Source organism: Carettochelys insculpta, chromosome 16 (genome assembly GCF_033958435.1).
Source record: "Carettochelys insculpta isolate YL-2023 chromosome 16, ASM3395843v1, whole genome shotgun sequence".
In the NCBI taxonomy this organism is placed as follows: Eukaryota; Metazoa; Chordata; order Testudines; family Carettochelyidae; genus Carettochelys; species Carettochelys insculpta.
In genome coordinates this window covers 15,161,556-15,233,236 of record NC_134152.1, presented here as the reverse complement: position 1 = coordinate 15,233,236, position 71,681 = coordinate 15,161,556, and the positions used below count along the sequence as shown (strand labels likewise).

Sequence of the window (71,681 nt, the reverse complement as noted above, 5' to 3'; positions counted from 1 at the left end):
TTCAATTTGGCCATTAGCATGGCCAATTCGAAGTTCTTGTAAGTGTAGATGTACCCTGTATCTTCTTTCCTGGTGAATAATATGAAATCTTTCACTAGTTGCATAGGCCACTAGACAACTAGAAACCAACACCCTCTGTCTTTCACTGCAGGAAGAGCATTCTGAAAAATGGCCATTTCACTTCTCTGTGGTGATGGCTCACACATTTCTCTCTCTATTTCAAACCCAGCTCCTTCAGCCCCCTCCCACCTTTCTTCACTTGTATTGAATGTTAATTTAAAGTCTTTTGTAGAAACTCCTTTGTAAAAGCTGCCTCTTTCCATAAAGTGGACAATTCAAACAACTTTTCATCAGGGATAGAGGATTCTGAAAAATGTTTGTTTTCAATAGCAGGGGGGAATAAGGACAATGCATTCTGGGAAGATGACATCACACCCCCACAACCACTTGCAGGGCATTTTTTCCCATAATGCACCAGCAAAAAACCGAACATGCAATGGGGCTGAAGTGTATGAATATAGGTTTTCTAGCTATGGTTCTGTGCTTCAGAACAACGTGTTAATTTTTCTTAGGATGGAGCGCTTCTCCTTTTTGGAGATCTCCTCAAAGGCCTCATCCAGGCACTCTTGTAATTTTTTCATGGGTTCTTGGGCAGGCCTGACTTGTTGAGGCTTCCACGATAGCACACCTTACCACACCAGTCAACCAGATAATGATTTGGTCTCGTGGTGCCACACAGCATTTTAGCAAATTTTCTACGCTTTTGGTCACACAGCACAAGTAGGTGTTTTTCCATATCTGTTAGTTTTAGGAGGGTGATGTCTTCTTTGGCAACTTGCAGAAGCACGGAAATTTGCATCTGTTTTTTTATTTTTACATTCTTCTTGTCCCTCTACATTTGCCTGCAGCAGCTGGTGGGTTCTCTGTTCCCCACCTCACAACACGGTTTACAGGCTCAGAGGGACTTCTCCCCGCCAATGTCCCTTTCCAACCAGCATTTCTTTTCATTTTTCATGACTCCCTGGCACCACACAACTGCCGGGCTCTGCTGGGCATTTCCCCTCCCCTCCCCTGTCCCTTTCCGCCAGATGTCTTTCGATTTTTCAGGCCTACCTGGTGACATGCAGCTGCCATACCCTGCTGGGCATCTCCTCTCCCATCTCCCTTTACACACAGCCTTTCTTTGGATTATTTTTTTTCCTTTACATTGTACCTTAATTTTGACTTTCATTTTCCATAGCCAATGCCCAGCATAGCAGAGAGGACCAGAAGAAGAAATAAGTGCAAGCAGGATGTTATCCTGCAGCACATGGAGAGGAATGAAGCTGAGCATACCAAGCTGACAAAAGACACTGCTCGGGGCATCAGAGTCAAGCTGTGTTGCAGCAGAGAATGCTTGAATTGCAGCAACAGCACACGGCAAAGCAGACTGAGGCCACAGCACAGCTTGTAATGGCAGTGACTGAGCAAACAGAGGTCCTGCACTCCCTGCTGCAGCTGCAGAGGGACTCCCAACACAGCACTGCAGGAGCTGAAACCTGCTGCCTGGAGTCCCCAGTGAGAGGTCGCCCACCCCCAATCATATTGTGGTCCCTGCAAGTGAGGAGGGCGGGCAAGGACAGCCGGCTGCTCCAGCCCCAAGGGCCACTGCAAAAGGCTATTCAAGCACCCTCAAGAAGGCTTGTTTTCCCGGGCACTTAAACCTCTCCTCCCCCGAAAATGAAATCATTCCTTTGAGCTCAGTGTGATTGCATGGCATACAGCAGTGTGTCTGTGGGGGAGGGAACACAAATCATAGTGGGGGTTGTGGGAGGGCTGAAGGCACAGCTTCCCACTGATACTCCCTGGGGTCCACAGCAGATGCACAGCTGAGGGAACTGGGTGGTTGGGAGAGGGCTGAAGGTTCATCTGTTGCCCCACCACAGTTAGGAAACCCCTGGGCAGCAAAGCCATTCACTATGGCCTGTACATCTCCCAGGGGTCACAATCTTCCTGAAGAGATGCCGACAGATTACATAGGCCACCTGCATCACCTCGGACCCACTGTAGATCTGCCCACCCTGAACTGATTTGCCACTGACTGGCAAGCGTTGGGTGTTGCAAACATCCACGTTGTGATTGCCACTTGTTTGTGAACTGTTAAAGCCGGCTTCATTCTTGCGTTGCTGCGCCTCAGGGAGGGGGCCGGCACATCACACAGTTCCGTAAAAGTGGACTGGTGCATGCAAAAGTTCTGCAGCCACTGCTGGTCATCCCAGGACTCCAAAATGATGTGGTCCCACCAGTGTGTGCTGGTCTCACGAGTCCAGAACTGCTGCTCCGCTGTCACCAGTGCGTCCAGGGCAGCCAGTAGTTCCAAGTTCTTGCATCACAGTTAGGAGATTTACTCTTCCAAGCCGCCATCGTCATCATCATCATCAGCAGCACCATTATGATACTGAACTGTCACTGAGCTTTGTAACTGAAAGAAAAATTTCATGACAGCCAGTGTGGTTGCCAAAACTGTGGGTGCTATGAGTTGAAGCATCTGGGGATCCATGCTTGCACTGGAATGCCACAGCAGGAAACGGCACGATCTCCAGTTTGTTTTCACACGGCTACTGGTGCTCTGAATTGTGGGGCAGTGCTTGGAATTCTGGGATTCAAACATGAAATGCTCACAACCAAACGGGGCTAAGGCACTGTGGGATAGTTACCCACAACGCACTGCTTATGTTGTCAAACTTGCATATGAAAATGGGGACATGGAAACTCGACACGGAGAAAAGGTGGGTTGAATTTCAAGAAGCTTTGTGGACACAATTTGAATTCATAATACTGAGGTTAAATCAAATTCACTAATAATCAAATTTATCTCGTACTGTAGTCACAGGTAGTGCTTGCATCATGTTATGTCAGCTGCTCTGCCTGGAACATTGTCCAAACTAGAGCTCCCATTTTATGTAATGGAGTAAAATTTAACTTCTCTCTTGTCAGCTTAGAACCATAGCCATCTGGCACAGCACCAGAATTACATGAAAAGATCAGTCCTGCTGCGTATGGATCAATTAACTACAATGCTTATTCCCTGAATAATGCTGAAAAGATGCTGCAAGAGGCTATGATGTGCATTTTAACACACACACACTCACACTTTTTCAAGGGGAGGACTTGACTTACAAGTCCGCCCAAAAACAGAGTCATATTGGACCTCTAGCACAGTGAAGGGTTGCTTAAATATAAGAGAATTAGTGGAAGGATATAGAAACTACAGGTGTATGATTATATTGTCTTGAATTATAAGAAGCATTGTGACCATGTAGCTAAAGACTACCATAATACCGATAGACAGGAAAGTACAGGTTGAATCTCTCATCTGGCAACATCTGTAATCTGGTATGATTTGTTTACCCAGATGATCATTTATCATGGATGTGACCAAGTTTCCACAGTCCCATAAAGTTTGTTTACAGCCACCAGTCCTGGCTTTCAGTGTTCTGTGCTATTATTTAGCTGTAATTTACCCCTAAATATCTTCTAAGAGCCCAGTCAGCAGTGGACGTGCTGGTGATGCTGCTAGACAATATTGACCTCCCGTGGCCTGGCAAATTCTCTAGTTCGGTACTGGTCAAGTCCTGAGGATGCCAGACTAGAGAGGTTCAACGTGTAGCAGATGATACCTAAAGGCTGGTATTTCTCAGCTTTTCAGTGTCTAACTGTGTGAGCTTCTGGTTTTCTTCATATAGTTTTGTGATGGATTATTCTACTCCAGCTGAAAAGCAGTTACTAATGGTGTCAGCTGGTTACCATCAATTTGATTCCATAATAAGATATTGATTTTTTTCATGAGCAATACACAATTTTGATGGTGAGTGAAGCTTGTAAGGAATGTGTGTGGTAGTCATTTTTCAACAAAGCCTGTTTTGTTAGCAGAAAATCTGACCTTTTAGACAGCTTGTCATCACTATGAGAACATCTCTACACTTAATGTGGTATGCTACAATTTTAAAGAAGAGGATTTGAATGGAACTCAAGTATGTTTGAATAAAGCTGTCCATGCAGAGTGCAGCTCCTGGAACTGCCAGCCACCCACTGCAGACCAAAGGGCAAAAGTGAGGGAGGATTTTGAAAAACTGATGATTTTTAAAAACTTGTCTCAAACCATCCTCTTTATGTTTCATTTTTGAGAACCACAAACCACTGAAATAGACTATGACAAACTTGCTTTCTCTATAAAAATATGAAGTAATGGATGATGTGTCAGAAGTCAGAAATGAACAATTTTAAGCGTTGTAGTACTGTTCTGACAATGTAGTAATGTCCTTACATAATCACTTTCCAGTGATTTGTTCAGACTAATTAGCTTAATCCAAATCCAAATCCAAACAGTCCTAAGATTTGAAAAAAATCAGATCTAGACCTACAAGTTGTGTTTTAGGCCTAAATCTGCTTCAATTTTTGAACATGGATGTGCATCTTAATAAGTGGAAATGTCTGCATGCAGACCTTACACTGAATTAACTGAAAGAGCAGAAGGAGAAAAGGTGACGCAGAAACTGATTAAATCCCACAGTCAAAAATAAGCTTGAACTGACTAATGGCTTTGAAGCTGTAATTGAAATGAAATGAGATTTAGCTTTTGACATATTCTGTCTAAAACATGTATTTAGTAATGTCAGGTTGAGCATGGCACCGTTTGTGACCACAGGTACATCAACTACATTAGTATGAGTCTCAGGAATAGGAGCACAATAGTCAGCTTAACTTCATGTAAGCTTTTGCTGCACCATTTGTGCTACTCATCCTTTCCCAAGCATTAATCAAGGACACCTGGAATGCTCTAGTGGATTTAATACATAATTCCCAGAATAAATCCACAAGCACTTCCACATTCTGCTTCTTTTTCCTTAGTCAGAGACACAGAGCAGAGAAACTTGTTAGGATTCAGACAGTGTTTCTAAAGAGACTTGTTTCCTTATTTACACAAACAACTTTGAAAAGAAATTGAACACAATATATCAAGCCAAAGGATTTTAATACTATAATGATTTAACGTGGTTCCACGGAGAAATTAGTTTTTCTTTTACATGCTGCTGATTGCATCAGAATAATTACTATGAATATCATTACACTCAAACATGGCCTGAATCAGTGATTGCCTGGAGTCAGTTATGAAGAAATTGCCTAGAGAAATCAGAAGACTTGTTTTTCTGAAAACGAGATTCCTTACAAAGCATTTGAGTACCCAGATAAAGCAGTGATTATCAAACTATAAATACCTGTGATTAATGTTAGGCATTCTATTCAACTATGGAAGAGGTTTACCTTTGTGGAATTTGTTATAGTTCTAAATGTAAATGACATGAGACATTATTTGGTTCTTGTCATTGCTAGAACATCTAAGTGTAGAGCAGTGGTTTTCAACAGGTGTGCCACGAGAACTGTCTAAGTGTGGCACAGAAATGTCATCCATTTCCCCTCCCCTCAGCTCTTTGCAGAGCCAGAGGAGCGGGAAGGTGGGATTGATAGAATTTCACGGCACACTTAGATAACTCTGCACCAGCTGGGGGCTCAAGCAGCAAGGCTGCCTGAGTCCCAGCTAGTGCGCGGTCATCAGTTTCCCTCCCACACATGCTTTGCAAAGCCTCCGAGAGGGAAAACTGGACAACTGTGCACTAGCTGGGACTCAGGCAGCCTTGCTGCTTGAGCCCTCATTGTCTTTTTCCACGGTTATTTGCTGATAAAACAAATTCAGAAATATTCATGTCATTAGCAATAGCAACATTTTTATCTTTACTCAGAACAATGAGCATATTGACAGTAATAATGGCTATGGAAGAACATATCGCAAGTGCAAGGTCATTCTTTTTCCTTTTCAGACTGAAGAATGCATGATTCCAAGCAGAACGATTTCACCTCTTCTATGGTAGGATTTACCATCAACACTGTCTTTGGTTCATGGGGGAGTGGGTGGCTGCATGGTGGCTTTCTTAAAGCATGCCATCTCAGGAGGCAATAGTGGTTGTGTTGAGCATCTGCTGCTTAAAGCAGCACCTGGATTTTAAATTTCAAAGCGGCTTCTTCATGAGTTCAAAAATCATTAAAAGTCACTGGAGGCATGCATATGAACCACAGGGGTGGGGGGCGGGGGAGACTGCCATGTGTGCAATCACACACACACCCTGGATTTTTAAAGTGGCTGCACCAACAGATGCATTAGTTTTGCTCTGCACTGGGTAAGTGCCAGGCAAAAAATCATTAGTGACTCATGTAACTTCCCATGCATTCTTGATTGCCAAACAAGCCATCAGCCTGATTACATTAACAAAAAGGGAAGAGGAAAGATCACTCGTTCTATCCCACTACCATGTTGGAAAACTTGCAAGATTGCTCTGTGGGGCCATGATTCCAGATCACTTAGTGGTGGCTTGTCAGAATAAGGTGTCTTATCGTGGAAGCAGGAATAAGTTAGGTCTCCCCAGAAATCTCATGAGGAGAATCCACAAGTGCCTGTCTAAGACCTTCAGTTTTTTGTCCAAGCAGGATCTACGCTCCATCACCAGGCAAGTTAACAAGCTGTTCTAAGTGAAAGATGCAGGGACCTTCTACCACCCGATTGCAACATACTGTTATAAGTAGAAAAAAAGCCCACTTACCAGAAGTGCCCTCTCCAGGATCAGGGCTGGCCTCTAAAGCCACCTCCTGAGGTAAGGGGATGGGATCCACTGGGTCAAGCTTAATAAACAGCGCCTGGCTTTCAGAGTCTAATTCTAGGCTAGAATGGACCCCACTGTTATCCACACCTTCCTCATCAGGACACACCTCAGCATTCTTCCCACGACCACATGTGTCAATGAGACTTTTGGGGGAAGAGGTTGTGTTTGTCAGAGTAAGGTGTCTTATCGTGGAAGCAGGGATAAGTTAGGTCTCCCCAGAAATCTCATGAGGAGAATCCACAAGTGCCTGTCTAAGACCTTCAGTTTTTTGTCCAAGCAGCATCTGCGCACCATCCCCAGGCAAGTTAACAAGCTGTTCTAAGTGAAAGATGCAGGGACCCTCCACCACCCGATTGCAACATACTGTTATCAGTAGAAAAAAAGCCCACTGTGTTTGTCCCCAGAGTTGTGTGAAGCCCATTGTAGTATTGGCATTTCTGGGGAGATTCCCTGGACCGACTGTTCTGTCTTGCATTCCTGGTAGTTCTGGTCAACTCCTTGATCTCCACGTGGCACTGCTGAGTGACCCTGTTATACCTTTCTCCACCATGCCTGGTGAAATTTTGGCATAAATATCCACATTCATTTTGCTGCCTTTGAGCTGTAGGAAGATAGCTTTTCACCCCTCACTGAAATGATATCCAAGGCTTCATGCTGGGGGCCTTTTGAAATCTTGGGAACTCATGGCTACTAGGTGTGCTGCAGAGGTATGATCCACACATCTGGTCACCAAGGTGACAAAAGATGAAAGAAAATCTAATCAAAATTCCCAGGCTGATGACTATCGCTTCCTGTCACTTACTTCCAGCTCACCTGGTGGAGCAGAGGTGGAGTGATGACCGGAAAGGACACCTTAGCTGTGTCTACACGTGCACGCTACTTCGAAGTAGCGGCACTAACTTCGAAATAGCGCCCGTCACGGCTACACGCGCCGGGCGCTATTTCGAAGTTAACTTTGACGTTAGGCGGCGAGACGTCGAAGTCGCTAACCCCATGAGGGGATAGGAATAGCGCCCTACTTCGACATTCAACATCGAAGTAGGGACCGTGTAGTCGTTGCGCGTCCCGCAACTTCGAAATAGTGGGGTCCGCCATGGCGGCCATCAGCTGAGGGGTTGAGAGATGCTCTCTCTCCAGCCCCTGCGGGGCTCTATGGTCACCGTGGGCAGCAGCCCTTAGCCCAGGGCTTCTGGCTGCTGCTGCGGCAGCTGGGGATCCATGCTGCAGGCACAGGGTCTGCAACCAGTTGTCAGCTCTGTGTATCTTGTGTTGTTTAGTGCAAGTGTGTCTGGGAGGGGCCCTTGAAGGGAGCGGCTTGCTGTTGAGTTCGCCCTGTGACCCTGTCTGCAGCTGTGCCTGGCACCCTTATTTCGATGTGTGCTACTTTGGCGTGTAGACGTTCCCTCGCAGCGCCTATTTCGATGTGGTGCCGCGCAACGTCGAAGTTGAACATCGACGTTGCCAGCCCTGGAGGACGTGTAGACGTTACTCATCGAAATAGACTATTTCGATGTTGGCTTCACGTGTAGACGTAGCCCTTGAGGGGCATTGTGGGATAGTTTAACAGCTAATACAATCAATCTTAATAACACTGCCATCTCCATCTGTGTAGCTTGACTTTGCAAGTTCAACATCTTGAGTTACTGTGAGGGGAATGCAGCAGTACAAAAGCTGATGTTAGAGCCCCTTAAAATCGACCTCTTGAGTGCTGGGGTGTAGATGCATAGCTTATAAAATTGAACTTAGACCCTTAAATTTGACGTAGTCTCCTAGACTACATCGATACTACAGAGATCTTTCGAAAGATGCTGTTCTGGAAGATCTCTTCAAAGTACTTCTTTTGAAGGTGCATCCACACACAAAAAAAGTGGATCACACGAGTGATCTGCTCTTTCGAAAGAGAGCATCCACACAGCCCCCACTCTTTCAAAAGAATGGGCCAGGGATCGAAAAATCAGACCCCATGAGGACTGCTCTTTTGCAAGAAGGGCCCTGAGGAGCATCTACATATTTTCTTTCAAAAAAAGCTTTTGAAAGAATACGCTCTTCCTGAAACAGGAAAGGAAGAGCGATTTTGAAAGAAGCGTCACATTCTTTTGATTTACTTTCAAAAGAACTCTTTTTGTGTGTATATGCTCCTTGGGCTCTTTCTAAAGAGCTCCTTTCTTTCGAAAAATCTTTCAAAAGAACTTGCTAGTGTAGATGCAGTTCTAGTGTAGACCAAGCCTTAGTGTGGAAAGAGAGTTGGCATCTTCTGGGATAAAAGGAAATAACTAACTATAATTGTAAAATGTGTTGATATTTAGTTGTCTTTAATTTTCATGGTGTGGAAGAAGAGGATATCATCTGCACTCCAGAAATATATGTTGCAATAAATAAATATTAGATCTGAAGTCTCCTGAGAAGCATCAATAGGCTACTGGTAAATTTGCCTCAGTATTTTTGGAAATTGCATTATTAGTATGTAAAATTTGCAGGATTCCTTGTACAGGTTCTCTATATTACCATGATACCTCCATTTTTGTTTGGATTTGGAAATTCATTAAACCTCTTTGCAGCGTTCAAAGTGACCTGTTCAGTCTGTAGATGTGGAGAAGGTGAGCCTAACACATTTACTTTACTGCAATAGTGTTGCAGAACAAATAATTGTTTTCAAGTTTTACATTGATGGAAATTTTCTAATGGAAGCAGGGGCCTGTTTTGTTTTTTGCTTCTTTATAATTGAACTTATTTTGAAGAGTTGCATCTCCCATTATCATTTAATATGCACAACAATATAAATAACATCCTGGAATTAACTGAATTTTTCAATTCATAGTTACCTTGCGTTCAAGCTCCAATCAGGAAGGCAACTCTGTTGTGCTAGGTTCTGGACAGACAAATAGACTCCAGGGTTTTTAAAGTACTATCTGAGTTTAAAGATAGAGGGCCAAATTCAGATCTTGCATTGGCAGCTCACAGAATGACATCTGCACACACTAGGACTGTGTTTGGCCCTAAATGTGCCCTCCCATGCAAGGTCTCATTTGTGGTAGACTTGATAAGTTAACACTTGCAGCTCAAAATATCCTTTGTGACTAGGCAAGTTCAACTGACTCTCCTGTTATGAATTGAATTGCAGTGTTTAAATTTCTGCATTTCCTTTATTTTCGGCATATGTGAGGAAAAGTGATAAGGTTAATTTAATGCTGTCTGACAGGAAACTTTACAGTATTCCTGTGAGTGCCTTGAATCAGCTGTAATGTACTCTTCAAGGAGCACAAGCAGTCAATAGTTCTCATTGAAGTGTTCTCACACTCTTTCAAAAGAGAGATGAATCCCAAAGAAGCCAGGACAAGGAGTGATAGAAAGGGGAGTCAGTTGTGACCTACACACTAAATTCTTAGTGTGTTCAAAGTAGTAAATGTTTCCAGCAGTTCCTGTTAAGAAGTAGAGTCCCCAGGAGACATTACCAAACAAAAGGATAAGACGGCACGAAACAGGTTATGCTACTCCCTGTGCTCGAACTACAGTACAATTAAATCCATCAGAGCAACTAAGCAAATATACAGACAACTCTTAGAGGACGTCTGGCGCTACAGGTTCTATTACTCAGTACAGGGTACATATTTGACAATATAGTACAAATGTATTTTATGTGATTTTTTTTTTAAATTCAAGTTATTGGGGTTCTCTGGGGCAGAAAAAGAATGTGTAACAAATAACAGCACATCTCTGCTTTTCTTCTTTTTAATGTTATGGGAACTAAATAAGGGGAAGCGTTCACTTCCTTTATTGTGTAAACTGCACTCATGCATGGTGAGTTGCTGGCAGGGCAGAAATAAAAAGGACGTAGGCCCTACCCTCAAGATAGAGACAAAACATGATGGCTGTGTCTACACTAGCACCCCCCTCTTAGAAAGGGGGATGCTAATGAGACACTTCAGGATACGCTAATGAGACACTGCGATGAATATGCAGCGCCTCATTCGCATAATGGTGGCCACAGCACTTCGAAAGTGCTGCTTTCGATGGTGCGTGGCTCATCCTATTTGGTTATAGTCTGAGGGGATTTCTGAAGTGTGCAGGGGCCTTTCAAAAAGGACCCCGTGTAAATGAGCCATATGAGATCAAAAGCAGCACTTTCGAAGTGCTGCGGCTGCCATTATGCTAATGAGGCACTGCATAGTTATTGCAGCACTTCATTAGCATATCCCAAAGTGTCTCATTAGCATTTCCCTTTCAAAAGGTGGGTGCTAGTGTAGACATAGCCGAAGAGTGACAAAAAAAGAGACAAAAGGTATGAAGAGGGAAGGCAAGTACGAGAGGACCAAAGCTGGTCTTGCTGAATCTCTTAACAGGCTTACATCGTGGCCAGCCATCCTTATTTTGAAGTGCAGTTTACATTCCTGATTGTGTTGCCAGCACTGAGCAGGGGCAGTAGGTTTGTAGAAATTTTGATGGTGCTCAAAAAGGGTCTAAGTCTCCCCTCCGCACACATCTGCCTCAGGCTATGGGATGGAGTTTGGGTGGGGGATGGGGATCTTGGGCTCAGGATCTGGAACTAGGTTTGAGTGCTTGGTGTAGACTCTGGGCTGGAGCAAGGGGTTGGGTGTGGGAACAGATTTGGGGTGCAGATGCTGGGAGGGAGTTTGAGGACAGCAGAAGGTAAAGGGTGAGGCACTTACTTGGGCACACCCCTTTGGCAGTGGTGCCTGGGGGAGGTTTCCTCATGCTGCAGCCCACAGGCACTGCCCCCACAGCTCCTATTGGCCGCAAGGGTGCTCTGGGCATAGGCAGCGCATGGAGACACACTTTGACACTACACCCCTACATTTTTACAGAAATGTGGTTTTGAATTTGAATATGCATAACTTGCCACCTCTTGAATAAAGCACAGTCAACTAATATATCATTTAAGAGCCTTTAACTCCCTGAGTGTATATATTCTACTTGTGTGTGTCTATCATTCTTGTATGTGAAGTTAGAAATATTAAGTGCAAACCAGTTTATTAATCTTCATCTTCTAGTGAAAACCATTAGTACTATTTAAGGAATTTAATGGCCTAGTGTTCCAAACAATGATCTGTGAATAATTTTGCTTTTTCTGTAGTGATCTATGGTTGTCCAACAAAGACATGTTACCATGCCACCTTGTGCTGAAATCCATCTTGAATTTGGTATTTTTCTGGGAAAAGGGGAGGAGAAATGGAACAAAGAGTTCCCACCTTGGAGAAATTCTACTTAAGTGGTGGCTAGCATACTATGGCTACGTCTACACGTGCACGCTACATCGAAATAGCTTATTTCGATGTTGCAGGACACGGATCGTCTACACGTGCCCTACTTCGACGTTCAACTTCGAAGTAGGGCGCTATTCCCATCCCCTCATGGGGTTAGCGACTTCGACATCTCGCCACCTAACATTGATTTCAACTTCGAAATAGCGCCCAACATGTGTAGCCGTGATGGGCGCTATTTCGAAGTTGGCGCCGCTACTTCGAAGTAGCGTGCACGTGTAGACATGGCCTATGAGTGTCTTCAGCTAGCATTTGAAGGTACTTCCCTCCCCCGCCTCCCCAAGATGATGCACATGAAGAGACCTGAAACCAAAGAACACTAACAAAGGTGGAAGCTATTAGATCTAGGCCAGAGAAAAGATCAGATTTGATTTGAAGGATTTTACCTCAAATAAAATCTAGGGTGAGAACTAGAACATAAGAACAGCCATACTGGTTCAGACCAAAGGTCCATCTAACCCAGTATCCTATCTTCTAACAGTGACCAATGCCAGATGCCCCAGAGGACGTGTACAGAACAGATAATCATCAATCGATCCTTCTCTTGTCACCCATTTCCAGCCTCTGACAAAGAGAGGCCAGGGCCACCTTTCCTATCCATCCCAGTGAATAGCTATTGCTGGACCTAACCTCCATGAAGTTATCTAGTTCTTTTTTGAATCTTGTTGAAGTCCAGGTCTTTGCAAAATCCTCTTGCAAGGAGTTCTACAGGCTTTCCATGCACTGCCTAAAGAAGAACTTCCTTTTGTTTGTTTTAAACCTGTTACACATAAATTATCTGTCTTATTCTCTATTGCTTTTTAAATAATTCCTAACATTGTTTGCTTTTTTGACTGTTGCACATTGAGTGGCTGTTTTAAGAGAACTATCCACAATGACTCCAAGATCTCTCTCAAGTAGTTATAGCGAAGTTAGCCTACAGCCATACTTAAGTGGTTTTGTTTCGCACATGCATGAAGCTGCTTCGACCCCGGAACTCCTCATGAGTGGCGAGGATTAAGGAAGGTCAAAAGAAGAAGGTTGACAGGTCTGTTTCTCCACTGTCAATAGCCATAGCAGTCAACAGCTAGTAAGTTGATTTCAGCTATACAATCGGCATAGCTAAAATTGTGTATCAGCAATAAACTGCTGTGTCTAGTATAGATATACCCTAAGTCCCCACCATTTGTATGTACAGTTGGGACCATTACTTTACATTTATCAACATTACATTTCATTGCCATTTTGTTACCCAATCACTTAGTTTTGTGAGAACTTTTCGAAACTTTTCACAGTCTGCCTTGTTCTTAACTGCCCTGAGCAATGTAGTATTATCTGCAAATGTTGCCACCACACTGTTTATCCCTTTCTCCAGATTATTTATCAGTAGGTTGAATAGGAATGGTCCCAGTATGGACCCTCTTTCAGAACTCTTAGGTGAATGCCATCTGGTCCTGGTGACTAGTTACTGTTAAGTTTATCAATTTGTTCCAAAACCTCCTGTCATGAATGAATGCAGGGAAAGGGTTAACTCTGCAGGGGGTGGTCAAGTAAGCCAAATGGGAGGAAGATAAATTCTTTTAAGCTAAGAACAATTGGGCTACGTTCACATTAGCATTCCTCTTTCAAAAGTGGAATGCAAGTGTAGACACAGCCTTGTAGTCTGAGAGGGTCTGTGACTGGGAACAGGCAGAGACCAAAAATGCTTGGATGAATCCAGTAAATCTCCTGGCCATCTCAAAATGAGCGAAATATGTAAGTAGAAAGGAAATGTTTAATTAGATGCAGTCAGGTTATGGTTATTTTGAAAATTATGTGGACTTTTTCAGATTCTCCGCTTAATGAGCTGATTCTTTCCTCTATACTCTGTAACTTCTAAGCTGAATCCTAGGGAAGTAATTCTCTGTGCTGCAACCAAAATGTGTGAAGTGTTTTCTCTCATTTTGTGAATAAATTACCTTTTTTTAAGGCAATGAGTTGATCCCTGGCTGTGTCTACACTTGCATTCCTCTTTCAAAAGAGGCATGCAAATGAGGGAAATTGAAAATACAAATGAGATGCAGATTTACATATCTGGTGCCTCATTTGCATGTTCTTCTTTCCAAAGAAAAGCAGTGTAGACAGGGCTCTTTCAAACTCTGTCAAACCCCATTTTTGAAAGAACTCTTCTTCCTTTTTTTTTTTAAGGAATAAGGGTTCTTTTGAAAACAGGGCTTACTTTCAAAAGAGCTGCATCTGCACTACTTTTCTTCTTTTGAAAGAAACTCTTTCTAAAAAAGAATATGAAAATGATGCACCAGGTAAGTAAATCTGCACCTCATTTGCATTTTCAATTCCCCTCAGTTGCATGCCTCTTTCAAAAGAGGAATGCTAGTGTAGACGTAGCCCAAGTGTCCTAGAGAAGGGTCTGTGTATGTTCATCCTTAGACTGAAAGGTCAGCTATCAGATTACAGTTCTTCATTTCCAAGATCTAAGGCATGGTTCAGACCTTGGGGTTTATGCCACAGGGAGACATCCCAGTTGTGTCTTCAGGGGCTAAAGGGGCCAGAGGCAGCCTCCCCTGTGCTGCAGGCTCCATCCTACCCCCAATGCCTCAGGCAACGGAGCCTGAGGATTACTTGGGGCTGAGGGCATGGCATGGTGGAGACAGCAGAGGTACCTTCTGAGCAGCAGGTAGGGCAGCCTGCTATGCCCTGCTGCTCTGAGCTGCCCTTCTAGATCAGTGTGCCTTGTTTGTTCACAGGTGGTGGAAACCAGAGGGCTGCTCTCCTTTCTGGTGCTGCAGAGAAGCAAGGCGCAGCAGGTTGGAAGGACGATGTGACGTGGTGGAGTAGGCTACTCCTTCCACAGCTCATGAGGTGTCTGTGAGGGGAGACAACCCCCGATGTCTTCGCTGCTCAACCCTTGGCCCCAGGTAATCCCCATCCCTCCCATCCACAAGATGGTTGGATGGCTGCCTCAGGGTCCCAAAAAGCATGGGGCTTGGCATAGCCACCCCAGTTCATCCTATGGATGAGACAGCTCTGCCCCTCCCTTTTAGAAGAACACGTGTGAAGACCTTGTAGGCCTCTTCAGTTATGATTGATACAAACATGGGAACCCTTTGCTCTCTTCCTTGCATTCCTGATGGGTGAAATGCACCCCTTGCTGAGAGCCTAGACAAATGGTAAATGCAACACAACCAGTATTTTGTGTGGGGCATAGGAAGTGTATGATCTCTGCCTAGGTGTGAATGACAGATTGTTTTCTATACCTTTTAACATGGTATATGAGTAATCTCCAAAAGGGAGGAAGAGTCTGGCCTCTCAAACTAGCTGTGAGAGTGGTTCAGGGTGAACACAGGAGTTTAAAACAAGAGGCTGGAGGTTAGATTGTGTTTTCTTGAGGCAAGCCTGGAGTGGGAGCTGCACCACTCAAGGGAGAGCTTGCACTGCATCATCCTACTAGGATCAGAGCAGGGTTGGAAATGTTATTCCCATCCTGGGGAAGTTTGCCTGTCCCAAACTCAGGTAATATTGAAATGGTGGTTTGTGTTAGGGATGATCAGGATGAGTTCAAAGAGATCTGAAACATACAAGTACCTGATAATAAAGTACCTGTTTAAAAACATGCAAACAAAACAAAAGAAAACACAGGGTAAGCGAAATGTGAAGCTACTGCTCCCTGCACAACCAGTATAGGTGGAGCAGGATAACTGGGATAATGGCATTAGCATTGCTATGGTTTGAGAAGGCATGCTGCAATCTTGAGGATAGAGGACTTCAAGTTCCTAAGTACAGACCTTGTCACAATGAATATGCTGTTTATATTATGAAATGTTGGGTTGTCAGTTGCCCAAGGATACAGCCTTGAGACTGGGAGCTTGAACTTTACACAGCATTATACATTGCATAGCCACCAGAAAAAAAAAAACAGCCTTATTTGGAGTATTTGTTGCCAGCCACCTAGAGGAGAGAACAGATTCATCATTTCCATGTTGCAGCTGTAGAACAGAATGCCGTCTACTTTGATATACAGCATTAACAGTATTTTTGTAAGATCCAGGCCAACTTTGAAGAGGCATAGCTTGGCTGAAGTCAATGGCATTTAAAAAGACCAAGGCTGCTTTATTTGCCCACCATTTTAGAATTTTTAAGGCAAAAGGGACTATTAGATAAGCTAGTCTGATAGCCTTTATAACACAGGCCAGTTAGTTTCACCCAGTCACAACAGTACTGAGTACAATAACTGCTTTTTGAGCAGAGCACTTCAAAAAGACATCCAGTCTTGATAGGAAGACAAAAAGAGATGATAGTTTGTTTCAATGGCTTATTGTCACTGTTAATGTGTATCTTATTTAAATTTGTTTGTCTAACTTCCAGCAGTTGATTTTTGTTATGATTCTTCTTTAGAATAAAAAGAGCCATAATACCTGCTATTTTCTTCCCATAATCAAGTTAATGTCTCAAGGCAATAGTTCTCTTCTAAAACTAAGTCTTCTGTCATTAAATAATTGGAGAGCAAAAATTAGTGAGTTTTCAAAAGATTTTAAGTCAGTATCTGGCAACTGAGAGGAAAAGAGTGAGGATGTCTAGGGAGGGATATAAACGTATAGCTTGAGAATGTAGGGCAGTTTTCAGGAAGGCGAAAGGTCAACTGGAATTGCGACTTGCAAGGAATGTGAAGGATAACAAGAAAAGTTTCTACAGACATGTTAGCAAGAAGAAGGTGATCAGAGAGGGTGTGGTGCCCCCACTGGATGAGGGAGGTAACCCAGTGACAGATGATGTAGGGAAAGCTGAAGTACTTAATGCTTTCTCTGCCTCTGTCTTCACGGACAAGGACAGCTCCCAGACTAATGCAATAAGTGATGCATTGTGGGATGAAGGTAGACAGCCTTTGGTGGGGAAAGAACAGGTTAGGAGCTATCTAAAAAAACTAAACGTACATAAATCCATGGGCCCGGACCTAGTTCATCCAAGGGTTCTGAGGGAGTTGGTGTATGTCGTTGATGAGCCCTTGGCCATTATCTTTGAAAAGTCATGGAGATCAGGAGAGATCCCGGATGATTGGAAAAAGGCAAATGTAGTGCCCATCTTCAAAAAAGGGAAGAAGGATGATCCAGGGAACTATAGGCCGGTCAGTCTCACATCAGTCCCTGGAAAAATTATGGAGGGGCTCCTCAAGGAAGTTATTTTGAGGCACTTGGAGGAGGGGAAAGTGATCAGGAATAGTCAGCATGGATTCATGAAGGGCAAGTCATGCCTGACCAATCTGATTAGTTTCTACGATGAGATAACTGGCTCTGTGGATAGGGGAAAATCAGTGGATGTGATTTATCTTGACTTTAGCAAAGCTTTTGATACGATCTCCCACAATATACTTGTCAGCAAGTTTAAGGAATGTGGATTGGATAAATGGACAGTAAGATGGATAGAAAGCTGGCTAGAAGGTTGGGCCCAGCGGGTTGTGATCAATGGCTCGATGTCGGGATGGCGGGTGGTTTCTAGTGGAGAGCCCCAAGGTTCGTTCTGGGTCCTGTTCTGTTCAACATATTTATCAATGATCTGGATGAGGGGTTGGATTGCACCCTCAGCAAGTTTGCGGATGACACTACACTAGGGGGAGAGGTAGATACACTGGAGGGCAAGGATAGGGTCCAGTGTGACTTAGACAAATTGAAAGACTGGGCTGCAAGAAATCTGATGAGGTTCAATAAGGACAAGTGCAGAGTCCTGCACTTGGGCTGGAAGAATCCCAAGCATTGTTACAGGCTGGGGCCAGACTGGCTCGGTAGTAGTTCTGCAGAAAAGGATCTGGGAGTTGTAGTGGACAAGAAGCTGGACATGAGTCAAGAGTGTGCCATTGTAGCCAAGAAGGCTAAGGGCATAGTAGGTTGCATCAAGAGGAGTGTTGCCAGTAGATCCAGAGATGTGATTATTCCTCTTTATTCAGCTTTGGTGAGGCCGCATCTGGAGTACTGTGTCCACTTCTGGGCCCCCAATTATAGGAAGGATGTGGATACACTGAAGAGGATCCAGCGGAGGGTGACCAAAATAATTAGGGGGCTGGAGCATATGACTTATGAAGAAAGGTTGAGGGAATTGGGACTGTTCAGTCTGCAGAAGAGAAGACTGAGGGGGGACTTGATAACAGCCTTCAACTTACTGAAGGGAGGTTGCGAAGAGGCTGTTCACAGTGGTCACGGATGGTAGAACACGGAACAATGGTCTCAAGTTGCGGTTGGGAAGGTCCAGGTTGAACATTAGGAAAAACGTTTTCACTAGGAGGGTGGTGAAACACTGGAATGGTCTGCCCAGGGAAGTAGTGGAGTCTCCATCTCCAGAGGTGTTTAAGTCTTGCCTCAACAAAGCCCTGGCTGGGCTGATCTGATGGGTTGGTCCTGCTTAGGGCAGGGGACTGGACTTGATGGCTATTTTAGGTCTCTTCCAGCTCTATGATTCTATGAAATTCTTAGAAGATTTACATAACTTGACTAATAATCAGCCAAAGGCAAATTTGGAGGGTTTTTTTTTTCTATTCATACTGGCCGTTACTACACAGGGAAGATCTTCTGGAAGAATGGTGCCTTCTTCCAGAAGAACTGCGGAGCTTCTACACGTGTAAGATGCTCTTTTGGATTTCTTCCAGAAGAAGGTGCCCCCTCTTCCGGATTCTGTATTCCATTCCAGAATCAGGAAGAGGACCTTCTTCTGGAAGATTCTTCTGGAAGAAGGCATGTGTAGATGTTCCTGGACTGCTCCTTCTGGAAGAAGCAGTCCTCCATGGTGGCAGCCTGCTGGAGAGCAGGGCTGCTCTAGACACCCCCAGTGAGCCTTTATGGTCCCCAGGTCCTTGCAGCCTTTAAAGCTGCAAGGACCCGTAGACCCCGTGGCAGGAAGCTGAGAGTGTGAGACAGGCAGCACGTGCAGAGCTGCCTGCCACACTCCCCCGAGGTCCCGCAGTGCCCAGCGAGGTCCTGACCTGCAGGGATCTCTGTGATCCAGGGCCCTGATGGGGATATGCATCCTGTCGATCTCCCCAAAGCACTGGGGGAACCCAAGTGTGGCGAAGCCCTCAACGACTGCATCCAGGTCCCCGATGCTCACCAGCCGCCGCACCAGCACATGGTTGATGGAGGGGAATGGGTGCACTCGTGGGCATATGCAGAGGGCTCCCTGCCCACCTCCCCTTCCACCCCCTCCCTCCCTACTGGCCCCCCCCTTCTGAGGGACCCCTCTGGCAGCGGCCATGTGGTATCCCTTCTGGGCTAGGCCTGCCCACCCCCCTGAGCCCTGCTCCCTCCCAGTTGGCACCTGGGGTCCCCTGAGTGTGCTGGCCCCCTCCCTCCCTCCCTTCCTCCTGCCGGTGGGGCAGGGTCTGGGGCAGGGCTTACCTGGAGGACGACGGCCCCCACAGTGGATGTGTCCACCCCAAACTGCTGCCCGATGGATTGGTAGCTGTCCGGGGTGGCCAATTTCCAGATGGCCATGGCCATGCACTTCTCTGGGGAGAGGGCCAGCCTCATCCAGGTATCCTGGTGTTGTAGCATGGGGGTGAGCCAGCTGCAGATCTCGAGGAAGGTCTCTTTCTTCATCCACAGGTTCTGCAGCCAGCGGTCATTGTCCCACTCCCCCATGACGACCCTGTCCCACTCGTCCATGCTGGTGGCATGGGTCCAGACGCGCTGGACCAGTCGGAGGGGGCCCAGCAGGGTGGTGGGGGCGCAGGACCCACGGGCCTGGGACTCTGCCTCCACAGGAGGCTGAGGAGGGTGGCCAAGAGGATGGCTAGCATGCAGATGAAGGCAAGCCTGCTGTCCTGTGGCTGCTGGGGGTCCATGCCTGCTGGTCTGCGGGCACTGGACAAGGACCTGGGTTTGGCTGGCTGGGCACAGAGTTGGCTGGCCTCAGCAGCGTTTGCAGGAAGGGGCTGTTTGGATAGGGCCCTTTAAGGGGCCGTGTGGCTGGCAGCCCCAGAAGAACTCCCTGGCTGTGCGACCCCATCCGTGCTGTTTCCTGCCCTGTTCTTCCAGAAAAGTGCCATTGCATGTGTAGATGCACTCTTCCGGAAGAAGGGATGGCTCTTCTGAGGTCCTATTTGATGTGTAGAAGCACTGTTCCGGAAGAAGATCTTCTTCCAGAAAAAGTGCCATGTGTTGAAACGGCCACTGAGTTTTCAGAGATACAAGCAGTATGTATATAGGCAATACATTAATTCTTAAACAGACAAACTGATAAAAATCTGAAGGGATTTTATATCAAAATCTGTTGTTGAAAAAGATGGGTAGTCTATAAATTTTTGTTTATTGGAGAGAAGGGGCTGGATGGAGGGGATTATAGTGCCATGTTAAATAATTATATAGAACATCAGCAAAATCAGAAGAATTTATTATCCACAAAACTATATTTTCATTGTGAGCTTGTTGAAAAGACAGTATCAGAGAGGTAGCTGTGTTAGTCTGTATCTTTGAGAACAACAAGAAGAACCGTGGCTCCTTATAGACTGACATATATTTGCATCTGATGAAGCGGGTCTTTGTCCATGAAAGCTTATGCTCCAAAATATCTGTTAGTCTATAAGGTGCCACAGGACTTCTTGTTGTTTTTGAAAAGACACGATTATGCCAACTAGCAGAGACCTGACTATACTACAGTGATGGAGCTCTTAACCATTAAGGGAGATTTTTGAGGAGCCAAATCTCAGAGTTCTACATAGCCCCAACTCCCATTGACATAAATGAGTGTATTTCACTTATCAATTCCCTACCATTCCTGGGGCCTCAGACACTGGCATATCTCCGTTCCACCTATTCTCTGCTTAGTGCACACAAGAGCTGAATCTTGTCTGGGTTGAAATACTTGGCCTGTTTTTGACTGTTAGGTTTGGTAGGTGGGTGCTGGGTGTGTTGATGCCCTGTGGTATTCAGGTTAGATTAGATGTTCTCAACCAAGTGTGCTTCAAACCTTCTAGGAAGGGACAGCGAGTCATCGACTGTTTCCGTAACTATAGTAAAAGAGGAGCTGGGCAAGCATGAGGTTGCAACACCTTCCACAGACTGACATTAGCAGCAGCATCTTCATTGTACTACTTGACTTGCATTTTGAATAATTTGCCTCTTATCTCCTGAACTAATACACTAGCGATGCTAGATAGCAGTATCCTTCTTACTAGTGTGAGGGTAGGGTTCCAATTAACCAAAACAAAAATGTTGGGGGGGTTGTGATTCCAAAGACTGAGAAACCCAGGACGAGACTATCTGATGATCCCTTTGTGAAGGCTTGGGTCACAGAGATCCTCTTGACACTGTCCCTGATCATACTACTGAGCCCACCAATTTGCCCTCTGAAGTTCCTTCTGCCCTCCGTCCTATTGCGTCAGAAGCTCTGGTCTTTCCCAGCAAATGAATGAATTTGGGATAACAGCAGAATAACACAGACATGGATAATAGCTCAGCTCTGGCAGGGCTCAGTTTCAGGCACTTGATAGCACCCAGATCACAGCCCTGGATAGGACCAAACCCCCAGATAAATCCATCTTACTCTATATAAATGTTTTACACAGGGAAAGCTCATAAGGTTGAGATATGCACAGCTGTTGTCCTCCCACCCCCAGGTAACAATTATTTACACAGGGTTTGATAATAAAAGTGATGTTATTAGGTATAAAAATTGGTATTTAGGTGGTTGCAAGCAGATCAAAGTCAGTTACTAAGTTAAAATGAACAAAACAGGCCAGCTAAGCCTGATACACAAAAGGATACAAATCCTAATTTCTCACCCTTGTCCTAATTTCAAGTAAAGTTCTTCAGGTCAGAGCTGATCTTTCCTCTGGCCTGGGGCTAACAGGTTCTCTCCTTGTTTGAGTTCTTTTCTTTTCAGGTCCTTTCATGTGTCCTCCTGAGGTGGTGAGCAGCCTGTGAAGACAGGAGAAGGCAATCATTGTTTGCTTCCCATCTCTTAAAAAGAATTTTCCCAGATGGGAACTTTTTGTTCAATTCTTCCTCCTCCCTGCTCTGTGGAAGAATATGAAATTCAAGATGGAGTCCAGCACCAGGAGGCCAACCACAATTCAGACTTACTGAAAAAAAACCCAAGACCATTCACAGATCATTGCCTTGAGCAGTGGGCCATTAAGTTCCTTAAGGGTTACAAATAGTTTTCACTAGAAGACCTAGTTTAATAAACAGGTTTACACTTCATATTTCTGCCTTTACGAAGAAGAAAATGTATGCAAATAGAACATTAACATTCATTGGATCACGAGCTTTTGAATAATAGGTTACTTGCCATGTTTTGCATAAAGCATATTTGAATTATTCAAAAACTTATTTGCATAAAATATGGGACTCTATGAATTTTGAATGTCATGAAAACAGAATCACCTTCAACCCTAATAATTGGCCCTTCCTCAACATGGATCCTATCTGAAAATTCTAGCCTTTAGCAATTTTTAAATAGGTTTCCTCCACTGAACTAATCTTTTAAGGAGTGAGAATTTTTCTGCCTGCTGTAGTAAGGGTCACTTGATTTGCAAAACATAAATCAAAGAAAGGACCCACTTCTGTGCTTTCAGTGACACCACTATAACAGTGATTAGTTTTTTAAAAGTCTAGCCATGTTTGCAGATTTTTCAAAAAATATTGGTTATAAGAACTAAGCCAAAATTTTTGGCTTCAGTTTTTGCTTTTGGAGTTACTGAATGACAATTAAATAACTGGAATGATCTGCTATCCTTTTTCCTGAAATAATTACTTTCTAGTCGGCATGTTTTGTTTCCACTGTGTTTGTTTTGTACACTTACTTTGCAATGTGAAAAAGATAATATAGCTGCAAAGAAAAAAAATTGCTTGATTACATTTTGCGTCTCTTAATTTTATACCTGCTTTCTTACCTTAAAGTTTGAATCTAGGCACTTGGATTGTGCCAGAATAGTTATTTCATTAGATCAGAACTGTACTTTGCCCTCAAATGTTTAGTGTTTGCTGAGCATGGGGGAAGTAATAGAAATCTTTCTGTAACCTCAACGATTTGACTAGGAAAAAATATTGATTCTAAAGGAAAGAAGATTTTGAGAAGATCAAGCCAATCCAAATAGGGGCTTGCCTAGTTGAACATGAAATTGATGTATCCAGAAATTATGTAATGCAACATGTCAAACTCATATACTCTCTGCGCTGCCCTGAGTATTCTAGTGCCCTTGGCCATGGCTACAATAACAGCCCCCCTTTCGAAAGGGGGATGCTAATGAGCCACTTTGGCAGATGCTAATGAGGCACTGCCATGCATATGCAGTGCCTCATTAGCATAATGGCAGCTGCGCGTGTTTCCAAACTGCCACTTTCGAAACGCATGCTACTGGTGTAGACAAGGTCCTTTTGAAAGGACCCGTCTACACTGGCAGCGTGTGTTTCAAAAGCAGCAGTTTGGAAACACGCGCAGCCTCCATTATGCTAATGAGGTACTGCATATGGATGGCAGTGCCTCATTAGCATCTGCCAAAGTGGCTCATTAGCAGTCCCCTTTCAGAAGGTGGGTGTTAGTGTAGCCACGGTCCTTGTGTTTAAAAAAAATGGCAACCTGGAATTTGGTATCGGTGCATTGGTGTGGCTGTCTAAAATATTGTGCACATATAGAATAGAAAATGTTTAAATATATAAACGAAAATTGTATCTTTGCATGCAGTGGTTTTTGTATGTGTGAATACCTATTTATATTTTCAGATAAAATCTTAAAAGTTAAAATTGAGAGTACATATCAACAAATTAAGAGTAAAAAATCCTGTTTTATATGTAACAGAGAGAAAGCCGTGCTAGGCTATATACTATCAAGACAAAAAAGAAGTCCAGTAGCACTTTAAAGACTAACAAAATAATGTATTAGGTAATGAGCTTTCATGGGACAGACCCACTTCTTCAGATCATAGCCATACCAGAACAGACTCAATATTTAAGGCATAGAAAACCAAAATATAGTAACCTTGTCAACCTTGATTACTATTTTTGGTTCTCTGTGCCTTAAATATTGAGTCTGTTCTGGTATGGGTATGCTCTGAACAAGTGGGTCTGTCCCACGAAAGCTCATCACCTAATAAATTATTTTGTTAGTCTTTAAAGTGCTACTGGACTGCTTTTTGGTGTTGTTTTATATGTGTTTTATATGTTTTATATGTGTGTATGTTTGTGTGTATGTGAATTAACGAGCCAAAGACTGAGATGTGCATCCTCAGTATAACAACCTTCCCTATTCCTTTCAACATTTGTACAGATGATGGGAGTATACCCTGCTGCATGATCTGGGCTATCATATTTTAAGGTTGTCATGATGTGAAGCTTAAGCAAGCAGTTAAGACATTATGAAATTCCTTCACAGAGGGGCTATTCCATAACTCAGCAAGAAGTCCCGTGGCACCGAATAGACCCATGAAGCGGGTCTTTGCTCCCGGGAGCTTATGAACCAAAATATCTGTTAGTCTGTAAGGTGCCACAGGACTTTGTTGTTTTTGAAGATACAGACTAACTCGGCTACCTCTCTGCTACTATTCCATAACTGTCCACAAGGTGGTTTCGTGCACTCATCTTTTCTGAAGAATCTCGGACTGATCATTAAAACAGTTAAATTAGATGGGTCTTCTGGTTAAGGCACCAACACTCTTATGGAAAATGTGTGTCAGAGGTCATTCATTTATAGCTAGTTGCAGATGCAGGGATCTTTTGTAAAAAGCATGCTCTCTTCTCACAACATAAACTTTGTTGATTTAGTAACAGAGAGTAAGCCGTGCTAGTCTATACACTATCAAAACAAAAAGCAGTCAAGTAGCACTTTAAAGACTAGCAAAATAGTTTATTAGGTGAGCTTTCGTGGGACAGACCCACTTCTTCAGACCATAGCCAGACCAGAACAGACTCAATATCTAAGACACAGAGAACCTTACTGTTTTTGGTTCTCTGTGTCTTAAATATTGAATCTGTTGTGGTCTGGCTATGGTCTGAAGAAGTGGGTCTGTCCCACGAAAGCTCACCTAATAAACTATTTTGCTAGTCGTTAAAGTGCTACTGGACTGCTTTTTGTTTTGTTGATTTAGTAACAGAGAGAAAGCTGTGCTAGTCTATATACTATCAAAACAAAAAAGCAGTCCAGTAGCACTTTAAAGACTAACAAAATAATTTATTAGGTGATGAGCTTTTGTGGGAAAGACCCACTTCTTCAGATCATAGCCATACCAGAACAGACTCCAGGCTCAGTCTGTTCTGGTATGGCTATGATCTGAAGAAGTGGGTCTGTCCCACAAAAACTCATCATCTAATAAATTATTTTGTTGATTTAATGTAAGGGTTTTAATTTCATGATCTGGCTCTAAGAAATTTCTACAAGAGAAGAAACATACTGTGTTTAGTGATACTGAACTGGAAACTGGTTGGTACTTGGGGCTAGGAGCCCAGAGAGACCAGTCTCAGGATGTCACAGGGGTAGGCCCTTTAGTGATTGCTTTTCAGTGTGTTATGGGGTTAATCAGGAATTTCCCAACTGGGATTTTCACTGGACAGTTTATGACTGTGAAGCAGGATGGGGGCAGCCATATGTCACTTGTGCTAATAGCACAACATTCTAGTTCTTGTAACTGCCAATAAGATGAAGTTGCTATGGACAGATACAGCCGTTGGAGTTTGTTTGACTGAGGAGAGAGCTAGAGGAGGACTAGAACTAATGGTGGCATTAGGAACAAAGGGGGTGGGGGACATAATCTATTCCTGTTTCTAGGCCTGCTGTAAGAGATCCAAGGAACATGTCCACTTGTGTAGGTCTATAGACAATATTGATCCACAGGACACAATTACCACATTAGGCCTTGCTTGTCATTGTTTGATTTATGAGAACAGCCTTCTCCTAATACTTGATTACTGGAACAGAATACCCAGATACAAAAAATGTTGCATTTTCCTTAATGTAATTAATTTTAGACAAAGAGGGTCTAAAAAAGAGGGTGCCCCCAGCTGTGTTTCTCCCTCTTAGGGAACACATGCAAGCAATGCTGCTGGAGATATCTGTGACAGACAACAGAGTTTATTAACGGAGGCATATCCATAAACAATACTACCAAATTTGTGCATCATCCTGAGAAGGTGTCCGAAGCGCAAGTGCGTGCCTAACGTACCACTGTTCTTTATGAATGTGCCAATATAGCATTTGCTGTATTTTAAAAATCCTACATTTTATAGCTGATAAAATTGTCTCAACTGAGCCTAGTTTGTAAGGGTATGTCTGCATAGCAGCGCTATTTTGAAATAACCTGTTCCAGAATTGCTTCTTTTGAAATAGCACATCCACACACACAAAATATATATTGAAATACCACTCAGCTATTTTGAAATAGAGTGCCCACACTGGTCAGATGCCAAATCACATTTAAGAGCACCCAGAACCAGTTCAAGCAGGGCACCAGATCAGAAGGTGCCACATGTGGGTGCTGCTTGAGGCCATCTGAAGCTCGTGCTTAAAGGGATGCCCACCCCGGACAATTGTTTCTCTGATTTCCCTGCTCGCTTGCCTCCCCCTCTGAGGGGCAGTAAAGCATATCTCCTGTGTGCTCTGGTTGCCCTGATCCAGGACACACAACACCCTCCGCTATGGAGCCAGAGCTGTCCTGGGCAGTTGCCAGCTTTTGTGGCTGTCACTGCAACTCATACAGCATCATCTGCAGGCTGGCCCCCCGGCTCAGCAGGAACCCAAACCCCAGTCCGCCTGGCAGGCCCTCCTCGGGTATGTGGGGGAATGTCTTCAGCAGCTGGAGGCTTTCCATTGTAGTCTGGAGATCATGCCCTGCTGCATTGGGCATCTGGACACCAGTACACATGGGTTGGACCTCATCATCCTGGAGTGCTGGGGGGACCAACAATGGCTCCAGAATGGCAGAATGGAGAAGGACACTGTCTTCATCTGGCAGGCCCATCAAGGGGATGTGCATGTCTGGGAGGCCCTGAGGAAGAGCTCCTCTCCAGGGGAGTGGTAACACTGTCTCCATGGCTGCCCCACTGGGGTTGTCAGCTTCACCTGTCCATGCTGTCCCTGCCACCAGATCCCCTACCCCGCTCCCAATGACTGAATAAAGACACTTCTTTATGAGAAACTAAACAGTCTTTATTTAGCAGAATGGGGGGAGGGGCGTCAAAGAAACTGGGGAGGTTGTGGGAAAAGAACCTAGGCAAAGGACAAGAGAGGGTGGAAGAAGGGGGGCGGTGAGGACCATGGAGGAGGGATCTGGAAGACGGAGGATGGGGGTGGCGAGGCTCATGGACCAAGCTAGGAGTGGTGCTGGTCTCCACAAATCCCACCACCATGAGTGCGGGAGCTCTGGTATCTGTGGGGGCTGGGGAGGGTGTTGAGGGAGAGATGGGAGGGGCAGAGGGAGGAGGAAGAGGCAGCATGGTCTACTCCAGGGTGACCACAGTGTTGCACAGGGAAGGGCCCTGTGCCAGCAGCTCCCACCAGTTCTCCTGCTGCAGCCACAGGTTGTCCTGCACCCAGTCCTGGATGAAGCAGTGAATGGCTCAGAATCCCACCAGGTGCTGCCTCTCAGAGCTGCCCATGGGATGGCTCTGCCTGCAGGAGCCCCAGGTCCATGAGGCTGTCCCAGGTGGTGTGGACCACCCTCCATATGCAGCTGGTATGGCTGTGGGGAATAAAGACAGACGGTCAGTCACCCCTGGGGACACAGCCCCCATCTACAAGCCAAGGGTGACGGTTCTCAGCTCTGTTGCAGCCTAAGTGCTTGGAGCCAGGCCAGATACTCTCTGGCCAGTGGTCCCTGATGTCCCCAGGAGTGGGAGCTGATACGGGATTGCTGGCATGCCCCTGTGCTGTGCGCGGGGCCACTGAGTGGCCCCTTTCTCCTACCTGAAGTGGCTTGTCTTGGGAGGGTGTCCCATCCCAGGATCAGGAGCATGGCAGGCCTCTCTGGACAGACACGCTGTGCCTGATGTAATTCTTGTCCTGTGCACTGATTTGCTAGGCTTGCACTACAAACACTGATGAGGAATGAATTCCAAACTCTGAAAGTCCTCTTGCTAGTTTGATGGTGATTTTTAAGTGGTTTGGTTTTAACCAGAGCCTGGAATGTGATGGACTTTGTAGATAGTCGGTAACACACTTACACTCCATCTAGAAGTGAACAGGAGGCTTGTACAAATTTGAACGTGTGTTTTGCACTGAAAAATTCTTGTCTGACTTGTGAAATAGATGGATATGATCATCCATGTTAGCTGCAAGTCCGTGTGGGTTTAAAGCAAAGCCCTAAACAAACTGTTACAGTACTGTAGTCTAGGGAAAATGTGATTAAAGAATAGACAATGATTCTTCAAGGCTGCAATTAACACTGTTGTCCTTGTCCTCTGCTCCTATTGTTTGTTCTACTCAGTTGTCGCATGTTATCTTTAAGTAGCTTATAAACACTGAGGTAGAAATCATGCCTGTCTCAGTGTCTGAACAGCCTAATGCACTAGGCCCCGATTAGATCCTTGGCATTACCATAACATAATTATTAATGGTAATATGGTCTTCAGAGCTGTGTCTACACGTGCACGCTACTTCGAAGTAGCGGCACTAACTTCGAAATAGCGCCCGTCACGGCTACATGCGCCAGGCGCTATTTTGAAGTTAACTTCGACGTTAGGCGGCGAGACGTCGAAGTCGCTAACCCCATGAGGGGATAGGAATAGCGCCCTACTTCGACATTCAACGTCGAAGTAGGGACCGTGTAGTCGTTGCGCGTCCCGCAACTTCGAAATAGCAGGGTCCGCCATGGCGGCCATCAGCTGAGGGGTTGAGAGACGCTCTCTCTCCAGCCCCTGCGGGGCTCTATGGTCACCGTGGGCAGCAGCCCTTAGCCCAGGGCTTCTGGCTGCTGCTGCGGCAGCTGGGGATCCATGCTGCAGGCACAGGGTCTGCAACCAGTTGTCGGCTCTGTGTATCTTGTGTTGTTTAGTGCAACTGTGTCTGGGAGGGGCCCTTTAAGGGAGCGGCTTGCTGTTGAGTTCGCCCTGTGACCCTGTCTGCAGCTGTGCCTGGCACCCTTATTTCGATGTGTGCTACTTTGGTGTGTAGATGTTCCCTCGCAGCGCCTATTTCGATGTGGTACCGCACAACGTCGAAGTTGAACATCGACGTTGCCAGCCCTGGAGGACGTGTAGACGTTACTCTTCGATGTTGCTACATCGAAATAAGCTATTTCGATGTAGGCTTCACGTGTAGACGTAGCCTAGGTGAGCAGTACGGGCCACCACAACTTGCTGAGAATCCAGAGCAGCAGTAATATTTAAGCATAAAGTTGCCTCGGTAAAAAGAGATTATATCTCCGCTATAGGTAGGGATGATGCCTTTTCCTCCAAATGCTTTCCCAGTACCATTCAGCATCTCTCCCATTTTAGCTGTGTTAAGCTGTAGCTAGTTCACTTTCACCCAGATCCCCATCTCAGCACCTGGCTATCAAGGATACTGTGTAGTTGATTGATCAGCACGAGGAGAATGAGAAAGTAAAAATGAGTTTTGAAACAAGGATATCCTTGGCACGTTGAAACTACAGCCAAAAAATTCTCAGTCTCTTCCAGCAGCTTTACATGGGCAGAACTGGAAGGGGTGAGAAATATTGAATCCTGTTCAGGAATAGCCTGATCAGATTTTTTTTGGCTTTTTTTTTTTTAAATTCCAACCTACAGTAGCTGACCAAACCAAACCAAACCATAACAGAGCAGCAGAGCACTCCCTGAATGACTGCTCTGCTTTTCTGCATCTAGAATTAGTTCTTGATCCTATGACCTTGAATATCAGACACCTTGGGTGAAGCAGTCCAGTACCAATAGTATTTCAGGAGATGCATGGGGAAGTATGCTCACTGATGTCAATGGAAGCCTTGGGTCTACAATAACCAGTCTGTACACAGACTAGGGTAATGTTCATCTGGGGCCTCATACACAAAGAGCTGCAACCTTGGCCTGCTTACAGGTGGGGAGAAAATTGGACAATAGCCCAAAGTATACATTGCATGGAAACAAGTAAGAGATAGAACCAGCCCGATGCAATCTTCACAGGCTTTGTCAAGTGTCCCTTTTCATTAACAACATTAAAATACATCTGAAAGCACTTGCTACCTACATGCAGAGTGGCAAACAATTAAAATTACAATAACGTGTCCACAGGACTTTTAGGGTATGTCTGTAATTAAAAACCTGGGGCTGCCATGTGGCAGCTGTTCTGGGACGAGGGGCTGTTTAATTGCAGTGTAGATGTTTGGGCTCAGGCTGCAGCCCAAGTTCTGGGAACCTCCCAATTTACAGAGACCAAGAGCCTAGGCTCCAGCTGGAGCCCAAATGTCTGCACTGCAATTAAACAGCCCCTTATCCTGAGTGCTGTGGGCCCAAATCTGTTGGCATGGGCCACTGGTGGGTATCTAACTGCAGTGTAGACATAACCTTAATTACTCCTTAGTGGCTTTTGAATGGACCAAGATGCAAAGATGTAGTCTTCAAATTAAGAAAGTGACTCATTTTACTTTTGAGTATGTGGCCTGTGTTTTTCTCTTGGCAGTCATTTATTTAACAGTACAGAATCTGAAGCAAACAATGGATAAGGATGTGGCATTTTTATCCATTTTTGGTATTGTGCAAGGAAGGCGTCACGTGCTTTCCAAAATGATGTCTCAAATTCTTACCTGGTAGAACACTGTTGACTTGGAACTACACCAGAGATGAATTTGTTCCATTAAAATGATGTACTATAGATGCAGTGGGGATTTTATTATATTTATGTATTGATTGTTATTTACTGCTCATCTCTATAGCAGCTGAATGTCACTTATATGAGGCAGTCTCCTCTGCCAGTTAGTTCCTCTGTGCTTTAAAGAGGTGCATATGTCAATGTCATACATCTGGTCTGCTATCAAAACAAAAAAGCAGCCAAGTAGCACTTTAAAGACTAACAAAATAATTTATTAGGTGAGCTTTCGTGGGACAGACCCACTTCTTCAGACCATAGCCAGACCAGAACAGACTCAATATTTAAGGCATAGAGAACCAAAAACAGTAATCAAGGTTGACAAATCAGAAAAAAATTATCAAGGTGAGCAAATCAGAGAGCGGAGGGGAAGGGCTTGATAATTTTTTTCTGATTTGTCAACCTTGATTACTGTTTTTGGTTCTCTATGCCTTAAATATTGAGTCTGTTCTGGTCTGGCTATGCTCTGAAGAAGTGGGTCTGTCCCACGAAAGCTCACCTAATAAATTATTTTGTTAATTTTTAAAGTGCTACTTTACTGCTTTTCTGTTTTGATATTATGTAGACTAGCACGGCTTTCTCTCTGTTACTAATCTAGTCTGCTGTATCACTTTTGTTCTTCCTTACTCTTTTAGCTTAAGATCTAAGGGACTAGCAATTTTGGGTGTGTCCATTTCTTTGGCTGCCCAATTTGATACTGGAAAACCAAGCTCCTTGAATAGGGTGGTACCTCTGAAAAACAGACCTCCCTAAGTGGCCACAAATTTGACACCGTCAAAATAGAGGCACCAAAAAAATCTCTGCTCACCTTGGAAATCTTGGCCATAACCTCTAGGCTGACACAGTTCTATAACTGAAATTTAGTGGAACTACAAAGTCTATATTTCACAGAGTTAAGGAATCTCTGCTTCTAATTCAGCTCATGTGATACTACTTTAGAAGGGAAAGGGGCAACTGTATGTTATATATCTGTATCCCCTCCTGATGTATGTGTACAGCTACCTGTTCTTCTCTCAAAGCATGAAGATTGCTAAAGCAACATTTTAAATGGTTCTAAAAGTTTGATGTTCCCAAATACCACATTCAATTATAGCCTCATTAGCTCTTCCTCTGAGCTTGTTAACCCAGGAGAAGCTTAGCAGAAGACAAATTCCTTTGGGCTTTGTATTTTAGCAATTAGGCTTCATTCCTATACCACAGCAAGATGCCCATTCAAATGCTCATACACACATATGGCCCATTTCTCCACTCTAATCATTTCCATTCACTCTTTCCTTATTTTGTGCCTTCAGGGCATATTTTACATTTTTGCAGCTTTTAAAACTGTTCTAATGAAAATAATTTCTTCACTAAGTTTAACTGATAGGAAACTCCCCCCCCCCCAGCAATAATAAATTTAGTGTATATGCAATGGTTTTTCCCATTCCTGGGGTTAAACTGACATCTGCTGGCACCCTCTTATTCTGTATATCATGGTAATTGTTTGAATTTTATTGCATTATACTGTGTGTCTCTTGCAAATAATATAATAGGTCTGGTTTGATTGCAGTACAGGTAATACGGTCTTTTACAAGATTCCCCACTGGAGAAAAAATAAATTAGAATCTTGGGGTGCCTTTACACTTGCATTCCTCTTTCAAAAGAGGTATGCAAATGAGGTAAATTGAAAATGCAAATGATGTATACATTTGCATATTTGGACCCTCTTTTGCATATTCTAATTTCAAAAGAGCTTCTTTCGAAAGAAGAAAGCCAGTGTAGATGCTGCTCTTTCAAAAGTAAACCCATCTTTGAAAGAATCCTTCTTCCCCAGCAAGTGTAGACGCACCCTTGGTAACCCACCACATCCACACCACTCCCACACGATGCCAATTTACTAGAATGCTGTTTTAACTGAGAAAAAAATTTAAGGATTCAAAGTGAGGAAAGTTAGGGATGTGAATTATTTGAACTCTGTAGATGGAAGAATAGGGTGATCTTATCTCCTTGTCACAAACACAGGACAGGGAAACATGGGGTGGGCAGGGCTCTTCCTGGCTCCATCAAGCCCTGGGGAGCCGGGAAGGTGGTGGCAGCTGCCTTCCCTCCCCAGGAGCCCCGGGGAAGCAGCAGGGACACAGCAGCTGCCAGTGCTCCCCACACTTACCCCAGGCTCAGGGAAGTGACCTACATGCTCTCCAGCCAGCAGCAGGAGGAGGGCCCAAATAAGGGACAATTAGTCTCTTTTACAAATTAAGTAGGGATGCCTTTTTGTCATCCCCAATATGGGACCGTCCCACCAAATATGGGACGGATGGTGACCGCGGGCGAGAACCACTTTAGCCATTGCTAAAATGCAGCCACCACAGCAGTTTAGAGAAGGACGGAAACACAGGAACATGCATTTCTGATGTAGTCAGACTGGTTTGTAAGCTCTATGACCATTAAAGTGCAGCTCGTGGAGCCCCCATGACCTACTCATTCTCCCAATGTGGGAGCTCCACCAAGCTGCCTGCTGCACAAATGAACTGGCTCAAGCTGCTCACCAGGTTCCTGTCCCTTTCATGGGGCTGGCCCCTGCCCTTTGTGGAGATGGTCTCAGCCACTCGCCTGACGCTACTCCCACATGCAGGCCTGGCCCATGCAGCCTGGCATCACTGTGCCTGAGCCTTATTATGCAGGCCTGGCAGTGCCACTTGCTCCCCTCCAATGTTTTTTCTGCACCCCACTAGGAGGCAAACCCCATTTTTTAACAAAACTGGGCCTTTGTCCCATTTGCTCTTGACAGCTGATCAAATGGAACAAAAACTCAGTCTGGAAAAAAAAATCAAACAAACAAACAAGCAATAAAAAAAGCAAAAGCCCAGGATACTAGGCCCATGTAAAAAGGGGACTGTTCTGGCCAAAATGTAATGTATGATCACCCTATCCAAAAGACACTGCATCTTTCAATTCCTATTACTTCAACGGGAGCTGAAGGTCTTAGCACCTTTCTGTACCTGGTGATCATAGAGGAATAAAATATCCAATACTCTGCAGCCAGTGAAAAACAGAAAAGCTTCACTAAGGCTACGTCTACACGTGCACGCTACATCGAAATAGCTAATTTCGATGTAGCGACATTGAAATAGTCTATTTCGATGAATAACGTTTACATGTCCTCCAGGGCTGGCAACATCGACGTTCAACTTCGACGTTGGGCAGCACCACATCGAAATAGGCGCTGCGAGGGAACGTCTACACGCCGAAGTAGCACACATCGAAATAAGGGTGCCAGGAACAGCTGCAGACAGGGTCACAGGGTGGACTCAACAGTAAGCCGCTCTCTTAAAGGGCCCCTCCCAGACACAGTTGCACTAAACAACACAAGATCCACAGAGCCCACAACTGGTTGCAGACCCTGTGCCTGCAGCATGGATCCCCAGCTGCAGCAGCAGCAGCCAGAAGCCCTGGGCTAAGGGCTGCTGCACACAATGACCATAGAGCCCCGCAGGGGCTGGAGAGAGAGAGTCTCTCAACCCCTCAGCTGATGGCTGCCATGGCGGACCCCGCTATTGCGATGGTGCGGGACGCAGATCGTCTACACATGCCCTACTTCGACGTTCAACTTCGAAGTAGGGCGCTATTCCCATCCCCTCATGGGGTTAGCGACTTTGACATCTTGCCACCTAAAGTCGATTTCAACTACGAAATAGCGCCCAACACGTGTAGCCATGACAGCCGCTATTTCGAAGCTGGCGCCGCTACTTCGAAGTAGCGTGCACGTGTAGACACGGCCTAAGAGGCAAATGCAGCAATGCCCAAAATCTTTTCGGTGTTTGTTTACCTGTTTTGGAGTATTCTGTGGTCCTCATTCTTTACTGGAATAAAGTTGTAGAAGACAAAGAAAAAAAGAGGAATTAAGTTATGCACTGAGCTGAAGAATGACCAAAAAGAGGAACTGACATAACTATGGAAATGCTGAAGTAACTTGCTGGGTGACTATGTAAAAATCAATTCGCTTTTCATGTTAGTCTGAAAACTTCATTTAATGGGCGTCTTGTTGAAGACAGAAACACTGAAACTATCTTTCTATTTCTCTCTAGCCTCATCCATTATGCTATAAATGAAACTTTTAAATTTGAGGGTGGAACTTTATCTCCTTGCAGCAGCTGTTCTACAGGGTAGGGAATCTCCCCTTGGTTCATTTTCACTGTGATGTGCCTCAAAGAAAGGGATATGGAAAGAAGGCAGAAATCAGTGTCAGGCTACTTCATTCAGGCACCAACATGTTCCTCCCTGGCCCAAAGTAACTGGAACCTTTAAACTAAAGGAATGATTATCAGTAATTACCTCTATTTGTCTGCTGATGGGAATCGTTTTGCTGCATTACTGCAGCTGCTAACAAAAGGTAATACAGTACAGAATTTGGACAAGGGATTTTCCTCTTCCTCAAACAGAACCTAGTTTTGCTGAAGTGGTAAATGTAGATCTTGTTGTTTTCACTTTTACACTCAGGAAAAGGCTGATTTGTGAGGAACTTTAACTCCAAAGGCTCCTGGTCGCCCCCTGCTGGGAGCTGACAGTTTTCCTCCTGACCAAATAAGTTCTTTTGTAAGCAACTTGTGGATCAGAAACCTGAACTTTGACGCGCCAGGAGCTCCCCTTCCTCGAGTTGTGCTTCTGGTTGCCATCTCGGACGCACTGGCTCTCGCCCACCCACCTGGCCGGGCGATGGGGGAGCAGATCGGAGGCTGCTCTAGTGCTCTGTACCCACAGAGATAACAGCCGTAAGCTAATGGCTGAGCTCGGCCGGACGGTCCCCGGCCCGGGGCTGGCTCCTGGGTCGGCCCAGTCGCAGGGGAGACAGGGCAGGGTCTTCACGTGGCATGAGACGCTGGTTCCCAGGCGCAGGGCAGGGGGGACCCTCGGCCGGGCTGCTGGGGGTGCGGGGCAGGAGCCGCCGCTGGGCGGGGCCGCTCATTAACTCCCGGGAGTCCGGCCCAGCCGCGAGGCGGTGAGCGTCCGGTGGGGGCGTAGCTTTGTTCGCAGTAGCCGGCGAGGCGGCCCGGGAGCGCAGCGGGAGGTAAGGGCGGCGCTGGCCGAGCACTGGCTCTCCTTGGCGGCGTGGGGCGCAGCGTACCCTGCTCCAACCCCCCGGCCCGGAGCGGCGCCCGACCGGAGCCACGAGTGGGGGCCGCGGGAGACAGCCCCGGGCACAGGCGGGAGGCCCCGCCGGTGCCCGCTCCCCTCAGCTCGGCGGCCGCAGCGGGGCTGAGCTCCGAGCTCGCAGTGAAGCGCGCGGCTCCCTCAGCGCCGCGGCCAGAGCCGGCACGCGCGGGAAGAGCCGCTCGGCCCTGCGGGGGGGCCGGGTCGGGCCGTTCCCTTCTGGGAACTCCTCGGAGAAAGTTCGATAGCGAAGCCCCCACTCGAGGCTGCCCAGGGCCGAGCCGCGGCGCTGCTCCTGGCGCCCCGCCCCGTGCTGGCCCGCGCGGGAGTTGTGGCCCCGCTTGGGGGCCTGTTCCAGTGCTCGGCTCCCGAGCCCGCTTCGAGCGTCTCGGCGGCGAGTCAGGAGGCGGGCCGGGCAGGGAGGGTTGGACGGGAGCCGAGCTGAGGTGGGGCCGCGCCACCGGGGATCCCCGCCCTGGCGGTCGACCTTCTGGTTTTGCGCGCCGGCGGGACGGCGCTGCCCTGAGCCCCCCGTGGAGCGCGGCTCTCCTGGCCCCGCTGAGGTGCAGGGAGGCCGCGGGGGGTTCTGCCAGGGACCCGCCGCTGTGTGGGTGGTGGCAAAAGTCCCTGTGCGAGACGTGGAGCCGCGGGGCGAGTCTCGGAACCGGTCTGGGGGTCTGCGGTAGATGTGGGCGTCCTAGTGTAGCTCAGGCCTCGGAGTCGCGCGGGGAGGGAAGTGGGAGTAATTGTCCCTTTGAAAGTCACACCCCGTCCTGCGCGAACCCTCTTTCTCCTGTAGGCCGCCCCCAAATCTGCTGGCGGCGGAAGGTTAAGGGAGAAGGGGCAGATCTACCCGAGGTTACAGGGGAGGTTGGGCCAAAGCCTGTGAGATCCTGGGTGGGAACTACAGTCCCAGCTGTAGTGGCTGTAATTTACTTATATCAGGTAAAGCAGTGGTGGGTAACCTGTGCGCTGCACGTGTCCCACTGGGGGCCACCACCTGCAGACTCCTGGCTGCTCTCCTCTCCCCCCCCCCCCCCCGCCCCCGTGCAGCTCGTATGCACCGGAGCCCTATGCCTCCCCTCTCTTTCCCAGCACTTTTGGAGGAGACATCAACCCCTTGATCTGTGTTCTGTCCCTGCGGCTCACAGAGCTGGAAGGCCACAACTCGGCTGTTCTCGGCATTCCAGCTTTGGGGGAGAGGCAGAGGAGTGGGGGTAGAGTGAATTAAGCAAATGGCATGCTCTGAAAGTGCTGGGAGGAAGGAGGAGGGGCATATAAGTCTGGGCTCCAGTGCCCTAGTGCAGGAGGGGTGGAGGGGAGGGGAGCCCAGTGGGCGATAGAGTGAGGTAGAGGAAGGCGTTCACAGTTGTCCATCTAGTATAGTGAGGTGACTTTTCTGAATGAAAGTATTTATATGGGGATTGAGTCTTAGAATCATAGAATCCTGGGGTTGTAAAGGGCCTCAGGAGGTCACTGAGTCCAGTCCGCTGCCTAAAGGAGGATCAACCCCAACTAAATCATCCCAGCCATGACTGTGTCAAGCAGGGACTTAAAAACCTCTAGGGATGGAGATTCCAGGTAACATTCCAGTGCTTTACCACCCTCCTGGTGAAATCCTTGTTTCTAATATCCAGCCTACACTTCCTGTTCTGTAACTTGAGACTACTGCTCCGTTATCAACATCAACCATGCCATCAGGGACTCCTTTACCTGCACATCTACTAATATGCCATCGTGTGCCAGCAATGCCCCCACTGCAATTTACATTGCTGAAACTGGACAGTCTCTACGTAAAAGAATAAATGGACATAAATCAGACATCAGGAATGGTAATGTACAGAAACCTGTGGGAGAGCACTTCAATCTTCCTGGACACTCAGTAACAGATTTAAGGGTGGCAGTCCTAAAACAAAAAAAAATTCAAAAATCAAATGGAGAGAGAAATCTCTGAGCTGCAATTTATTTACTAATTTGACTCCATCAACCAAGGATTAAACAGAGACTGGGAGTGGCTGGTCCCTTACAAAAGCAGCTTCTCTGCCCTGGCTGTTAACATCTCCCCATTAGACTGTGACAATGGGCCACATCCCCCTGTCTGATCTGAGCTGTTTTTAGCTCTTTTGATACATACTATTGATAATGGGCCATTTCCACCTTGGCTTAATAGATCTTTTCAGCTCTGGCCCTCCCTTTTATTGGGATCCCACTTATTAAATAACTCTCTGAGACTCTCCCCCCCCGCTCCATTCCTGCATCTGAGGAAGTGGGTCTTTGCCTGTGAAAGCTTATGCTCCAAAATATGTGAGTCTATAAGGTGCCACAGGACTTCTTGTTGTTCTCGAAGATACAGACTTAACACGGCTATCTCTCTGATACACATTCTGCCATCAGTCACTATGGAAAACAGCCTCTCTCCATCCACTTTAGAACTCCTCTTCTAGAAGTTGAAGGCTATCAAATCACCCTTTGCTCTTTTCTGCAAACTAAGTAAGCCCAAATCCCTCAGCCTGTCCTCTTGTGTCATGTGTTCCAGCCCTGTAATCATTTTTGTTGCCCTCTGCTGGACCTGCTCCAGTGCATCCATATCCTTTCCATAGTGGGGGGCCCAGAACTGGATGCAGTCCTCCAGATGTGGCCTCACCAGTGCCAAATAGAAGGGAATAATAACTTCTCTAGATCTGGAGAGGGAGATGCTCCTCCTATGCCATTATCCTTTTTGGTTACAAGGAGACACTGTTGACTCACCCACTGTAATCCCCAGATCCTTTTCTGCTGCACTGCTATTTAGCCAGTTGGTCCCCAGCATATACAGTGCTTTTTAAATTCATACCTTTATTTAATGTTTGCTTTTCTTTCCAAAGAGTCCATGTTAATGTCAGCATCAAAACAGTTCTTAAAATTCTTTGTCCTCCTGGTAAATCCCAGAGTTGTGGCCTCTTTGCAGGTAGAGTACCATTCAGATCTGTTGTCAAGCTCTGTTTGTGGGTGCTCTAGCTGGATTTTAAAATTAGTAGCTTACAAAAACTTCTCAAATGATCTGCAGCCAGGACTACAAATTCTGCCAGTTAGAATATCGATTGTTTGATTGAATGTTCAGCTATTTTCTCATATTTTTCATGAGACCTGGTATCATCTTAAAATGAGTCACTCCAACATCTGGTGTTAAATTTTGTAAGTCAGTAACAGTGGCTGTGTCTACACTACCTCCCTACTTCGAAGGGAGCATGGTAAGTAGGGTGTTGGGTGATTATTAATGGAGTGCTGCGTTGCATATGCAGCACATCTTTAAGCTAATTCTCCCCTGTGGCAACTTCAAAGTGCCGGCTCACGTGTAGCCAAGGCTAACCCGCCGCTACTTTGAAGTCTCTTTACTCCTCAAAACTTTGAGGGACTTGGAAGTAAAGGGACTTCAAAGTTGCCCAGGCACTTTGAAATACCGGTGGGTTAGCCACGGCTACACACAAGCTGGCGCTTTGAAGTTGCCACGGGGGAGAATTAGCTTAGTGTTATGCTGCATATGCAGCGCAGCACAGCACTTCATTAATAATTTCCCTACACCCTACTTACCATGCTCCCTTCGAAGTAGGGAGGTAGTGTAGAGAAGCCCAGTCAGTTTTAAGATCAACTACAAAACTATTTTTAAAAAATTCCAAGGGTGAAATTCCCTTTTGTCAGCTTTAAAAACGTCTTTCATGGGGCCCTTTATTTAAAGTTGTGATTCTCTGGAAGACAGTTGACAATATACATGATGGGCCTGTTCTTCTCCAGTAAACTTTTTGAAGAATTTGCACTACAGCAATTTTTAAAATTGATATAAACTAGGAAAAATCTTATTGCCCAGGCAACCAAAAAGTTTATTTGGATGAATAATTTATTTACTTTCTGATGTGCCCTTAAAAATTCTGGATGTAGTGGCATACCATTGTGACTTTACAGTAGAGTGAAAATAAAGGCTGTCTTCCCATCTGTTTCCTAAGAGCAGTTGTCTCATGCTGTGCTGTATAGATAGAGCACACACATAATAGCCAAATGCACTTTCCAAACAATTAGTGTGGGATTATTAGTGGAAGAAGAGCCAGAGTAGGTTTTTTTTTTAGTTTACTACGCAAGTGCTTGTAAGATCATATTAGGAGTTTAAGCAGAACAACCAGATTTGAGATTCTAGTGTGTATTGGACAAGTTGGCTTAGGAGAGAAATTCCTAGTTCTTCCTAGGTATTTTTTTCAGGATTCTTGCTTACTAAGGAGGGTTGATGCCTTTTCAGGTTTTGTGGGGAGCTTCCCTTTTCTGAGGTAGTTGGCCCAGGAAATCAGTACCCACTGACAGCTGCCTAGTTTTTATGGGCTCACAATCATCCTGAATGTCCTTGTCTTTTGTATCTTGAAGGTGACAGCCCTACCATCAAGTGTACAGATGAGGTATTTCCTTGTTCCTCAAAGCAGTCATGGAAGATCTGGGTATCAGACTTTTTCATAGTTTTAATTTATCAAAAAAAAGGACATCTCAACAAGGTGCTATTATAGTACACTACTTCAGACAGCATTGGCTTTTCCTCTGTAGCAATATGCTATTTATCTGAATATTATACACTATGCAGTACTGATGTTTTCACAGGTCTGTTATGGGAGGTTGTGTACTTGTCTATGGAAATAGCTGATAAGGATTGATGTTTGATATCTTTTACCATAGAGAAGTGACAAACAAAATAGCTTACAACTATATTCCCCACCCCCCACTAAAAGCAAATTTGAAAGGCAAAATAAGGAGTGAAGCTGGTGAAAGATATGTACTGTCAGTAAATACAAAGTACTCTGTAGAACTACATACACGTATAAGAAAATGCTTCCCCATTATTAGAATACACCAGTATAACTAAATGAAGCAGGTCAGTTGTTGTAACAGAGCCAGCAACTTCAAACAGCTTATGCAGAAGAAATGGGGAATACTCTTTGATTGTAGCAACAGGAGAGTGTTGGGAGGATGTTCTTGAACATTTAGCATTTTGGAATCTGCTAAAGGGCAGATAACTTTTTAAACTTTTTTCATTTCTCTCTCTGTGTGTGTGTGTGTGTGTGTGTGTTCATTAATCTCTCTGTCACACACAATCTCTTAGCAAACTTAATTTCACTTCTGCTTCAGAAGCTGAATTTTGTACCAGTACATGTCTTCGTTCAGTGGTCTTAACGTCCCCTCTTGATTAATAGTAATCAGGAATTGTAGAGCATTTTGGTTACAGTCTTAGGAATACGGTCACGGGCTGTGTCTACACTGAGCCATAGTGCTGGCAGCTTGATGTAAATAAGCAGTTTAAAAAATGCAAATGGTCTTTCGTTTGCATATTCACTTATGATTGCCCTACCTGCAGAGGCAGCTGCCATCAGAAAATAAGCAGGGTAGATGTGGTTCTGCTGGCAGAATCCCCCTTTGTTGTTACCCCCTTATCCCTGATTTTTTTCCACAAGTAAGGGTCTGTACCGTAAAAATAGCAGTGACTGCGGACAGCTGATAAAGATACCGTGAACATGCAACTTTTCATTTAAGTCATCCAGGACTCTTTCTGCTTCTGTGGTGAAGAGAACAGATGGGCAGGGTTGGTACAGATGCTATAGGCATTCCCCTGTAGCATGGTTGAAGACTACAGCGATAGGAGGGGATATTTGTTGCAGTAGAAACTCTGCTTTTCTGAGCAATGAAAGTTAGGTTGAAGGAAGCATTCTTCTGTTGGCTTGTTTGCATCTATTCTTGAATTAGGCTAGCACATTCGTGGCATTCAGGTGTGGATTTTTATGCCCTCAAGCACAGTAGTTAGACTGACCTAAGTGGGTGTTTTTTTTTTTTTTTAAACTTAATGTACTGGGCTGCAAATTCATTGGTTTCCCTTCAGGAAGTATAGGAATGCTGACTCATTTCTACCATGATACGGTGCAGTAAAGGTGGTATTTCATCCAATTCTTCTAGGCAATTGGGAGAATCTATGAAACACCCTTAATTATAAAAAAAACATAGTAGATGGAGATGTCTCTGATCACCTTGGCTCCTTGTCATTTTTTTCATATAAATCAGTATTTTTTCTATTTATCTTTGACTAAGCTTTATGGAGTAGGGAACTGTGTCTCTTTCTAGCATGTTGGGGGAGGTGGTAACACCAGAAACCAATACTATTTATTTCTTACAGTTGATGTTACAGTACATATAGTGTATCTGGATTTTTAGCTACTTGTGTTTAGAAATACCATATATGCCATCAAAGGAAGATACTTCTGTAAATTCGTATGTGGATGGAATACAAAGCCAGTTTTCTTAACAAACCTTTCTCCTACATGTATCGAAATGAGAAAATTGACTAGTGGGGCCATCATGAATGATATATGTTGGCATGCTGCTGTATTTCTACTGCTGTGGTTTGTTATCGCATATAACTAGATTAAGGGAGCAAATTTGTGACAGATCTAGCATATGTTAGAGAATTTCTGATCCTTGGAAGTTCTGTAATTGCTTACTTTGCATTACTGGAGAGCATCTTTAGCATAAGCCAGATATTAAATATTAAATACTTTTGATTTGCTCAACCCTTTCTACATTGTGCCAAGCTGTGTTTAGACATCTTTAATGTGTTGAGCAGATCTGGCTTCAGAGATGAATATGTAGACATAAGGAAAATACTAAAGGGATACTTTAAATTCCTCCTGCATCATCATGCCACAGATGCTTGAAGAAAGAAAATCATTTTATTCAAAATTAACAAACCATTTCCACATAATAGTTGTTCCTGGTTTAACCTTGGTGGTGGTGGTGTAGTAGGTGGCAAAACCTCCCAGGGTAGCGACATCAGGCACTCTGCTGCTGAAAGGACCCCTTTCCATGTGGTATAATGTATGTAAAAAATGAGGTCCTGCCATCTTCCTATTAAAGATGCCAGAGTAACTAGTCAAAGGGTGTTCTCATTACTTGTATTGGCTGAATTCCAGTTTGGATAATTACGCTTTTCCCCTGCTGTTTCAATTGGATTAAGATTCTTTGCTTTGTCTACAACTTTAACATAAGCATCTTTTTCTGAGCAGTGCAGGATGTGACAGTTGCTATTACTGTTTGATACAGAATGTCAGTGCTTCCCCAACTTCATTGCCTGTCCCAAATTATATTTCTTAAAGAACAAGCTGCTTGCAAAAGTGTGGCTTTTCAACATATCCACAGGGAGATCACCTGCCTTGGCTTTCCCAGACCACTTAACAAAGCTGAGCCTGCTTTCTTTGTTAGTATGAAGGAGCTTGGATCTTACTCAGGAAGATTAAAAGCTAAGCCCAGTATCATGTACAGTATTAGGTATGTTTGTTTGAAGTTCCTTACTGTAGCTGGCTGTTTTTGTTTGTGTGGATTCTTTTTTTTTTGTAGTTGGGTGTAAAATAGATCCTGTCATGTTAAATGTCACTTGTATTTCCTCTTATGAAATATTGAAGAAAGCCAGGTCCTATTGTGAAATTGTAGTTCATTCACTGATTCGTAACCTCCACTGTGTCATGTTTCTGTGTGATCCCTTACTACATACCAGACAGTACATCTTCTGGATTATTAGGGTTGATATGCACTGCCCTGGTATAGATTAGTGCCTCTCAGACTAAACTTGTGCTAGCTGAGTGCTGGGCATGAACCTTGTACTACAGGGGTGAGCAGCCTCTGGCCCACAGGCCGCATCTGGCTCCCTGCTTAATTTGATCCAGGGGAGACTTGCTGCAGGCTGGAAACCCTGAATGTTGGTGACCCCTCCCTCCACCCCTCTGTTACCCACACAAATTTATTTCTCTTTTTCCACACATCAAGGACACACACACCTTTACCCAGCTCCGAGGGCCGAAGGTTCAGCCCTTTTAATTCCAACAGCCACCCTTACCCAACTCCTAGGGCCCAGGGCATAACTTCCAGCAGGTCTGCAGAATCTGTGCCAACGGAAAAGCCTTACACAGTAATAGTCTTAGTCTGTATTTATTGACAGCAAGCAAGCAGAATACATGTTAAGCACACAGTGTCATGCTCACCAATCCTGATAAAGGCAGGCAGACTTCCCCTGTTGGCCAGACAAAGTCAGTCTCACTGGTTGCTGTACAGGTGTCCTAGCTGCTCTGGTCTTAGGCTGTGTAAATGCAAATAACAGGAGAACTGGGCGCTGTAAATCGAAAGCCTGGATTTTCCTAACAGATCAGATTCATTCCAGTGCAACTCAGTTGACTTCAGCAGTAAATCTCTGGTGACAGAATCATGTTCGTAGTATTTAGACTATTCCGCCTCCCTCCCCCTGGTTTGTTTTGACATCATATTTTGTGTTTGCATTCTCCACCTCCCTTTTGTGAAGAGATTATCTTCACTACCCATGGTTCCTGTGGGGGAATTCTACATTGACTTATCCACCCATGCCTTTTGTTTCCTTCTCGTAGAGTTCACCTGGCCATAGTTTGTTTCCATACAGTTAGGACTTCCTGGCCAGGTGTATGTAATTGAAAGGTTCCAACAGTGTTCTCATAGTATATTGTTACGAGATTTGCCCTGGGGTATACTCATTTATTTGGGGTTATGGGAGAAGAGGTGAATAATTCTATCAGTGTGCTGCTAATAATTCTATCACTAGTATTGCTAAGGAGCTTTGCTTCTCGCTTCTGCTAATTCCCTCCCAGTGGAGCTTTTCTGCCCAACCCAGGGTCCACAGGATTAAGTTCTTTTTTCACCTGAGTCCAGGATGGACGTGCGTGCGTGCACACGCATGCTGCCCAAGCTTGTCTGAGAGGACTGGTTAATCAGCACTTACGCTGTCCCTGTGCTCAGTGGGCTGGGTTGCACAGCACTGCTGGGCTGTGACCATTATGAGCCCTTGGACTCAGTGGCTGGGTGAAACAGCACTCTCAGCTGCCACCTCATGCCATCCCAGTTTAGCACCCCACTTTCATCCCCACTTTCACAGCACAATCATTCTACTGGTAACCCACTTGATGGGCAAAACCCACAGAGTTCTGGGCACCGCAGGGGTCTTTTAGCTTAGGTACAAGAAGCCTTCTTGCAGAGTGAATGGGGAAGCCAAAGCAACATGTCTGAGGAATAGTGAGCCAGAGAGGGAGAAAGAGAAGTCACCAGTGTAACAAAGTTATTTATTTCTGGGTAGTGAATGTATATTTAACAGTTGCAGTAGTAAATAAACTGATTACAAATGTTAGGGCTAGGAAACCATATAACTATTTACATAAAGCAATGTTAGAAGGCTGTGCTGAGAGAGATCTCGCCACTCTGTGGAGCTTGCACTCATTGGGGGTCTCTGGTGGTGATGGTAGCTGGGGGGTCCAGGGGGCAGGAGACAAGCAGTGCCCCCAGCACAATCAGGCAGGGAATGATGAGGTCTCAACGGGACGGATGTAGAATTTTCATCCAGGCATCAAAACAGTTTCTTGAGCAAGGGTATGTGTTTCTGTAGAAAAGGACAATGGTTCAAGAAGAACATTGGGTTTGATTATGAGTAAAGAGAAGTGTGGCAATAGAGACAGATCATGCCTAGCTACGGGTGATGTTCCTTGAACATGCTCACAGTGCAACTAGGCAGTTTCAGTGTTTTGGGATCAATAGGATCCATTACTAGAACTGGTCTGATAATGACTAATTTGGGTGTGAGCACACAGGTTCATTAGCATCTGGAGTAGAGATTTCCCATCTGGCAGTGCTTCTCTGCTTTCAGTATCCATAGTTCAGTGCAGTTCCTGCTTTGGAAGAGCTGTTCTCCATTCATTTATGCGAGATCATTCTGTTCTGTCTTCAATGCAGATGAGGCTAAGGGGTATTTCCTTAATCCAATCACCCTTGTTGGTAGGATTTAGGTGTGTCCAACCCTGCCAGTTTCAGTGCTTTGTCCTTGATTCATGCAGAGGCCTGGGAGGGGGAAGGGGATTTGTTTTCCATGAATGTCACTCCCTGGCTCCCCAAGATCACAGGGCTGACAGGTGGTCATGCTCTGGTTCCCCAAAAACAGAGCTGGTAGGTAACAATATTTTTTTTCCCTAAGGTAGGAAATAAAATTCCCCACTTTCCCCAAAACAAAACACCCCTCCCACAAGTTCCCTTCGTGTGCCACAAATATACAGTGATCTGCATGGCCCAAATTCTTTTACTATTAGGTGTATTCAAGTTTCTGTGTGATACTTCAGGACAGATATTCACTGGGAGTTCAGGTCTGTGGCTTGCTCTTTTTGATGCAATAAGTGTAACATTTGAGCAAAAGTCCAGAAGAAGTTTGGAAATATAAATACACAGAATTTTGTTTGAAGCCTAACGAGCATCTTCTTATCCTGATTTTTACAATTGCACCAATTTAATTTTAAAATACAGACAGAGCCATTGATTTCAGGATGGATGGCCTATATTGAATTAAGTGAAGTGGCCTGGTGTATAGGATCATTGGGAAATCTAGCAGAGCCAATGCAGAAAGTTTTCCCTAGGGAAATACACTTATTTTGCAAGATCGGGAAAAGCAGCGTTTATGCTCACGCTTCAAGATCAGAAGCAACCATTGTGATCAACTAGTTTGACCTGCTCTGGCATTTATGGAAGGATCTTAAATAGATCTGAACAGATCAGGTAGGGTGGCAAATCTTTTGGGTTGTGGACTATTGATTCACAGACGCATCTTTTGGGGAGCTACACAAGTGAGAAGTGCAAAAAAACCAAACCCTCACTGTTGTGGTTTCTAACTGGGGGGAAAAAAAATGGAGAAACTCTCTCTCCATTCCCTCGCAGACCAGTCCCAGAGCCTTTGGGGGCCAGGGCTAGTACGTTTTCGATAGTCCTTTGGGATGGGCCCAAAAAATGAGGGGTTCAGTGTGTGTGGGGCTGCCAGGAAGTGGGAAAGGGATGAGGTGTGGGTGAGAGAAAAGGCACAGGAGTGGGCTGGGGATTGGGGGTGTGGACAGAAGGGGAGGGTGGGGGGGGGGGTCTGTGGGAGTCAGGGTGCAGGAGGGTTTAGAGTGCAGTGTCTGAAAGGGAGGGGTCACTGTGGGACTGGAGGGAGCAGGAGTAGGATTGGGGTGGAAAGGAGGGTGCAGAAAACAGGTAGGATGAGGGTCTGGGCAGGAGGGAAGTTGCAGGAAGTGGGTAGGATGGGGATCTGTGTAACGGGTGCAGCTTAACTGTGTAGCACCCCCTGATGCATGTGGTTTTGTCTCCTCTCCCTGCTGCTAGGCACCGCCCTCTGCCACTCTGGTTGGCTGGTATTCTGGCCATTCAGAGTGGTCGGATAAAGCCTCCAGGAAGCGCTTCTGCTCCACCTCCTCTTTCCCTGGCTGGGGGAACAGCAGCAAGGGGCAGTGCCACTGTGCAGAGGTGCTTCCTGCTTCCCTCCCTGCCCCCTACCATCCTATTAGAATCCATGGGCTGGATCTGACCCCAGCTTGCCTGACTCAGGCTGTTGAGGCTTGGGGCTCCCTGCCTGCTGTGGTCTGGATGATGGGGAGGGGAGCCCCAAGCCTCAGGGTCTGAATCCAGACAAACTGTGGTCCTGATCTGGGCCGGGGGTTCCCCACCCCAAGGTAGACTGTATCTGAAGTATGGCTAAGGTGCCTGTCACTGTGATCTGCATTGTAATAACATATCTTTTCCCTGCTCTGTATGTAGGACACATTAAACACGTGCCTCACATTACTTTGTCACTTGGTTTTTGAACTGGCGTGTTTGCAGGCATTCCTCTTAACTTAATACAGAGTCTAGTTTTTCTGTTGAGTTCCATGTTTGGCAACATCCAGATCTGCTGAGCTATCTGTAAAGGAGGCACAGCTCTTCTCTGACTTCCTAAGAAGCATCTAAAAACCAACTAAACAACCCCGCAGTTGTAAATTCCAAGCAGAGACATGTAGGAGAGCCGTCCCGCCCCTGATACATTTAATCAAACCAGGATGTTGAACTGGACATTTTTAGGAGAAGGACAGAAAACTAAAACGACTAGTGTTTCACAGAGAGAGGTGGTTGCTGTTTCCTATACTCTGCCATCATCAGCAAGTCAGTCTCTGGTCTGTGTTCTTATACCTGACCTCAATAACAGAAATTAATGATAATCTAATGTCCTCCTAGTCTAAGTGCTGCCTCCCGCCCTTTTTTTTTTTTTTGGCTGGTACTAGTATCAGCACCATGGAATCCCACCTTGGCAGGAAGGACGGGGAGCTTGCCGAGTAACAGTTCCTCTTTTTGTTAACTATAAAAGCACTGCCTAGCCTTACGCAAAGGACCTCACTCCAGTTATGAACAGACACAAAGCAAGTAGCAAGTATGTAACCCCTAATAGGCCATGTTGACACATGCCCCTCCCTTTCAGAAGGAGTGTTTAAATGACGTGGATCAGAGCTGGTTAATGAGGGGCTGATATGAATATTCAGCACCTTATTAGCACAATGGTGGCCAGTTTCAAAATGCAAACTGGTCATGTAGATGCAGGGGTTTCAGAATAAACCCCAGACTTCGAAATTCCCTTGTTCCCAATCACTTTTGGGAATGTGTAGACCCAGCTGTAGAGGCTAAACATGATTGGATGCAGACACCAATGACTTGGGAAATACAGTCTGCACTATTCTCTGAATCAGACGTCTTTTGGGCCTGTACCTGTCCAGTGTAACTTCAACAAAGTAAAAGATGACATTTTTAGTTTTACCAATGTAATTATAGTAGTAGTTTTTGTTTAACAATGCCCCCTTGAGATTTGCTAATTAGTATCATAGGGTGATATGATATAAATATATATGAATAAATGCAACAATAAACAAGTTGAACCAGTTTTTAGTTTGCCTTGTAAGCATGCAAAGCAGGAAATGGTCTGTAAACAAATAATAGAACTAAGTAAAATAAATAAAAACACCAACCAACCCAACCCATAAATAATGGAGGCATATTTTTAAGTTTGCTTCAGTTTTAATATTGGTAACATAAGACATTTAAAATGTAACACTTGTAATCTGACAAACTGTAGCCGATAATTTGTTCATAAACCTATCTTTTAAAAATCCATATTAATAAAGCCTCAAATTTACTGTCCCCTTTTTCCAGCTCTTGAATTGTCATGGATACTGTGCATGCCACGTAATACTTTAAACATATACAGACTGAAACTAAGCTTTAGGAAACCAGCCCAACCAACAATTATGGATTAAAAGTTAAGTCAGTGACTCATTTTTTCCTCTTTCTACTTCTGACCTGTTCCAGTCCTGCAAGTCACCCTGTCATTCTATACACTTCCTGGTTCCTATGGCCTTCTCTTTTGTTTTTGGCTTCCCACAGTGCACATCTGAGTCCTGTCATCACGGGTGCATTTTCTTCAATGAGAAATGAGTTCAGCCAAACATAATTTCATCCACATAAAGTTTCTTTTTATTGTGTGTTGGCTAATGTGGTTACTAGTCCAGAGTACAGTCTTAAACTGTATGTATGCTAAAGAGATTCTATCGGCATGGCAATGTGAACACAATCTCCTAGTGTGGGCACAGCCTATATCAAGAGAAGGGTTTTTGTCTCTATGTAGGAACATCCCTTCAACAGGAAGATGGCTATATTGATTGTTTTTATTAATGCAGCTGTGTCCACACTGGGTGGCGTGGGGGGTTAGATTGGCATACCTGTGTTGGTTGGTGGAGGGTGTGTGTGTGGGGGTTGTTCCCTCATATCCTGACTCATGTAGCCAGGTGGCACTAACTTTTAAGTACAGACAAAACCCACGTTTGGGCAAGGTACTTGTTAGTCTTCATGTGTACTAGCAGATCATGATAAAAATACCGCTAGGCTTCTCTGTGAAGACGAGGCCACAGGCTTATGTTTGAATTAATTGGCTGTGTTGTGTTGTAGGGGTGAGCATAGGTTACAGCAGATGTTTCAGGCATGTTAGGCATTGTCCTTATTTTTCCTGTGCTACTTAAACTCTATGGCTACATCTACACTAGAGTGATCTGTCAACAGAAGTTGCTGTTGGAAGAGGTCTTCTGACAAAACTTCTGTTGACAGATCAAGTCCACGCACACAGAAGATAGCTCTTTTTTAAAATCTGGTTTTGTCGACAGAGCTCCGAGTGCCTGGCCGTTTTCTTGATTAAAATGGGTCCCAGAACCCTGTCATACAGGGTTGCATGGACGGCAAGTCCTTCTGGGAGCCCTGGCAAGTGTGCCCTTAAAGGGACTCTCCGCCCCACCACCTTTCCTGCTCAAGCTGAGGCTCACCTACCTGACCAAGTGATGGCATAGCTACTGCAGGGCTTTCACACTTTCTGTGAGAGTTTGACCTTTCCAGATAACAATGGTGCCTAGCGCAGCCCCGAGGCTTGTGCTGGACCCACTCCCAGTTGCTGGTGCTGCAACTGAGCACTGATCACTGCCATCCTCCACCTCCTCTGGGGAGCTGTGCCTGCTACTGGTACAGGGAGCATGCCCACAGGGGCCCAGGGCCCCACCTGCGCTCACCACCCCCTACTGGGTGACCAGATGGGTTTAGAGGTACAGCACCAATTCCGACTGGTGGGACTGGCTGGTCATGGGGCAGTGGGATGACCAGCAGTGAGTCCAGAACTTGTGCATGTGGAAGGATACCTTCCTGGAACTCCATGCCTGGCTTGCCCCCACCCTCTGCAGACAGGACACCTGGCTATGTACCGCAACCCCCCTAGAGAAGTGGGTCACCATCACCCTCTGGAAGCTCACCACTCTGGAGAGCTACTGCTCTGTCGGGAACTATTATGGTGTGGGGAAGTCCACCATCAGGGCTGTCCTTGTGCAGGTAAGGCACTCCTGAGCTGCATCTGCAGGCCCTGCAAAGGGGAGAGGGGAAAGGGGGCCTTGCCCAAGGGGAACCCTTGGGGAGTGGGGTCGGGAGTGCAAGGGGTGGAGTTGAGAAGTGGGGGAAGCCACAGCCCTGGGGGACCATGCCTTCCTGCCCTCTCACAGACTTGCTGCGGGAGCCCACCCCTGTGAAGTGCGTGGGGGAATCCGACAGGGCTCAGGGACTGACTCCCTCAGTCTCTCAGGTATATGTTTTGGTCTTGCCCCATTGCACGTAGAGACTGCCATCAACCTCCGGAGGGTCATCCGTATCTCAGACCTGGATGCGATTGTGGCTGGCTTCACTACCTTGGGGTTCCCCCAACTCCTTCTGAGTGATCGACAGAACCCATATCTTCATCCATGCCCCAGACCACAGTGTGGCATGGTACATCAGTCACAAGGGATACTATTTCATGGGGTTGCAGACCCTGGCTGACCAATGGGAATGGTGCCTCGACGTGCATGTCAGATGGTCAGGCCAGGCACACGATGCTAACGTGTTACACAACTCCAGCCTGTGCCAGAGTATGGAGGCAGGCACCTACTTTCTGTGCTGGGAGCTGGTGGTTGGAGACATGGACATGAATTTGTACATGGGGCGGGGGGTGGGTGGGATGCTGCCTACCCCCTCGTGCCCTGGCTCAAGCCAGGAGCTCTTCAGTACCCAGTTCAACCGTACATGGAACCAGGTGGAGGGTGCCTTAGTTGTCTGAAGGCATGGTTTAGGTGCCTCCTGCCCTGGCTGAATGTGGGGGAGCACAGTGTCCTCCAAGCTGTGGGGAGCGTGGTGTGCCCTCCACAACATAGTGGAGAGGAAATGGGAAGCCTTCCTCCCAGGGTGGTAGGGGGTAGATGCTGGCCACTGCCACAAACAGCTGCGTGCAGCTCCTGTCCATCAGGCCTATCAGGATGGGCTGTGGATCTGTGAGACCCTGAGGGAGTGCTTCTTCCACAGCCCCCAATGACGTTCTCCAGGGCACCCCCAGCGGGGGCCTCTGGCCTGCATCCTCACAGTGTCCCCACCACGAGCCCTCCCATTCGCCCTCTCCTCATTAAAGAGGGGCATGGGGCTGGTGAACATACAACTTTTTTACTAATGTGTAGAACAAGGAGTAAAAGAAACATTGTCTTAAACCATTTACAGGGTGCAATATAGGTTGTGTGTATGGTGGGGGCTTGGGACAGAAGGGTGGGGTCCATCAAAACTTGGATGGGGGAGCTGGCCTCCCCAAGTGGCGCTGGCCCCAGGATCATCTCCTGCTGCGGGTTTGGGGTCCCTGTTCCTGTGGGGGGCTATGAGCACAGGGAGACATGGATGGGTTGGGCTTGGCAGGTGAATGGGGGGGGGCGGTGTTGGCATGGCGGGAGGAGCCTGGGGGGAGGGAGGGCAGCCACTGCACTGAGGTCCAACACCCCTTGGGAAATGGCCATTGGGGGCAGGGCAGGGGTGGTGGGGAATGGAGGTGGCAGGAACGAGTGACTAGGCCAACTGGTACTACCAGGTACTGGTGGTGGCGTCTAGGTGGGACATCAGTTGGTCCCAGGACGATATCTGCCGCTTCCGGTCCTCCCTCAGCCGCTGATCCAGGAGGCTTTCTTCTCCAGAGGCAGCCATATAGGCGATGATCCCTCTGGCTGCGCCCTTCCTGCACATGGTGGGGTGTTGACTTTCTTGGGTGCCAGTCCTGGGATGGGGCTGGGAGGCCCAGGCAGCATGCTGAGTCGGGCCCAGCTCTCAGATGGTGTAGCGGTAAGGGAGAGATGAAGGACGGATAGTGAGTCATTCCTGCAACACAGCTCGTAAAAACCCTGCCCCCTCACCCACCATAAGCCACAGCCACCACCCCCAGGCCAAGGGACAGCATGCACCCTGCATGGCGGGCCCTGTTGCGGAGGGATCCTGTGGTGTCTTGGGGACCAGGTTGACTGCTGAGCCCCAGCCATCCTGCTTGACAGGCTAGTGGCTGGGATGGGGAGGGGCTGGCCCCATAGGGGTCCCTGCATGGGTGTTGGATGTTCGGGGCACAGCGTGGCCCTCACCTGAGCCCCCCGCATGCATGTGCGGCTCGCAGTGCTGTCTGCGGAAGTGGGTGCTGACTCCTGCCTGTGTGCCAGTAGCTGCACTCCTTGGTGGTGTGTGCTGGGTCAGGCCCGTGGCCATGTGGCTGGCCCACTTCCAGCTGTGGCAAGGTTTGGCTCCCTCCCCCCAACCCCTGGAGTGTATGGTGCATGGGGAGCTTACCAAGGGTCCCTCCATCAGGTCCAGGGGCACCTTGGATGTGCCCTGGCTGGAGGAGGGGCCCAAATCCAGGGTAATGACCAGAGGTCCCTTGCTGGCCTTCAAGGCAGTGTCACCATGTGGCTTCAGCTGGGTCCTGGGCTGCTGCTCCTTTGACTCTGGATAAGGGGCTCCTCGGCTGTGTCCACAGCAGCAAGTGAGATGCGGGAGTCTTTGGCTCTCAGGAGGCTTTGTAGGTTATTATAGTAAGGGTGGGTTGTGGGTCCTGTCCCTGATCTTTTGGCTGCATCCCAGGCCGGGGTGTGCCCCTGCCTCAGCTCCTTGTCTTCACCCAGACTTGTTCTGTAGTCCGGGCAGGGTGGCTCCTTACTGCCAGGGCGGTGGCGAGCCAGGTGTATGGTGGGGCATTTTGCCTCTTGGTGGGCGGGGTCCAAGAGAATGTCCTCCTCTGCCAATAGCCTGATGAGGGCCTGGATGTTGGGCCCAGTCCATGAGGGGGCCGATCACTTGCTGCCCCAGGGGAGCTCCTGGGACGACTCCTGCCTCTGAAGTGTCATGGGGCTGCTGGCTGTCAGCCATGACTGGGGGTGATGCTGCAGAGTGGATGAGAGGGCATGCGGGACGAGGAGCTTGTGGCTCTGCTGCTTGCATGCGCTCAGCTTCCTGCAACAGGGTTCCTGGGGCTTCTTGTGGCTTTAAGAATGGCTGGAGGCAAAGAGCATAGAGCTGTGATTGCTGTGGACAGGGTGCTGGGTGTGTTGTTGCCCCCTCCCCCCCCCGCCCCAGCCTGGTGGCCAGCACCATGGAGAACTGTTCTGTCAGCAAAAGGCCCCTTGAGTATCCACACTTGTTTTTGTCTACAGATTCTTTTGACAAAGGCGTTCTGCCTCATTGGAAAAAGGCTGTTGACAAGAGTGCTGTTTTCTGTTGACAGAAGGCTTTTTTTTTTTTTTTTTTTTTTTTTTTAGTGTGGACGCTTCCCAGGTTTTGTTGACAAAACCCTCTAGTGTAGACATAGTCTATCTGCATTACTGTGTTTTACAACACAGAAGCCAGTACAAGTTAGCAACTTAACCCCCATCTTTTCTTAATCAAAATAAAAACATGTAGTTGTTACAAAAACTATGTAGTTAGGGCCTGCTTCTCCGCTTTAATGGGAATTAGAGGGCTTTTTAATAGTTAAACATGATGGAAAAATATTTTTGTGCACTCATCAGCACATACCCTGTTTACTCTTCCTCCACTGTGCATAGGTGCCTTTGAGCCAACTCAGAATTACTAAGTCCAAGTTTTATCCTGAATGTCTTTTTGCACCTCTTGTACATCCTTGATGGAAATGTTGTAATAATCTGAACTTCCATAGTAAATTCTTAACTAAAAAGTTCTCTTTTGGGGGTTATTTTTCCTAAAGCTTGTAATGTCTCCAATATCAAGGCAACTAGATGCTCAATTTTCTGTGCAGAGTGGTCAGCAGAATCTCTTGCTTGTTAGTCAGTGGTTTCAAGTTAGGATGTGAATTTGAACCTTGAATGTATACCTGGAAGCTTGCTCAGAGGTTCTGGGCTCCAGTGAACTCTGACCTGAACTCAGTTGAAAGTTCCCGTTATTTAATGGGGAGGAGAATTTTAACTACTCAGGATTTGTCTGGTTTTGAATTGTTTTAAACTGTTCCCACCCTCAGATGTGTCATCAGTGAATTGAGTATGGTTATGAAAGTTTCACAACCTCTGTTTCCTACTGCTCTCCCACAGTGAATATCTTTGTGCGTCACTCACTGGAACAGAATTTGTCACTTGGCATTCAGCTCTTCGATTTCATGAGCAGCTAGTTGGAATGGAATCTGGGTTTGGGCGAAAGTGGGCAGGGCTGGGGAGCAGGAGCAGCACTGTGTAGTTATTCCTCAGGCACCCCAACTTCTCTTGTTAGTTGTAGTTGGATTTTATGCTGCACTGTTGAGTCTCCACAGAGAGCTCTGTGATTCATCTCCACTAAGTAACAGCATTACTCACTACAGTGAATGAATAGCCCACTCTGTGGTGGTGGGGTTGGGGGGACCAGAAGGGGAGCAGGGAGATGAGCAGACAGTTTTGGAGGATCAGAGGCCAGAATTTGCTGCGGAGTAGTGATAGTCTGCACAAAGGAGCTACAGTGTGCCCATTATTTTGTGCTGCTGATTTAAAGACCTAGTGTGTATAACTCCTATTAAAGTGAAAAGGAAGCACCTGCGCAGCAGCGTGAAAGCAGTTTGAGTCTTACATTTCGTCTGCATGTTACAGTTAAGGTGTTTCCGTAAATTCTGGTTTTGGATTGTTTACTTAGCTTAATTATTTGCATACAAAACTTAAAAATAACTGTGTGGACAGAGTGCTTAACTGATACTCTTCTGTTGTCCCTTTACCTTTGCCACGTATGTGGTCTGTTGCCTTTCTCCACCACTTTTGCCATCTGAATTGTTATGTGGAAGGAGCATTTTGAGAGGACTGGGAAACAGGGCACCCAGTTCTATTTCTGGAGCCTGAGTGTGCTTATTTCATTCAGGTAAGCTAATTTCTCTTTGAACTAAATGAATGGCTCACTTCATATGTCTCAACTCTCAGCCTGTTAAAATACTTCTAGAAACTGAAGTCCTGCCTGCTCAGGTAAGGATGCTGAAGGTCTCATGGCACTTTGGTTTGGGGCTTGCCGTGGTGGTTCTGGCCATTTCCACCCCCCCCCCACCCCCCAGATTTAGGCAGTGTGCTTACTGGTGCTATTCACCCAACAAACGTGTGGGATATGTAAATAGCTTTAAGAACATATTAAACAAGTATAAAATGTTTTGGGTGAAAAAGTGGAAGCCTGAATAAAACATTGGGATAGCTGTTAGAGGGTATAAAATATCATTATTTGAACTAAATAAGATCCAGCAATTTCAAATATATTAAATTCAGAATCTCAGTGTAACTTATTCTTCTAGCATTAATCCTATCAACATAGTCTTCTGAGTTCTCTGTTCTAATCTGTTCCTTGGAAACTCTGCAGCTAATCAGCTTCTATTGAATGATGTCAATCCATCTCATTTTAGGTCTTACTCTAAGAGAAGTGAAACAGCTTGTTTCCTGTTCTTTGTTTTTACATGCTCAGACCATCTAAATCTTGATTCCCTCCATTTTTCCGTAATTGGTGCCACCTTCAGACTTCCTCTCATGTTTGTTCTGAACATGGTCCATCCCTGTAATCCCTAGGTTTCCATCTAATGACTTCATATCCACTGTACTCCAGATATGCTCCTGTGTCTTCCTCAGTGCCCAGCAGTCAGCCAGCTATACAGAAGTGCAGCCCTAATTACTTTTCAGATTGGTAGGCATTTTTTTTTATTTCAGCTCACTTCTATCAGTTTAGTCCACACCTTTCTTCTGCTGCTGTTCATAACTTGGTCTTTGAGTTCACACTTATTGTGTACTATAGAACATAGGTATTTAAATGTCTGTGGCCAAATATGCTAATGAGGGCCATTAGTAATGCTTCAGGAACTTAATGACTCAGTACTTCAGTCACGGTTTGTCTGTCTTGTTTGGGCTTACAGGACACATTGTGGTGGGTCCTGGAAAAAACATGTGACTGTGCCACCTGGTAGTGGACTCCATCTTGAGCCTGCTATTTTTTTTTCCCCTGGAGATACTACTTAAACCTTGTATTCCACATGGAGCATGGGTCATCTACAAGTCTCTTTCACTTCATACTGTCTTGGGAGGAAACTTCTAGCTGGCTCCAGGAGTACCCCAGTTGTTGTCCTTCAATCTCAGTAGACCTTCTCCACATTGTCTGAGGTCTTCCTCTTTTGCGGTTTCTTTGCGGGTTCCATGCGAGAGCTTGACGGACGATGTTGGATGATGGTTTTCTCAGTGTGTGGTATAGCCACCCCCCCTTTCTTCTCTTGATTTCAGTGTCAGTTTTTTCTTGTCCTGCTCTGTTCCAAAGGTCTTCATTTGTGACAGTCTTGCCATTTCCCTGGGGATGAGGAGTGCTAAAAAAGGTTCCTGCTCTGAGGGAATGCCCATTTAAGGAATGGAAAGCAATCCAGTTTTTTTTTTTGTCAGCTGGCCTTTGAAACTGCCTCTCCCATCCTAGGAGGATCCCGGTGAAGAAACCTGGTGGTAAAAAAGCTCTGAAAAAATCTGTAGACCTAGGTCAGAGTAAAGATCAACTGGCTTGCAGCTTTTTACATGGGATAAGAAGCTGAGTCATGGCAGACTGCTTCTGCCTGCAAGCACTGCCTCCCATAACTCCCATTAGCCAGGAATGGGAAATTGGCAATGGAAGTTGACAGGAGTGGTGCTGGCATAGGGGGCAGGCCCCTGGGTCACAAGGGCATGTTGGTCCCTTTTGGGAGTGACGGTAGAACTCTACATAGAGACAAATGTCTGTCCATGGATAGACCTTAATATTTGCAGATGGGCAGGACTCTGCCCCCAGGAGCTACTGAGGTAGAGAGGAGCACAGTACTGCCACTCCTGGGAACCAGTGCTCAATGCTGGCAGCTCCTCCCAGCCATGAGGCTGCACTGCAGCCAGCTAGATCTTTTCCAGGGTCATGCAGCACTATGCATCAGTGGATACTGATGTCTGTATCTGCGCAGGGTTCTAATGTGTGGCCAGGGCAGGCAGGAAGCCTGCCTCAGTCTTGCTGTACCATTGACTTGGAGCCACAGGCAAGTATGTGCTGCCTGGCAGGAGCCTGCACTGCAACCACAGTCCCTTCCCAAAGCCAGAACCCCCTCCGGCACGCTTATCCCAGCCCTGGTTCCCTCCCCAAAGTCAGCTGGGGATGCTGCACTGCAGCTGGAGCTGCCATGGCTGGGGCTACCGCTGTGGCTTCAGGGCCTGGCACAGCTGGAGCCACCTCTGCGGCTGTAGGAGCCGTGGCTGTAGGAGCCATGGCTGCATGAGCTGCCGTGTGCTGCTACCACCAGGGTTGGGGCACGTACATGGACAGAAGGTAGTCGCATACCGCTCCACACCCGGTGGGAGGAGTGCATGGTGACTCTGGCTTTAGTGGGGGCTCTAGCTGTGGTGGCTTCTCCAGCCCTGGCAGCAGCAGCCAAGGACTTGAGGAGGCTCCGATGGCTCTTGTGAGTCTCCCATTTTACGGTATTTGCAGCGCACTGGGGAAGCCTGGCGGGGGTGGGGGGCATGCTATTTGAATACAAGTGAGCCCTCTCATTTAACAGACTTCTGGCATTAATGGACACCCCTCCACCCATGAGTCCATTAACTCGAGGATTTACTGTAATATTTTTACTCAAAAGTTGAGGTCCAAATTTCATGGAGGTTAAATGTCTAATCCACAACACTTTCATCCAGCAACATCCATGATCCAGAATGAGTTCAGTTAGCCGGATGACCACTTATCGTGACTGTGGCAAAGTTTCCTGCAGGCCCATAAAGCTTGTTTACAGCCGTCGGTCCCGGCTCTCACTGTTCTGTGCTACTGTTTTACCCCAAATGTCTTCTAAGAGCCCAGTAAGCAGTAGAATTGTTGCTATTGCTGCTAGACAATACTGACCTTATGTGGTCCTCTTCTTTAGCACTGGTCAGATCCCAAGGGTGCTGGACAGGAGAGGGTCAGACTGTACTGGCTTTTCACATATGCTTTTTGGAGAAACCTTGGTGAATCTGCAAGATTATTTTGAGGAATGTATGGACTGCTAGATTTCTCACTTGCACCTACCTGACCACCTACAGACATGCTGTTGCACACGTTTTGCACTTCATCCAGATGTTCCATCTTACTCATTTGAAACTGAGCATGCTTTAATGACATGAGGCCATGTGAACTGGTAAAAAGCAGTCTTTTGGCACCTTGGAGATTAACAAATGTATGGGGTCATGAGCTTTTGACCCACCTCATCATATGAGGTGGAAATAACAATATCTAGGTGTATATAGCAGCCAAAAAAAAAAGGTATAAGTTATCTGTCATTAGTAGAACCAGCTAATGAAGCAAATTAAGCTGGATGTATGTCATTCATAACATGATGTAGAAGTGTGACTGTCAAAGGCAGAGATATTGCCATTGTAATGTGAAAGCCACTTAAGATTTTTTTTTTTCAAGCCTAAGTTAATAGTGCTAAATTTGCGAATGAATTCTAATTCGGATGTCTCTCTGTGTACTCAGGTGATGATAAAATTCTCTTATAGAAGAATGGCTACTTTAAAATCCATTATTTAATGTCCAGGGAGGTTAAAATGTTCCCCTACAGGTTTATATGTTAATCTTGCTGATGTCTGATTTGTACCCATTTTATCCTTTTGGCGCAGAGGCTGGCATTGCTGGCACTTGGTGTTCAACCTCCATCCAGTGATGTAGGAAGAAATAATTTCTTTCTGGACTCATGGGAGGGACAGAAGGGCGGACACATGACCTCCCCATGTTCCCTATCCCAAGGACCCCACACTTCCCTGTCCCTTACAGTACCTCCTTTTCCTGTCTAACAGATGCAGTTCTGAAATAGTGCTTCAGGCTGCTGGTGCCACCTGTATCTCCAGGTGTCATGGAGGATACAGCAGCACTCCGCATTGAAAACTTTTCCTTCCATCAGTTCAGAATCACCCCATTTTATTAGCACAAGCTCTCATTGCATTCCTTATTTTCAAACAAAGCTTCTGCCAACTCACCTTAAGTCTAGCTCTCTGCCAGGCACTAGGAAAGCAAAGAGACAGTAGTGTCCATCTAGGTTTGAAGGGAAAGAGCCATAACTGCGTGTGCCATGTGCGTCTTGATAAATCTACATCCCACATTGTTTTATTATTTTCCTCAGTATGACGTACCGGAAGTTAGGGGAAGGAGTTTAAATTAAACTCAGCGTGGCCGAACGTGTGTGAGAGATGCAAGCAATTGATAAGAATCATTCTCTGATTTCTTGGGGTCAAATCCTGTTCCCACTGAAAGCAATGAGTTCAGCGGAACAGGTTTTGACAGGTAGAGAGGAAAGAACAAAACCACTCAAGCCTGGGAACCGCAGCCCATAGGCCAGATCCAGACCATGGCTTGCCTGGATCCCCTAGGCTCGGTGCTCCATGTGGCCTGCTGTAGGATGGGGGGGTCTGGAGACCTGAGCTTTGTGGGCTGGAGTCAGGCAAGCCAGGGCAATCTGGACTGTGGGCTCCGCATTGGAATGCGAGGGGGAAGAACCAGCTGTGTGCACCACGTGCTGCCAGCACTCCCCCTTCCCCAGCTGGGGTAACAGCAGCACAGTGCTTCCTGGAGAGACTTTCCCCTGCTGATCTGATTGGCTGGAATTCCAGCCGATCAGGGCGATGTGGATGCCTGGGCATGGTGGGGGAGCTGTGTCAGGTAAGTGCCTCGCCCACTCCTGCACCACCTACCCCAAACTTGATACTGCAAACCCCCTTACTTTTAGACCCACCCCAAAAGGCTAGGGAGGCCCACAAATATCTATTAGCCCTGGCTCTGTTGGTCTCTGGGGCTGGTGTGCAAGAGGGAGTCATAGAATCCTAGAGCTGGAAAGGATCTTAGGAGGTCAGCAAGTCCAGCCCACTGCCCAAAGCAGGATCAACCCCAACTAAATCATCCCAGCCAGGACTTTGTCAAGCCAGGACTTAGAAACCTGTAGGGATGGAGATTCTGTCGCCTCTTTAGGTAAAGCGTTCTAGTGTTTCACCACCCTCCAGGTGGAATAGGTTTTCCTATTATCCATCCTACATGTCCCCCTCTGCAACTTGAGACCACTGCTTCCTCGTTCTGCTACTGAGAACAGCTTCTCTCCATCTTACTTAGAGCCCCCCCCCTTTCAGGAATTTGAAGCGTGGTCTCAAATCACCCCTCACTCTTCTGTTCTGCAAACTAAATAAGCCCGAGTCCCTCAGCCTCTCTTCATTGTCATGTGCTCCAGCTCCCTAATCATTTTTGTTGTCCTCTGCTGGATCTGCTCTGATGCATCCACATCCTTTCTATTCTGGGTTTGGGAGGGGGTCCCAGAACTGGACACCGTACCGTAGATGAGGCCTAACCAGAGGGGAATAGTGACTTCTTCAGATCTGTTGGAAATGCTTCTCCTAATGCACCCCAATATGCCATTAACCTTCTTGGCTACAAGGGCATTCTGTTGATTCAGATATAGCCTGTCATCCACCATAATCTCCAGGTCCTTTTCTGCTGCACTGCTACTTAGTCGGTTGGCACCCAGCCTGTAACAAAGCTTGGGATTCTTCTGTCCCAAGTGCAGGACTCTGCACCTGTCCTTGTTGAACCTCATCAGTTTTCTTTTGGCCCAATCTTCCAATTTATCTAGGTCACTCTGGACTCATCCCTACCCTCCAATGTATCTACCTCTCCCCCAGTTTAATGTCATCTTCAAATTTGCTTAGGGCTCAATCCATCCCCTCATCCAGGTCATTTAATGAAGATGTTGAACAATGCTGGCCCTAGAACAGGTCCTTGGGTCACTCGACTTGAAACTGACTGCCAAACAGACATTGACCACTACCCATTGGGCTCGTCCATCAAGCCAGCTTTCTATCTATTGTAGTCCATGTATCCAATCCATATTTCCTTAACTTATGGGCAAGAATGGTATGAGAGACTGCGTGACTTCCCCATGTTTACAGGGCCAGTTACTACTTCATAGAAGCTAATCAGATTGGTTAGTTACAACTTACCCTTGGTAAATCCATCTTGACTACTCTTGATCGCTTTCCCCTCTTCCAAGTACTTCAGAATGGCTTCTTTGAGGATCTGCTCCGTGATTTTTCCAGGACTGAGGTAAGGTTGACTGGTTTATAGTTCCCTGGGTTTTCCTTCTTTCCTTTTTTAAAATATGGGCACAACATTTGCCTTTTTCCAGTCATCTGGGACCTCTCCCAATCTCCCTGAGTTTTCAAAGATAATATCCAAGGGCTGTGACCTCTGATAATTCCCTTATGGGGATTGTCGACTGTGGTTCCCTTCCCCCGCCCCCTCCAGTCAGCAGACACTGACTCAGGGGGTGTGGGTGTATGTATGTATGGCCCCTGACTGATTTTCCCCCCCCCCCCTTTCTGTGGGTCAGTGGCCAGTGAACCAAAAAGAGTTCTCCACTCTTCAGGTGTGACTGCACCTTTAGTCAATGAGGGCATGCTGGCTGGCACGTGTTCAGGTTTAGTGGATTTCAGTGTTCCCTTAAAGATAACTACTTTTTTTTAATGTTCATAAACTTGCTCTGTAATGAGGTGGTTTAAAGCCTAAGGCGGGTTTTTTGACTTGCAGATCTGTGAACCTCTGTCTCTGACATCTTCTACTTTGGTCATACTGTGGGAGGTACCTGCTCCACACGCTGCTCAGTTTATAGTGCTCTTCTGAACACCAGTTGAAAGGAATTTTTTTTTTCCTTGTAAGTGTGGAGGAAGTCTGTTTTCTTAGAAGGCCATATAATAATTTTCACTTACACAGAGTAACACAGAAAACAACTGGGGCTGTTAATTTTCTATGTAATGTGAAAGCAGAGAATTGAACTATTTTTTTCCACTACAGGAGTGAAATGGGTGTTTATATACACAAACAATGTTCTTCCCCTCAGACATGTCGTATTGCAGTCTGTTTTATATGGACTGTGAGTTGGATGAGGAGCCATTTGATTTTCAACATGTGTGACTTGTTGACAGGCCAACTTTTAAGCAGAACTGTATCCTAAATTGCATTATGGTATTGTACCCCAAACATCGTATTGTAGTGGGAGATTCAATTTCCTTTAGAAAGAGAACAGACTCTGGAAACATGCAAGTAGTCTCATTGCCTTCAGCGGGAGTGATCAAATGTTTAAGGGTTAGACCAGAGGTGAGCAAACTTTCTGAAGTGGAGTGCCAAAATTTGACATCTTGACCTCCTATGTGTGGTCCGAGTGCCAGTGATAATGTTTAAAGTCACTAATAATCCTACTTACAGCAGCTTCATTAATAAATTAAGATGCAGAGCTTTACCGTGTAGGTGGTGGTTGGTAGTATTAGTTGGTCTTTTGTTAATTTGCCAGTAGCATGGCTTTGAGCAAGCTCCTGGATGCATGGAGGAAGAGGAGCTGAGCTCCCACCTCATGCTGATGAAAATCATCTTGCATGCCTCTCTTGGTGCCTATGCTGGGGGTTGCTGACCCCTGGTTTAGAGGACTAGGTTCCAAGTTCATAAATTCTTCTGGGCAAAATTGACTGGGGGATCAGAAGGTGCTTTGTTTCAGTAGAGGTGGACAGGTGATAAAACTTGTTTCCGCTGGTGAAAATATGTTCCTCATCTTAGCAAAGTTCTTTTGCAGATTCCAGAGGTGACTGGTTTGAAGCAGTCAGTATCTGGCATAACAATCTTCACTAGTTCTGTTATGCGCAAAACTGGAAAAGGAAGCAATTGTTTTCTTTGTGTTGCTGCTCCAGAGCCTGTTAACAAAATTCACGTTAGGCTGGTTGGACAGCTAAGAAGAATTCTGTGTACGTTGCGGACAGCCCCTGATTTGTGTCAGGTTGCAGCAGAACTGGGTTGACATTGGAATCCAAAAATCCTCTGGTCAATGCACAAAGAGGCATTGTGCTAGGGTGTGTCTAGACTAGCCAGCTACTTTGAAGTAGCCAGCACAACATCAAAATAGCACGCGTTGCTGGTATGTTGACGTTGAAATCGACGTTAGGCGGCGAGACGTCAAAATTGCTATTCCCATCCAAAAGTGGGAATAGCACCCTACTTTGATCTTCAGTGTCTAAGTACGGTGTGTGTAGACAATCCGCGTCCCACTACTTTGAAATAGCGGGGTCCTCCATGGCGTCCATCAGCTAAGGGTTGAGCGACCCTCTGTCCAGCCCCTGTGGGGCTCAATGGTCACCGTGTCCAGCACCCTTTAGCCCAGGGTTTCTGGTGGCGGCAGCGGCTGCTGCTGCAGCTGGGGGTCCATGCTGCATGCACAGGGTCTGCAACGAGTTGTCGGCTCTGTGGATCTCATGCTGTGCAGGCCGAGTGTGTCTGGGAGGGGCCCTTTAAGGGAGCGGCTCGGGGCTTTGCTGGCCCCTTATTTCAACGGGGAGTGTGTGTGTGTGTGTGGGGACGCTCTGCATTTCCTTCTGGGGTGGCTCCTTTTGACGTTCTCTGTTGCTACTTTGACATTGAATGTTGATGGCACCAGCCCTGGAGGATGTGTAGACGATACGTGTCGAAGTAGCCTATTTCAATGTTCTTATGTCCAAATAGGCTACTTTGACGTAGTGTGCTAGTGTAGACGTAGCCCTATGATCTGGACTTGAGGTGATGCAATATGAACATGAATAATTCAGACCAGTGGGGAGAAACAATCAAAAGCTGTTCAAACAGCTTTAACCCCCGCAACCCTCCCCTCTTGAGGACTCAGAGTCCTGGCCAACATGACAACATAATACATAAAATGTGAATGAAGAGTATGTGTATTTGTTAGTGTGTGTCTCCTTTTGTTAGTTATGTAAAGAAGGCACTCCCTAGCCCTGTTCTTCTCCTTTAAGGAGTGCGCAGCCCCACCCCTGCGAAGGGGAGGCTCACCCAAAGTCTGCCTTGAAACCCAACCTGCTGGTAATGTGCAATGGCACATACCTCCCCACGTGCGCTACTGCTTCTCTTTAAGTTGAGCTTAATGAATAAACACCAAGAAATAATGGCTATCTTGAGGCTATGAGATTTGTTTTTATAGCCTATCCCTTCAAACTTGACTATCGATATTTACTACTGTAAACATTGATAAGGGTGACCATATCTGTCTGTCCCAAGTATGGGGGAGAGAGATATGGGAGGAGGGGTGGCTTCTCCCGGCTCTATCAAGCCCCGGGGAGCTGGGAAGGAGGCGGCAGCTGCCAGCGTTCTCCGGGAGCCCTGGGAAAGCAGCAGCTGCTGGTGGAAAAGGTGGGGGAGGACCCAAATATGGGACAGTAAATTGCTTTTAAAAATAGGTAGGGATGCCTGTTTGGTGCCCCAAATACGGGACTGTCCTGCCCAATATGGGATGGATGGCTACCCTGACTACCATGGACTTGATTTTTGTTGCCGTAAGCAAGCATTCAAAATTGCATTGGTTTTACTGAAGGGGTGTCATGTTTCTTATTGACTGATTTTAGGCCATGTCTACACAGGTGCTTTACTGCACTGTCACTTTTTTTGGCTCAGGGATGTGAAACATGCTTCTCCCCTGCCACCCCAAGCACCACAAACAAAGTGCCAATGCAAACAAGCTCCCAGAAGTGGGAGCCAGGTTCCTTGTTTAGGTGATTTGCATCGGGCGCTGGGAGAGGTCTCCCCCAGCACTGGTGCCTTAACCATTCTTTCACTTTCGAGCACTGCTATGGCGGTGCCTTACTGTTTAAAGTGTAGACTTAGCCTCTGTTACACAATTGCTTGTTGAGGTTTTTGGTTTGTGGAAACATACTTTAAAATTAAGATTGGGTGCTACAAGCCAGGTTTGAATTAAATGTAATACTCAATCTGGGTTTTTCAGCAGCTTTTTTTCTGTACTGCATTGTTCTTTTAAACCAGAAGCTCTTGATCGTGTTCTCATTCAACAGCATTATATCGGAACTGATTTTAACATGGCTCGTGTTGGCCATGTCACCCTCCTCAAGATAGGGGAAAAAGCAGACTGGAAACTATCTTGTTTCTCTTTCCCCTTGCCACTTCAGGCAAAGTTGTGGCATGGATCCTTGCAAATCACCACCTGCTCTTGTCAGGAATTTTACCAGCATCAGTGTGGTTTCTGACCGTGTCATGGAACTGGCGATACGATCTTCAGAGCATGGCAGCTACAAGAAAAGAGTCGTGAGCAAAACAGACCACTATATTTGGATTTCATTGATGTAACTGAAGACTTTAATTCAGTAAATTGCTGTGCCCTCTAGATTGTACTTTTGAAGATTAGAACACTGATATTTTTCAGAGCATCTGAAGTTGCTTCTTGACATCATGAAAGTGACTGTTCTGAGTAACATTGGTTCCCAGAGTGACTTTTTCAAAGGACAAAGAAGAGTGTCACAGGGCTGCATCATTGCCCCAACCATGTTTGCGGTTTTTATTGCTGTCATTCTTTACCTAATTGCTGGGAAGCTCCCAGCTGGTGTTAATCTTCTATAGAAAGGATGAAAAGCTGTTAAGGCTTCACAAGATGAGTAAGTTTCTACCTACCTCTATTGTGGAACTTCAGTATGTTGAGGATAACAGTTTTTACCCACTTGAGAGAGATTTTCAAACTATCCAGAACATGTTTGCCAATACTTACTCATGCTCAACATCAAGAAGACCAAAGTGCTTCCTCAGTGTTCTCCAAATGAAGTGTCATCATGCTCCATCTATTCAAATCAGTGGATAAGTACTGAAGAATATTGACCATTTTCTCTACCTTGGAAGTCCATCACTCATGCAAGGTTGATATTGATGCAAAAATCCAACACATCTGAGCTGTGTCATTGCAACCTTTGTTCATTTGTGGCACAGAGTGTTTGAGGCTCACAACAGTCGAACAGACACCAAACTTCTTGTTTTATTGAGCTGTTGTTCTCCTAACGTTGTATAGGTCCAAACCTGGGTGGCCTACAGATATCACTTGAAAGTCCTTGAGAGGCATCATCAATGCTGCCTCCACAAGATCTTGAATAAGTACCTGTCTCATAGGACTGGAAGGGACCTTCACCTATTGCCATCCATAACTGATTTTTACTATTAGCCCTAGATCCCTAAATGGCCCCCTCAAGGATTGAGCTCTTAACCCTGGGTTTAGCTGGCAATAGCAGGCCATTGCTCAAACCACTGAGCTGTTCCTTCCTTCCCCTGCCAAACAAAAGAGAAGCCATACACACCAACACTAATGTTCTAGAGGAGGCAAAGGCCACCAGTATTAAGGCAATCATCATCTGTCAGCAACCCCAGTGAACTGGTCACGTTGTTCGGATGCCAGACGGGCCCTGTTCTTTCAGCTGGAGGGATACCATAACGCAGGATAATTGCTGAAGGACAACTTCAAGTGCAATATTGATGTTGACACTTGGAAGACACCTAGGATTGCTCAAATGGAGAAAAGTCTTGTGCGATGGTTTCCTGTACTTTGAAATTGCCTGCCAACAAGCTGAAGCAGTACAGGAGGAAAGAGAGGCTGGAGGGAGACTGGCTTTCAGTCATGGTCAACAACCTCCTGCAAACATCTGTATCTGGAAATATCTGTCCTCATTTTAATGGTTGTGGTTCAAGCATAGGCCTCCTCAGTCACCTGAGGATACACAACTCCTATAGAAGATGATCATACTCAGCAATGAGTGATCATGATAAATCTATTCAGAAGACCCAGAAATGGTCAACTTTTGAAATGGTCCATCTAAAACTACCTACTCCCACTTCAAAAAAGAAAAGGGTGTAAAATTCTTTAATGTAGAGCTTTATGGAACTGAAAAATCCTTGGCCTCACAGGGATCCTACGGAACCCTGTCTCCCATGATACTTAGCCAAAGAGGAGGGTGATTGGATTTCCAGCAATGGGGGTGGGGGGAGTTTTATGTAACTTCACCTGTGGCTGAACTTAAGTTACTACAGTGGCACAGTTGTAGTGCTTCAGTGTAGACATTCCATACGGTGACCTGGAACAATATAGAATGGAAGGCTGTTGATGTAACAGATGAGACTTAACAAATATTTGGGAGGAGAAGAGGGAGGACTCTTAAAACTTGGGCTTGGTCAGCAACACTTTCATTGGCAAAACTGGCAGGTGCAGGTGGAGGGGGAAGGCCCTGACTAATGCATGCTTCTACAGCAAACATGCCCATGTAGACAGTGCTATTTTTGTGGGACAACATTTCCCGGTAACATAGCTAACGCTATGGTGGTGGTGTTTTAATTATGGTGGCAGGAGAGGTCTCTCCTGACAGCATAGAGCAGCTACACAAGGTGCCTTACAGCGGCAGCAGTACAGCTATGCTGCTGGAAGGTCCACAGTGTAGGGCCAGCATGAAAAGAAGGGTGGTTGGATGTGGGTGGGGGAGATGTATAAAGATATGATTCCACACTGGTGGTGTTGTCATAAAAATAAAATTTTTCCCTCAATCACCATTGCTTGGATTCTGTACTGAAAATGATGAGTGTGGAACAGTCCAACTTGTTAATTGCAGCTTTGGCAAACAGCAAATGTGGTAAAATTTGAAAACCATGAAAGGTCAAAAATGTTTTAAACGTGATTTTTATGGAACTGATAAAGTTTTAGCAAACAGAGTTAAATCCAGTGTGCTGAGCATTGCCTGTGTAGTGGTTGGGATTGTGAACAGGTGTTGGATAGCATGTAGCATTTGGCAGGATTTCAATGCCAAATATAGGGAAGCTAGAGGAGGTGAAGGGATGGGCTGCTAGCCTGTCGTGTTAGTGAAAATACTGGTGCTCTCGTTTACAGCATCTTCAATTTAAAAAGAAAGGAAGGATGGGGGAAAAACAAAATTATTCTGGAAATCTTTTTTATAGCTTATAAGCACCTCTGCTAATCCAAGAAACTGTTTATAAGCAAGAAAACAATAATAAAAAAAATCTGCTGATACTTATAGCTCTGATTAAAGTGTTTTGTGCAGCTACGTTCTTATTTGTGCTGCACTGTAACTTTCATTCCCTTGAATAGCTTGTAAAGTCAGCCTTTCTTCCCGCTTTGTTAGATATAATGGCAGCTCCAGCATCCCATGTGCCAGCTCCCAGTGGCTACCCAATCCCAACAGCACCCCCTACTTACGAAGAAACAACAGGAATCAACACTCATGCTCCATACCCCTACCCTGCTCCAGAATCTGGGCCTGGACCGAACATGAAGGGCATGAATCCTCCTCCATATCCTTCACAACCTGTTTCAGTTCCTAACCCAAGTAAGTAAATACCCAGTTTTGTGTATTTGTAGGTTCATCTTGGGAGTGTAATCAAAGTGCCATACAAACATTTTGCAATCATAATGCTGAGATGTGTCTCTTTAGTCATGGGACTACTTTTGTCGCACTGTGTACATTATGCACTTAAAAAGCCGGATGAGGCAGCTATACTGCTTAGCAGCCATGTTGATTCCTAAATCACTAGATACTGTTCCATTGATTGAAGTAGTTTCCCAAACTTCTGGTTTTCTTTTATTTTGTAATTCTGTATGTTGTGGTTCAGACCTGACACTTTTTTTTTCCTTTTTTATACCTGGGGTAAACATGCCTTTCTTTGCTCAGTTGCAGTTCAGACTGTGTATGTGCAGCAGCCAGTGACGTTTTATGATCGCCCGGTTCAGATGTGCTGCCCTTCCTGCAACAAGATGATAGTGACACGTCTCTCTCATAGTGCAGGAGCGCTCACCTGGCTGTCATGTGGCAGCTTGTGCCTACTGGGGTATGTGATGTCTGCTGTGATTCTTTCTACCTAAGTCCTTTCCATAGCCCAAAGAAGACCTGGCAAGCAATTCTCAGAAAAGGGTGGATGCTACATCTGTTGATCTGTTCCTGTTACTCTCCCTCCACCTGAGAATGAAACCCCCAATCTTGGTTTTCGTTTAAGTATTAGTGTATATCCTTTTTAACGAGCTAATGGTGGAGATAAAGTTTCTTCTGAATATTTATAAAACCCTTCCCTCCTGCTCTGAGCTCTGTTCAGAATCCCTTTCACCTTTAACATGAGGGGCCAGGAAATCCTGTCAGCAGCTTCTGTAGATTTGGCTCGCTGTACTGGCTGGGTTTGGTGAGCTCCTTTCTCTGTAAATGGCACAGCTTGGGGTTTCGGTGACTCTCACCTACACAACCCCTGGAGGGTTCACAAGCCCTGCTTAAAAACCAGAGTGAAGTAAACTGACAGACTTGGCAATGCTCTCACTAGCGCTGCCTAATCCCCTTGTCAGGTTTGCCACTAGCGGGCGTGGGGCAAATGTTACTTGCTGTGGATTGTGGCAGTGTGAAGAATGCTGTTTTGTCTTTGCAGGTGTGTTGCTGGTTGTTGTTTCATCCCCTTCTGTATTGATGCACTTCAGGATGTGGACCACTATTGTCCAAGCTGCCAAGCTCTCCTTGGTTCCTACAAGCGTTTGTAAGAAATATCAGAGGGAAGATGGACATCCGGAATTGTTCAGCAACTTTAAAGCTTTCTGAACTTCATGAACATCTCTGTGTATTGCCATTTTGAATGGATCAGGATAATCACTATATTGGTTTTTAATAGTAAGGATCTGCTTAGGGGGCCTTGGGACTGGTAAGGAGATATCTGTCACTTCACAGGCCACTTAAGTTAGCGGTGACCAAATGTTGTCATTAAGGCAAAATAGTTGTAGGTATGAGTGGGTCCAGTTATTGGAAAGTTCCCCATGTGGATTGGAACCTGTGCTGTTTAAACTCAGCACAGAGACCCAGGTCTAAACAGGCCTGCGCACAAACTTACCATCTCTCCCCTGGAAAAAACATTGAAGTGTGTTGGCAAGGGCTGCCTGTGATGATCCTATTCTGTGGCTGAAAAGGACTCTGGTCCTCACTGGAATCATTCTGGCACCTTTTATGTGCACTAGTGTTCACTTTAAATTTTAGTTTTAATATTGCCTTTAAAAGAAAAGAACCAAAAAATAGCCTGAAGTTTTCCCTTAGGCTGTGTTAACAAGTCAGGCCCTTCAGGTTGCCATGTCAGATGGCTTCTCGGCATAGTCTCACAGTGTCCTTGTTGTTCATGAGTTCAGTCGGACCTTTAGCATTGCATGGAGTACTTTTGTGCAGGATATTTTTGTATAAATATGTGTATATATATTTTTTTTTTACTGCTGAATTAAAATCTGTGAAAATAGTTTCTAATGGAAATGCTGGTAGAGCTACGGCTATCGGTGTTTTTCCTGTGATCTAATTATATGAGCCAAATGGTAAATCTTAAAAACTGCCCTCAGGCCTTAATTTTATAAAGCTTGTATTCTGTCTGCATAATTGTTTAAGAAATCTAACCAAACTCCATTTTTACTTGCTATTGGTATAATCTGATATCTTCTCATTAAGAAGGTAATTTTTTTTGTTAAGGGGTTTCACTGAGTGAGCATTAGTTGGACAAGACTTGTACAGTCATATTCCAGAGATGGATCACAAGAATTGAGATTGGAGTCTCTGAAGATAGAAGTACTGCTCATGGCCAGGGGCTGTATGGTAGAGACTACAGCCAAGCACTGGTCCTTTGTAAAGTGGAGAGAGCATGGTTCCAGCACTGAGGGTTTACATGTTTAGTTTTAAATATAGGCTGTGATTTCTAAAGTTGTATTAATCTATATAAACAATAAACATTGCAACAAAAATTCTTTAAAAAGAGTCTCTTTCTAAATATTTGGAGTAGAGAACTTCCTCCCAAGACATTACAGTTTTTAATATTGAAATGCAGTGGCTATTGTACAACCAATACAAATTAATCAGCTATAAGTGCTTACTACTTCATTTTTCTGAACCAATGACACTTTTTGTGGTTCAGCTTGCAATTGTTTTTAAGAACTTCCTTCTGTATTTAGAAAGTTTCCATGTCAATATTTAGCTTCATCATAAGAAATTACCATGATAGCAGCTAACTGGTAATAAATAACAGAGATAAAGACCTGGAACTACTTAATATACCACGCACTCTGTTTATTACAGTGTTTGCTAACATCAAACCCCATTGGTTGGCATAAGTTACTTAACTCAAGAAAACTGGATTGATGGCAATAGCAAGACCCCATAATATCAATAGAGTATTTGAAGTAGGACTGTCAGTTAACTCATTAACACAAGACAGACTTAATGTGTGTTAGTAACAGAGAAAGCCATGCTAGTCTATATGCTATCAAAACAAA

General features: G+C 45.7%; 1 protein-coding gene across 2 annotated transcripts; it reads left to right on the top strand.

Annotated features, from left to right (window-relative positions):
• The first annotated feature begins 35,295 nt into the window (after positions 1-35,295).
• LITAF (lipopolysaccharide induced TNF factor) lies at positions 35,296-71,164 on the top strand. Of its 2 annotated transcripts, none has more exons than XM_075010673.1 (4): positions 35,296-35,445; positions 68,530-68,733; positions 69,076-69,232; positions 69,815-71,164. In XM_075010673.1, exons 2-4 carry the CDS (start codon positions 68,535-68,537, stop codon positions 69,921-69,923), a joined length of 465 nt encoding a protein of 154 aa, XP_074866774.1. In that variant the 5' UTR covers positions 35,296-35,445; positions 68,530-68,534; the 3' UTR covers positions 69,924-71,164. The 2 variants fall into 2 exon arrangements, with proteins under 2 accessions (XP_074866774.1, XP_074866773.1); XM_075010672.1 differs by lacking the exon at positions 35,296-35,445 and adding an exon at positions 35,670-35,741.
• The last annotated feature ends 517 nt before the right edge of the window (positions 71,165-71,681 follow it).

What these genes read in the sequence shown, in the direction of transcription:
- LITAF (XM_075010673.1), top strand. Translation starts at nt 68,535, where the DNA reads ATGGCAGCTCCAGCATCCCATGTGCCAGCTCCCAGTGGCTACCCAATC. An exon ending in TGTTTCAGTTCCTAACCCAA is followed by an intron (nt 68,734 to 69,075) that starts GTAAGTAAATAC and finishes TTCTTTGCTCAG; the next exon opens with TTGCAGTTCAGACTGTGTAT. An exon ending in GGCAGCTTGTGCCTACTGGG is followed by an intron (nt 69,233 to 69,814) that starts GTATGTGATGTC and finishes TTGTCTTTGCAG; the next exon opens with GTGTGTTGCTGGTTGTTGTT.